General features: G+C 29.9%; 3 protein-coding genes across 5 annotated transcripts; 1 reads left to right on the forward strand and 2 right to left on the reverse strand.

The window, feature by feature from the left end:
- Positions 1–20796: 20796 nt before the first annotated feature.
- Positions 20797–32630, forward strand: SOL1 (carboxypeptidase D). Of its 2 annotated transcripts, XM_022917707.2 has the most exons (15): positions 20797–20970; positions 21221–21287; positions 21375–21470; positions 21669–21699; positions 21828–21884; positions 22758–22853; positions 23179–23301; positions 24307–24411; positions 26134–26180; positions 27078–27203; positions 27364–27466; positions 28909–28971; positions 29173–29256; positions 30169–30232; positions 32251–32630. In XM_022917707.2, the coding sequence occupies exons 1-15, from the start codon at positions 20877–20879 to the stop codon at positions 32556–32558; spliced, it is 1464 nt and encodes a 487-aa protein (XP_022773442.1). In that variant the 5' UTR covers positions 20797–20876; the 3' UTR covers positions 32559–32630. The 2 variants fall into 2 exon arrangements, with proteins under 2 accessions (XP_022773442.1, XP_089605716.1); XM_089749590.1 differs by lacking the exon at positions 24307–24411 and having other exon boundaries at positions 20816–20970.
- Positions 32631–33483: 853 nt separating this feature from the next.
- On the reverse strand, positions 33484–37831 carry LOC111315741 (tryptophan aminotransferase-related protein 4-like). The gene is made up of 5 exons (XM_022917710.2): positions 37442–37831; positions 35967–36261; positions 35590–35882; positions 34941–35218; positions 33484–34021 (listed from the first exon to the last, which is right to left on the reverse strand). Exons 1-5 carry the CDS (start codon positions 37738–37740, stop codon positions 33810–33812), a joined length of 1377 nt encoding a protein of 458 aa, XP_022773445.1. The 5' UTR covers positions 37741–37831; the 3' UTR covers positions 33484–33809.
- Positions 37832–45480: 7649 nt separating this feature from the next.
- Positions 45481–48805, reverse strand: LOC111315018 (NAD(P)-binding Rossmann-fold superfamily protein). 2 transcript variants are annotated; one of them, XM_022916641.2, is made up of 10 exons: positions 48625–48805; positions 48438–48499; positions 47728–47847; positions 47507–47606; positions 47257–47337; positions 46862–46911; positions 46583–46733; positions 46421–46477; positions 46102–46223; positions 45481–45983 (listed from the first exon to the last, which is right to left on the reverse strand). In XM_022916641.2, the coding sequence occupies exons 1-10, from the start codon at positions 48691–48693 to the stop codon at positions 45764–45766; spliced, it is 1032 nt and encodes a 343-aa protein (XP_022772376.1). In that variant the 5' UTR covers positions 48694–48805; the 3' UTR covers positions 45481–45763. The 2 variants fall into 2 exon arrangements, with proteins under 2 accessions (XP_022772376.1, XP_089605735.1); XM_089749609.1 differs by having other exon boundaries at positions 47728–47865; positions 48625–48776.
- Positions 48806–72089: the final 23284 nt, after the last annotated feature.

The raw sequence follows: 72089 nt of genomic DNA on the forward strand, positions 1-72089 counted from the left end.
ATAAAATTGATCAATCCCTTTTTAAGATGGATCAACTGATTTTAAGGCTATCAAAATGGACCAATCCCTTATGAAAAATGAATTATTGGTTTTTTATATAAAAAGGAGCAAGATTTTAAAACTGGCAAAATTGATTGATCCTTTTTAAAAATGGATCGATCAGTTTTCAAAATGGATTGATCCCGTAAAAATGGATTGATTGGTTTGTCTTTTGTAGGAATAAGTTTTGGCTTGAAAAGCGAAATCCAATCGATCACCTCAAAACTTGGATTGATTGATTCGATCAGACAATTTCTAACGATTAGTTTTTTAAGAGAATAATGGGTATTTCTTCAACCAATCAATTCCTAACAGCTACAAACTCATTTTCTCTATAAATTAGGTATTTCGACACAGTTGTGAATAAAGAGAACTAGCACTAATAAGCCTTATATTCATTCTCTCAAGAATTTAAGAGCATTTTAAAGATTATAGCTTTAATTTTTCCCATAGTTGTATTTAAATAATATTTGTTCTTTATTTATTATTTTTTGTATTTAACTTAGGCAAACACTTAATCTTTTAGAAGTATTTCATAGTTTGCAAATTTTTTTGTATTTAAAAAGGACCTTTTAATCTAAGGGTGAGATATCTTCATGTAAAATTGATAGGATTGGAAAGAATTCTTAAAAAGGTAGAGGTAGTTATCTTGACCTTAAAAGATAATGATTTAATTTTGTAAGAGATTCTTCTATTAATGGATTAATCTTGGCTAAGCAAACTAAGGAAAAGAATGTAGGTACTTTTAAAAAAAGATCGAACCTCTATAAATTTTTGTGTTTGATTTCTCTATTCCTACTATTTTATTTTCAATATTGTTTATATGTGTTTTAATTTTCTTTATTGTTGCTAATCTCATCAAATTTTCATTAACAATTTTATTGTTTTAAATTTTTTATTCAAATTCTTTGAAAATTTATCTTTAAGAAAGAGTTTGGAAACAATCCAATTTACCTCATCTTGGATTGTTATCTACAATTGAACTAATAAAAATTTTTAATTTAATCACTAAAATTTGAGTAAATATTTTTTACTTTTTTAATCACCTAATCATTAGTCTCTACTGACATGTTGACATGATATTATTGCATTAGTTATTAGTTGTTAGGTATCACGTGACATTACCACATCACTCAATATGTCAATGACATTGTTGACGTAACATTATAAATTTTGCAAGAAAAATAAATTTTGCGAACATGACAATGTCACATGTAGGGATGACAAGATAACACAAACTCGATGAGTTTCAACTCGTTCAATCAAATAGGGGTAGGTTTTTTAATTAAAGGTCAGAGTTGGATGTGAATTAGATATTTTTTAAAAATATTAAGGTCAAATTAGAGGCAAGTTTTAAGGTACTTCGAGTCAATCTGTCATGGGATAAATATATAAAAATATATTTTTTTAATTATTTATTTAATTTTATATTTATTTGTAAATATATATTAATAAAATTATTATTTAATATTTTAATTTAAAACATTAATTTAATAAAAATACTATATTTATATATAATAAAGATATAATTTATATTGAAAATAATTTTTTATGAATATAATACTAAATTAAAATAATTTAATTAATTTTAGTTGGATGCAAATTTGATACATGTTATACATATATATGTCAGGTCAAAGTCGGCTATAAAAAATAATAATCTGATATCAGGTCGGGTCAGGTTAGAGTCGAGTAATTTTTTTAAAAGTCAGCTTGAAGTCGAGGCTGGCGAAAATCCACCTTAATGGACCTAACCTAACTTGTTGCCATTCCTAGCCACATGGCACTTGTGATGTAATATTATCACATTAGCACACCGTTAGAGACTAACTATTAGATGTCAAAAAAACACTTATTCAAATTTTAGTGACTAACTTGAAAATTTTATTAATTTAATGACTATATTAAAAACACAATCATAATTAAGTGACTAATAGTATAATTTACCTTAAAAATTTTAAATCGGCTACTTGAGTTGTCTTCCTCAATTCAAAGACTTTTATGTAATCACTCTGTCTACTACCTTTAATATTATAATAACTTTTATCTATGAATAGTTAGTTTTATGATATTAAAATTTTCGAGTTCAAATCTCAATTTTAATCTAAAAAATAGTTTTATCATCTTAAGGTAGTGCTTGATATCTTTTGCAAGATCACCATGGTAATATAATTATCGAGGTGATCTTATTGCCAATGTGATCTTATCACTCATTATTTGAAATTATTTTGTTTGGTTAATAATCATTGATTCTTAGTAGGTAAAGATCACTATAATTAGTATTACTAAAAATCAAACATTATTTTGTTTAAAAATACGAAAATAACTATGTAATAATTACACAAGTTAATGATTTTATGTTAATTAAAGAGAATAATTTATAAAATATTAGTAATAGTTTATTTATTTTATAATAAAATATAATAAAATTATTAAATTAATAAATATATTTATTGATAGGTAAACTAATTTTTAAATATAAATTATGTAAAAAAAATTGAATTAGAAAATAAAACTAATATATTAAATTCATAATAAGAAAATAAAAAGATTATATTATATATAAAATATTAAAAAACACACAAATTATTTTAAACTTATTACAATTAATATTAGTTTTAAAATATAAAAATTTATAACATAAAATAATTAAAATTTTAAAATATAGTAAGTTTTTAATTCGCATATTAAATGGGTAATATTGATAATGGTTAATTTTATATATCACTTTACTTTAATGATAAAAGTTTTTTAGATGAAAATAACAAGAATTAGATCATCCTTTAAGATAGTGATATGATCACTCTTGATGATCAAAGACCACTGCCACGTAAGATCACAAAGTGCTTACTAAATTCAATAATCTAATTACTATGTGCAAATCACTATGATTTTTGGAATGATCACTTTATATACAACACTATCTAAATGTTTTTAAAAAAATCATCTTAAAACTAATACCATATTTTTTAGGATGACTTGAACGCTAAGTAATTGAAAAAAAAAAAGTATTATAGAGTAATTTATGTTAGAAAAAAACCACAAGGCTAAAAACACCAAATAATACAAACTTGATGTGATTTTCTTGTAGTATTTTAGTAACCCTCTTGTAATGCAATGGAATCTTCAATCACAAAAGAAATGGTTTCGAGGTGTGCTACAATTGTCACTTTCCTTGAGGATTTTTTTGCCCCTACCAAATTTGGTATGTAAGAGAAGTTGAATCAAATAGCCTCCAACATACAATAAAGCTTAAGTTTTGCTTACTTTGCACTAGAAAAAGAAAATCACTAAACACTCTTTAATAAAAAATGAAAGTACCTTATCTTTAACAAGGTTTTCTACAACAAACAATGCTAAATCAACTAGCCTTCTAAGAAAAAGTTGGGAAAGAGAAACGTGTAATTTAAAATTGAATTATATTTCAAATGAACTAGCATCTATCTCTATTTATAGTGATTTAATCTAAGGTTGTAACTTTTTAATTATGTTGTTCCATAATTTTTTTCAGTTAAAAATATATCTCTTTGAAAGATTATAAACATATATGTTCATTTGAATAGTTAAACTTTTTATACAAAGAGAAATCACTATTCACATTTATGAGAATTACAATTCTTCGTACAAAAGAATCTTTTGATTTGACTTTTTCTATTATAAAATCATGTTAATTTGACTATAAGAACTTTTTTTAAGTGATATTTTAGCTCAACATAATTTCTCTTTGATTAAGTTTCTTAATTATATTTTCATTATTTTGAAAATATCTTTAATATTCCTTTACTTATTTTCAAAATAGAGCTAAGTTCCAGTGTTTCTGAAAATTTAATGCACAAATAAAAATATCATATATTATGATTTAAAATCTTTAGTGATATAATGTTGTTGAGTTAGTCAAATTGAAATTGGTAGATCTTAGATCTTTGAACCAACTTAAGCAAATAATCATGCACTATACCACACACTAGACTTCAAACCCGCATTAAAACTTAATTTAGTAATGCTTGGACACCATTTCAATGACCATGTGTCCTATATATTCATAAGTATTTTTGGAGTCAAGTCTTTGCTCCTAGAAGTGGCACCACTTTTACTCATAAAGGTGAACTCTATCAAGAATGTAACTATATAAGCATTCCAACATTAATTTGTCATGTTATGTATTTTTAAGAGATAATTCACAACCTTTGTTAAACATATGGTTCAAATGCATATTATCTTTATGATGATTTTAATAATTTAAGTACTTGCAACCATATTCAAATGATGTACTTTAATTTATTAAAATTCAAACTTAATGTCTAATTGAGCATTAAGTTGAGGTTTTATCATGTGTGACTTATTTTAAAGACTTGAATCCCATCTTTTTAAAGTTTTAAACACCATATATCTAAATAAACCTTTTGTCAATAAATTCGCTAAGTTTTAACTTAACTTGATAAAATCTATGGTGAGTACCCATCTAAAATTAGTTGTCTGACATAACTATGTCTTAAACCAATGTGTCTTAACTTCCCATTTTACACTTGGTAATAAGCCTTTGTCAATGTAACTTGACTATCACAATGGATAGAAACGGGTGATATTGGTTTTAGCCATAAAGAAATTTCAAATAACAAATTCCTTAACCATTCTGCTTTTTTGTAAGCAGAAGCTAATGATACAAATTTTAAGATCATTGTAGAATCAGTTATACATGTTTTTTTTTAGAACTCTAAGAAACCGCACCTCCACCAAACATGAATATTCATCAATTTATGGATGAATGATCTTTCACGTTTGTAATCCAACTTGCATTTGTGTAATTTTCTAGAATAGAAGGTTCACCACAATATGTAATTTCATAGTTCAAAGATTTCTTTAAATCTAAAAACTCTTGAAATTGCAATATAATGCAAATTACTTAGGTTACTTGTATATCTACTAAGTTTGCCAATTGCATAGGCTATATCTGATCTTATACATGTCATTGCATATATCAAATAATCTATTACCATTGCATATTCTAGTTGTGTAACCAACATTCTTTTATTTGAAGTTAATTTCAAAATAGTATCAAAAGGTATTGAAACTATTGTACCATCTAGATGACTAAACTTTTTGAGAACTTTTTCAATATAATGTGATTATGTTAAGATAATATTAGAATTGTTTCTAATTATCTTAATTCCCCAAATCACATTTATAACACCAATGTCTTTCATAGCAAAATTGCTTGAAAGAAATCTTTTAGTACTTTTAACTTGTTCAAAGTTCGTATAAAAAATTAACGTATTATCTGTTATAACGTATAGGTCCATAAGCTGTCATAACATATAGGTATCTAAACAATCATAACATATAGATCCATAGACCTATCGCTAGATATGAATAAAAAGAGTCGCCACCAATCTTTTTTTGTCTAGGTGTGATTGGCCACCTAATTGAATCTGATCCACGAAATCAGATGTTAAGTTCAAGAGTCGGTTATGCATGGGTAATGTTATAGCACCCCCACAACGCCCATCAAAAGGATGATAAAAGTTTGATTCTATATTATCCAAGCCTCGATCATATTTATAATTTACTAGATAATTTAATATTGAAAATATATCTTAAAATTATCCTAATAGTTTGGTAGCAATTTAATATAATTTTATCACTTCAAGAGTATTCATGGAGACTAGTGTCCTACTCTGAAGAGACTCCATCATCGAATTTATTAATTTTTATTCCAAAACAATTAGTAAAGCCTTCTAATAGTTTGATAAGTCTCATTTCAAAGCAATCCTCCAATAGTTTAAAAGATAAAAATTATTTTTGTTTATTTGAAGAAAAAATTTTTATTTTTTATTTTTTAAAATGATTTATGGAATTTTTCAAAAGTTTGGTGGATCCCATTAAAGAACAATTAAACCTATGAAAACTCTCTAATAGTTTGATAGAATTCGTGAATTTATTTTGTAAGGTCATTCTTTTTTTATTATTTTTTGGTTGTGTTCCAAAAGAATTTTGGCAAAATACTTAACAAATAATAAATTATTCAGCAAAAGTAAATAAATAATAAAATACATGAAAAAAATAAAAATAAAATAAATGAAAAAACTCAAAACATAAAATAAATAAAAATAAAAAGATACCTGTAAAATGAATTGGATCTAAAAGGCAATAGACGTTCAAATCAATCGAACCACATATGGTTCAATATTCTCTCCCCAAATGATGTCATATTATTTCAGCAATGGAGACAAACCCAACATTATTAAAGGACAACCTTCAAGCCTAGTACTAGTCTATGTTGTCAAGAATCAAGGCCTAGTAAAACCAATCTATGGTTAACTACTTTAATCATTATATCGTACCTTTGAAAGGCTTCTTGATAAAATGGCTTGGTCTACATCAAGTGGACTTCTATAACATAACTTCCCAAGTTAATTTTTTTCTTTTATGCATATGGCTTTCATGTTTGTCTTATTTCTCCTAGAAATTTCAAGAACCTACATCACTAACAATAGACTACCGAACTAGTTGCTATTTTCCTTCCTCAGTCTAATCTAATTGTAAAATAGTAAGACGACTTTACAACTATTCACTTACAACTACGACCAACAATCTAAAAACTCAATTCAAATTTTTAGCCTCCTTATTCTTCTTTCTTGGTACTGTAAAGTTGAAGCTTCCCCAAGACAAAAACCATAAACCACCAAATATCACCCAAAATTGGCCACAAAGCCGTCTACTATTTGTCGCTATTTGCCAGTCTCACCAATGCCCTAAAGGACTTTTTCTAACCTTTTCTTTAATGAAAAACCAAACCAAAAATAGTAACCCAAAAATCAACCTCTAAGTATTTCCCTCACCGTTTTCTGCTTGTCGATGATTTCCTGTTTTATTAGCACTTTTTTCTTGCTTTTTTGTTAATTGAGGCCCTCGATTGTTATGTGATTGCTTCTATATTTTTTGCTCTGGTTTGCATGGCTCCAATTTACAGTCGAATAAGCATTGGCTACCATTTAGGATTATTAGCCCTCTGATTTCTCTTTTTTGCTTTTGATCAATTCTTTATAGATTCAATTCTTCTTTGTTTTAGCTAATAAACTACATGTGAATTAATTGCATAAATCAAGCACTGAATTTTCCTATAAAATCTTTAACGTAATTGCATGAATCAAGCACCAAAATTTACTAGAAAATCTTTAATTTTTTTTTAAAAAAAACTTCCTCTTTTTTTTTTTTTTTTTCAGACAAGTAGAATTAAACAAAAATAAATAAAACAAACTAAATCAAATTAAAATTAAAATTTTTCTTATTGGGCTCAAAGTTTCTCAATTGAGCTTAGTTCACAGTCAAAAGTCTATTTCCAATCTTAAAAATTTTCAGACAAAATAAGGTGTCTACAACTATCGATTTTTATGTATTTTTTGTGGAATAAGAATTGTACAAAGATAAAAGACATCCATTTTGTTTGAGTCTAAAATCTGAGATCGGATGATCGGGATGAAACCATGAGCCATAAGAAACAATCTGAATTGAGCCAAGATCGGGTGACCGGTATGAAATCATGAGTCAGAAAATAAAGTGACCAAGATCGAGTCGAGGTCAAAAAGGATTAACCAAGATAGAACCACGAGTCAAGAAATGATTTGGATGAAATCGAGATTGAATGAATAGGACGATGCTACGAGTCTGAAAGTGACTAAGACCGAGTCGAGGTAAAAAATAAATGACCAAACGATGTCGCAGGTCAAAAAAATAAAGTTTAAAATTTTACTATAAATCCAAAAATTCATAATTTGGACAGATTTGAAAAGATCCCAATGTTCCAAGTTTAACCAAATCGCAAGGATTCAAGATTTGCAAAGGATTTTAGATTCACAAGAATGAAAGATTTGTAAGATTTCAAGTTTCGTAAAGGTTCTAAATTTACAAAGATGTAAGATTCACAAGATTTCAGGTTTGCAAGAAAGAAGGATTCACTAGACTTCAAGCTTTGCCAAGGTTCTAGATTCGCAAAGATAAAAGATTCGTAAAGATTTCTAGATTCGTAAAAAAGAAAAATTCACAAGATTTAAAGTTTCGTAAAGGTTCTAGATTCACAAAGATGTAAGATTCGTAAAGATTTTCAAGTTCGTAAGAAAGAAAGATTCATAAGACTTCAAGTTTCGTAAAGGTTCTAGATTCACAAAGACGTAAGATTTATAAGGATTTTCAAGTTCACAAGAAAAAAAGATTCAGAAAACTTCAAGTTTCGTAAAGGTTCTAGATTTGTAAAGATGTAATATTCACAAGGATTTTTAGGTTTGCAAGAAAGAAAGATTTACAAGATCTCAAGTTTCGCAAAGGCTAGAAAAATGATTTGGATTGAGTCGATACTGAAATAAGTGATCATGATTGAATCGTAGGTTAGAAAATGAGTCAACCAAGACTGACTCAAAGTAAAAAATGAATATCCAAGATGAAATCATAAGTCAAAAAATGATTTAGATTGAGCCAAATCGAGTGATTGAGACAAATCACGAATCAAAAAATAAAACAACCAGGACTGAGTGAAAGTAAAAAATAAATAACTGGGATAAAACCTCGAGTCATAAGAAATGATTTAGACTGAGCCAAGATTATGTGATTGGGATAAAACCACGAGTCAAAATGAAACGACCACGACCAAGTCGAGGTTTAAAATAAATGATCGGGATGAAACCATAACTCATATGAAATGATTTGGATTAAGTCAATAACAGGTGACTGGGATAAAATCATAAGTAAAAAATGAGGTGATCAAGATTAAGTCAAGGTCAAAAATAAATGACCGACATAAAATCATAAGTCATAAGAAATTATATAGACTGAGCTAAGATCAAGTGACCGAGATAAAATCATGAGTCAAAATAAAGTGACTTAGACTAGGTCGAGGTCGAAAATAAATGACAAAGATAAAACCACAAGTCATATAAAATGATCTAGATTGAGCCAAGATTAAGTAATCAAGACAAAATCACGAGTAAAAAATGAAGTGACTAAGACTGAGTCATGGTTAAAAATAAATGACCGAGATGAAACTACGAATCATAAGAAATAATCTGGACTGAGCCCAAATTAGGTGACCGGGATAAAATCATGAGTCAAAAAATGAGATGACTAGGATCGAGTCAAGGTTAAAAATAAATGATCAAGATAAAATCACGAGTCATAAGAAATGATCTTAACTGAGCCAAGATCGAGCGAGTGATAAATGATATTGTGATAATGTAAATGCATATCCTTTTTTTTAGTAAAAAACATGAAAAAATTTAAGGTAGATAGGCTGTCAATCCTTCAAGTCAGGGTAAGATGTGTTATACTTGATAGCCTAAGATAGGTAATTACAGGTCATGCATATCTTATCTAGGATGCAAATGTAAACAAAATATATATAATGCAGATGTTACTAAATCATACCATGAGGTTTCAATTGTGGTAACAAGATTTTCAAGATTTTACCATCTTATGTATTCTTCTTTAGCTTCTTAGCATTTTTAAATAAATTTTATCAATCAATCCATATCATTCTTCTCATCTGGTCATAACTCGTAGGTCATATCAACCAACCTATTACTGAATTCATTATCGGATCACCTTGTTTGCCCTTTTGTTTAATCATTTTCTTAGGTTTTTTTCCATTTCTTTCACTTGGATTCATTTTAGAAAGGATGAAAATTTTTTTATGAACATTGTCATTCATTTATTTGCCATTATTCAAGTCAGTGACAGAGATGATACATTCTCTTAGTTCATTTGGAGAACGTTCATTTGATGGAGGGTAAGAGAAATGGTCTTTATTATCGATAAAACAAAATGTAGGGTCAACAGTAACTCAATGGTGACTAAAGGTAAAATACTGTGATTTATTCAAATAGGACATTAACATCCCAAATAATGATTGTTCAGACAATTTTGAACTAAAACTTAGGATCATCATTCAAAAACACATTCTATTAATATCTCTAATTTTTGAGCTAATCATCATCCTTATTTCGAGGACCTTCACATGAAGTTTTTTTTTTCAAGTTTTCATCTTCACTTAAACTGCCCTTTTATGTTTTCAATTTAAGTCTTTTTTTTCTTTTTCTTTGCTCTCTTTTTTTTTGTTATCTTTTTTTTTTTTTGCTTTTTTCTATTTCTCTTTTTTTTACACCCTTTATTCTCATTCTTTCGTTTCTCTTTTCTCTTTTATTCATCAATGACACTGTGATCAAAGCTTTACACAATCCAATGGTAAACCTGCCCCAATTCAATTCATGATTCTCCAAATCAAGTATTCATATTTGATTAAAATAAACTTTTAAGGGACGTAACATAAGCTAGGGTAAATAGTGCAAAAAAAAGATAAAATAAGCTCAAATTGTATTTGAAAGGTAATCAAACCAATTATCATTTCTTCATGTGGAACACTTTGACATTTTTCCCTCTTAATTTTTTTTTATTTTTTTGGGTGAAACACATTGGCATTTTGTCCCATCAATTTTTTTTTTTTGTGTTGGCATTTAGCCACAATTAATTTTTCTTTCATTTTTTTTCATCTGTTAAAAAAAACTTGAGCACAAAAGGGCTTTGCCCCTAAGAATGAACAAATCTCTCAAATTTTACCTTCAGTGTAGATGATATTTGGTTAGGGTTCCTCAAGAGAAATTTTCAATAAGCTCAAATAGGTTAATAAGAGATAATTTTATTTTTTAAAGGATAGAAGAAAAATGATCATTTTTTATTACGAACATGAATACTTTCAATAAAGAACATTCATCGACTATGAGTAAGCTTATGAGTGAATAACCACAAAGGTCATGTGTCACATCACTTCTAAAATTCTTCATCAGATTTATTTAATAGTCCCAATGAATCAATAATCTTCATCAATCAATCAAATCATCATGAATGATGTTTTTAAAATTGAATCCTAAATTATCATCATGACTATCTGAACATTCATTATTTGAAATTAAAGAATGGATATAGAAAAAGGAATGAGAAGGTAAAAGTAAATAATGGTGCTTCACATAAAAGAAAAATGTTATAAAAATACACTATATCTGTCATTTTTATTAAAATGATAAAAGCTAAATTGAAATTCAAGTACATAAAAAAGATCAATATTCTAAAAAAATCCTAAGATGATAATTAGTTTCAATCAGCCTTCTCAAAGTTATACATCTAGATGATTGGGCAAAGAGTCTTTGTGGATATTTAGCTCTTCTGATTCATTGAAGCTTATCGAGCCTACTCGAATCAAACTTTACACTTTATGCTTAAAGCAGGACAAGTTTCTATGGAGTGACTCACATTCTTATAATGATAGTCATTTGTGGTATTAATATCGTACCATTTGGGATAGGAAAGCTTCAATAATTTCAAAAAGATTGAGGATACTAGGTCATTCTTAACCAATTTTCAAAATAGCTTAGTATAAGTTATGAGAATAAGATCAATATGAGCTTTTTTTATTGTTTTTGAATTTTCTTAAATCACTTACTTGATTGTTAGACCTTGAAACTGGTGTAGTAATAGGATAATGCCCATATACAAGTGCTTGAAAAGCTGATTGAAGAGGACTTGAACCAATATTATTCACGGTTGGAGATAAGGCTGGTAAGAAACTTGTGTAACATTATTAGCTGTTGGATAAGAAGTAAGATAAACATATGATGGATATAGAGCATAACTTTTAGATTACTCTCTTTTAAAACTTATTACTTGGGTTTTATCCTCTTTTCTTTTAAGCATCCTACCTTCTTTGACACTATTGATCTTTCTTTCCTTAAGCTTACCACTTTTGATGGCATTTTTAATAATCTTTCATGAGATCACCATATTAACAAAGTTCTTTGTTACATTTTCCATCATCTTTTCATAATAAGACGACTTCAAAGTATTTACAAATAAAACTATTATTTCTTTTTCAATTAAAGATGGCTGCACTTAAGCAGCAACATCTCATTATTTTTGGGCATATTCCTTAAAAAACCCAGATGCTTTCTTTTCCATGCCTTGTAACGAAAAGTGATCAGAAGCCATATCTGTGATGTGATGATATTGGCTAATGAAAGATCTAATTAGATCCTTTCATGACTTAATACGAGTTCTATCCAGTTCGATATAGCATCTTGTAACAGACTCGATCAAACTGTCTTAAAACACATGCATTAACAACTTTTCATTGTTAACATAAGCTACCATCTTATGATAATATATTGTGATATGCGTGATAGGAAACTTGGTACCATCATACTTTTTAAATTTTGGTACCTTAAATTTTGGAAGAATCACAATATCTGAAACTAAACAAAGGTTAGTAGTATCCATAGATCCATAAAAATCAATGCCCTCTATAACCTGTAATCTTTCCTCAATCATGCTCATGGCTTGATCGATCTTAGAGTCTTCTAGGGGTATAGTCATATGTAGCTTTTTTTTCTCTTTAATCTTGTCTATTTTGGGAGTTTGGATTGGCTCATCTATCTTTTTAGTGAAAACAAGATTGGTATAGCTTTGAACATTCTCTTGATTAAAATTTGAGAACATGGTTTGTTGTTAATGAAAGCTTAGAGTAGTCTGAGTCTGATGTAAGTCAAAACTTGAAAGATATAGTGACTTAGTATCTTTATATGAGATGTCTTATTCTATTGTCTTTCCTTTATTTTTTTTTTCCAAAGCTTCTAGGATTTTGCTCAATTTTTTTTCAAATGTCTTTTAAGCCTTTTATATTCTTTCAAGTCGATCTACATTATCTTGTTTCATTTTCTTGGCTCTAGCCTGAGTGTAGTACTATTGTTGAGTTATTCTTGAACCTTGATTTCTCACAATTATGTTGCAAATTTAGAATGATGCTTATGGAACCATTCGATTATGCATGAAAATGAATGCAGTGATGTATGAATGCATGTATACATAAAAAAAAAGTTAGTAAGCATAATATGTAATCTGTATGTATATTTATGAATATGCATAAAAGAAAAAAAATAAAAAAGATAAGAAAATCGATTAGTTACCTCAATAAAAAATAAAGAATAAACACTACAAAACAAGTAAAATAACAACATGACCCTAAATTTTGGGTTAACTATAAAGGGTGGAAGGATATGGCTCTATCTATGGTTGACTCTTAAAGTTAACTATATATGACACGGACAGTCTTTAAAAGGTTTTCAAATCGTTCCTTACATCATAGTCCATCATAGACTAGTAAGACATCCCGATTTTCACCCATCATAGGCTACAAACAGAAATGATTCAATCTAAGTGGGAGGGTTTCGCGAGCCCATGCAGAGATATGAAATCTCACAAAGGTATAGGTATTTCACTTTCTCCTAAAGGTAGAGTCCGAGTGAAAGGCTTATGTTATGTACATGCAAATAAATGACAAATATATATATATATAGCAAATAAATGAATAATTAAAACAAATATAAGCAATGAAAAGAAATAAACTAAGAAAGAAAATAAATTTCAAGTTTATTAAGCAATGCTTGGATAATAAGAAATCATTTACTGGCCTGACTCTCGATGTCCTCAGTGAAGTCACCAAACTATCATAATGTATAGATCCGTAAACTATCATAACGTGTAGATTCATGGACTTATCGCTAGACATAGATGAAAGAAGTCACCACCAATCTTTTTTTATCTAAGTGTGATTGATCACCTAATTGAATCTGATCTACGAAATCATATGTTAAATTCAAGAGTCTATTACGCATGGAGAAGGTTATAGCACCCCTACAATACCCATCCAAACAGTGATACTAGTTTGATTCCATATTATCCAAGCCTCGATCATATTTATAATTTACCAGATAATTTAATATTGAAAATATATCTTAAAATTATCCCAATAATTTAGTAGTAATTTAAGATAATTTTTTTACCTCAAGAGTATTTATGAAGACTGATACCCTACTCTGAAGAGGTTATGTCATCGGAGGCTCTGTCATCAGATTTATTATTTTTTATTCAAAAAAAATAGTAAAACCTTCTAATAGTTTGGTAGGGTTCATTTTAAAGCAAAAGTAAAAAAAATAATAAAATGCATAAAATAAAAATAAAAATAAAATAAATGAAAAAACTTAAAACATAAAATAAATAAAAATAAAAAGATACATGTAAAATGAGTTGGATTTGAAAGCCAGTAGACGTTTGAATCAATCGAACCGCATGTGGTTCAATATTTCTCCTAAAATGATGTCATATTATTTTAGCAATGGAGAAACACTTAACATTATTAAAGGATAACCTTCAAGCCTAGTACTAGTTTATGTTGTTAAGAATCAAGGCCTAGTAAAAGCAATCTATGGTCAACTACTTCAATTACTATACGGCACTTTTGAAAGGCTTCTTGATAAAATGGCTTGGTCTACATCAAGTGGACTTCTATAACATAACTTCCCAAGTTAATTTTTTTTTATGCATATGGCTTCCATGTTTTTCCTATTTCCCCTAGAAAATTTAAGAACCTGCATCACTAATAATAGACTACCGAACTAGTTGCTATTTTTCTTTTTCGATCTGATCTAATTGTAAAATAGTAAGACAATTCTATTACTATTCACTTACAACTATGACCAACAATCTAAGAACTCAATTCAAATTTTTAGCCTTCTTATTCTTTTCTTTTGGTACTGCAAAGCTAAAGCATTCCTAAGACAAAAATCATAAACCACCGAATATCACCCAAAATTAGCCACCAAGCCGTCTACTGTTCGTCGCTGTTTGCTAGTCTCACCAATGCCTCAAAGGACTTCTTCTAACCTTCTCTTTTATGAAAAATTCGACCAGGAACATTAATCCAAAAATCAACCTTTAAGTTTTTCCCTCACTGATTTCTATTTGTTGATGATTTCTTACTCTATTAGCGCTTCTTGCTTGCTTTTTTGTTAATTAAGACCTTCGGTTGTTGTGTGATTGCTTTTATATTTTTTGCTCTAGTTTGCACGGCTCTAATTTACAGTTGAATGAGCGTTGGTTGCTATTTAGGATTATTAGCCCTATGATTTCTCCTTTTTGCTTTTGATCCATTCTTTATGGATTCAATCCTTCTTTATTTTAGCCAATAAATTGCATATGAATTAATTGCATAAATCAAGCATCGAATTTTCCTACAAAACTTCAACGTAATTGCATGAATCAAGCATCAAAATTTATTGCAAAATTTTTAACATTTTCTTTTAATTTTTTCCTTTTTTTTGTGTTTTTCAACAAGTAGAATTAAACAAAAACAAATAAATCAAATTAAAGTTAAAACTTTTCTTATTGGGCTTAAAGTTTCTCAATTGAGCTTACTTCACAACCGAAAAACTATTTTCAAAGTTAAAAATTCTCGGATAAAATATGGTGTCTATAGCTACATATAATCAAATGATAAAAACTTTGCATTTGTCAAACTTATTATAGACACATTTATCATATTCATTTATCTTGAATTCATTTGCTGGTATCACATCATCACACTTTTGATGCAATTACTTAGAAGTTTGTTTAAGTCTATATAACGACTTAAATCAATTTACACATTTTCTTTTCTTGACCTAGAAGTGTAAACCCTTCCAATTATTCCATATAAACTTATTCATCCAATTCATTATTTAGGAATTCATTTTAACATCCATTTGGTGAATTTCAAGTTTGTATGTGGAAGCCAAAGCTATGAACATTCTAATAGTAGCAATTCTTGCTACCCGTGCATAGGTATCAAAATAGTCAATAATATATTGTTGTGTAAATCCCTTAGCAACAAGTTTAGCCTTAAACTTATTTATAGTTCCATCGACTTTCATTTTCTTTTTGAAAATCCACTTGCAACCAATTGGTTTATAACTAGGAGGAAGATAAACTAAGATCCATGTATTGTTTCCCATGATGGAATCTATTTCGTAATTTATAGCTTCTTTCCAAAAAGCTACATCTTGAGACTTCATAGCCTCTTCAAATGTCTTAGGATTCGATTCTACATCGAAGTTATATTCAATGTGTTTATTGATTTCTTTTTTGTCATTTCAACTAAGTACATTTGAAAATCTAAGCCAAAAGTTTTAACATTCCTTATTTTTTTTATTTGTTCTATGTACAAGGCTATCTTTCTTACTTATGGAAATTTTTTTGTTATTTTTCTCTTGTGAGTTTTCTAGAGCATTGTCGTTAAAATTATATTGTAATTGAATCTATATTCATCACACATGGCATTTCTAGATTCAATCATTATATTAATAAGTATTGAATCATTATGTTCGATTACCATGAACTAATATGCCTTGATATTCTGTGCATATCCATGAATATACACTTGATTTCCTTTTCACTTAATTTTTTTTTTTTTAAGTTTAGAAACCCTTACAATAGCTTGACAACCCAACATCTTAAAATAATTTAGGTTAGGCTTTCTTTTTTTTTTTTTCATAATTCATATGGGATTAACATGTTCCTTTTGTTAGGAACTCTATTTTGGATATGGCACGTTGTTAATAATGCCTCACCCTAAAAACCTTGTCTTAAATTGAAATAGGACAACAAAGCATTAACCATTTTGGTTAAATACCTATTCTTTTTCTAGCCACACCATTTAATTGTGGACTATAAGGTGGTAAAACTTCATGAACAATTCCATTAAAAACAAAAAATGTTAGGATTAAAATATTCACCTCCCCTATTAGTTTTTAATGTTAAAATCTTAGAATTACAATGCAATTCTATTTTATTTTAATAAGTTAAAAACATATCAAATGCTTCATCTTTAGAATGTATCAAGTAAGTATAGCAAAATCTTGAGTAATCATTAATAAAAGTTATCAAAAGTACCTTTTCCCACCAATTGATGGAATACTATATAAATCACACACATCATTATGTACTGATTCTAGGATTTTGGGATTGTTTTCAACCTTATTAAAAGGCTACCTTAGTATTTTGGTTAACATGTATGCTTTACATTTTTCATCATTTCTTTTAATGCTAGGAATTAAACAAGATTTAGACATTACATTCATTCTATTATAATATAAATGTCCTAATCTATAATGCTAAAGATAAAAAGAATTAATCAAGTAAGCGAAAAAGTTATTATTATTATTATTATTAAAGAGAACATTAAGTTTGAACATGTCACAAAAGGTATAACCCTTTCTCACAAATATGCCACCTTTAAACAAGATAAACTTTATCTCTATCAAATACTAAATTGAAACTATGCTTGTTAAGCAAACTAACAAATACAAGATCTTTCCTAACTTCTTGAACATACAACATATTTGTATTGGTCAACATCTTACCAGATGTGAATTCCAAATCGATGGATTTTCTACCTTTGATTTTTGCAGTAGATGAATTTTCCATGTACAACACATGCTTTTTTTTTTCTTAGAAAGTCTTGAACAATACTTTGTTGGTGCATACATGTTTAGTGATGCTAGAATCAATCCACCATGCCTTTTTATCTTCAATGACATTGATTTTAGAAATCATTGCAATAAAGTTTTCTTTAGTTATATTTGATGCTTCTTTCTTCCTTTTGATTGCAGAGCAATCTTTCTTGAAGTTCTTTACTTTCTAAAATAGAAGCACGCACCTTTCTTTTTTTTTTGAATTTTTTAACTTTTGGTGAAAGTTCTTTTCTCTAAATGTATTATAGAGTAATCGAAAACATATAAATTATAGAGTAATTTAAATGTCTTAGATTTTAGAGTGATTTTAATAATTTTTTTTATTAATCTAAATTCAAATTTTTACTTTTGAAGTGATTTTCAAAAAAAAAAAAAAAACACTCCATTGAAAATAAAAACTATTATTTTTTCTCAAATAATTTTTAAGATTAATGTTTGGTAAGTGAAAATTATGAAGTTAAATACCATTGGCAAATTATTTTTTTAAAAATTATAATTATAATTAAATATTTATCTATATAATTAAATAAATTAATTATTACATCATAATTAAATATAATCATTGAATAAATAATTAATAAATTTGAACATGAGACTTCAAAGTTTTAGAACCCCTTTATTGCCATTAAATCAGTGCGAATTTGAATTCAATTGGAAGGGCAGCACAAGGAGAATTGACATTTTTTTGGTACAAGTGTACTGTGCTACATCGATTGGCAACAAACGTAGTGGTTTGATCGCACCAAACCTTTTTATTGCAGCTCTAATTCTCATTAGAGGGAAAGAGGTGCGGTGATTCACCGTACCGAGAATTAGACAATCATATTCCCATAAATTTATTTTTAATCCAAACTTTCCTTTATAATTATTGACCTTTATTTCACAAATATCCATCTAAAAAAATGTTAATGTTTTCTATTTAATCATTTTTATACATTAATACTATAAAATAAAATAAAATTTTATAAAAAATAATTTATTAATATAATACATTTTAAAATTAATATCTTTAATTGTAAATAATAATAAATTTTTATATGATAGAAAACAATTATAATAAATTATAATTAATTATTAACTCATAAATATTAACAATATACTAAAAGTTTTATCATATATAAATTTTAATTTAACATGCTTAATAGTTATTTTTTTTCTTATCATACTTTACTTCATTGTCATAGTTATATTTACATTCAAATATATATATCCTATAATTAATTTTAATTTCACTATTACAGTAATTAATTTCATTGTCACAATTATTTTTAATTTTATTAAAATTAATTTTACTCTGCACTGTGTCCTAAACATGCATTGCATGACTAAAAATCGGATAAAATTATATAGATGTTAGATAAAAAGTGCAAAAGAAGAAAATAAATATGATATAACATGATTTGTTTGTTTTTATTAATGTATTTTTTATTATCAAAAGAAAAATTATTTAATATACTGTCAGTAAAATTTTTTTAATTTCACAAGTAGAGTAATAGGGTGGCACATGTTTAATTTCTTTATTAAATTATTTTTTTTTTATTTTTAAATATACATTAAGGATACGTGTCACTTTATTAATTTAAGTTAAAATGTTTCATTATTAATATATTTGATCATTTCTCTTATAAAAATGCTTTTTTTCTTTGAAAATTTGTGATCCAACAAAGTGTCTAAATTATTTAAAAATATATTAAAAAATTATTTAAAATAAAACAAATGTTTTTAAAGTTTGACTAAGTTACAAATGTTATTGTGAGTAATTTAGATTTTCGATTAAAACTGGAAAGTGTGAATTGTCTATGAATCCAATAAAGGTATTTATAAATTAAATTAGATTGGATCTAATACATTTAAAATTTGTTGAAGATTCGATTCGTTTTATCCATTAAAAACATATTATTATTTGAAATATCATTAAAATATAAAAATATTTTTATATTAATATTTAGTATTTAAAATATATTTACAAATTAAAATTAAATAAAATATTTTTTTAGGTCGAGATGGCTGAAGCTTGAAAATTTATATAAAAACTCAATCCAAGGGCACGAGAGAGTGCTTGACCGATGAACATGTTTAGAATTGAGTTCTACAAATTTTTAAAGTAAAGTTTGAAACCAATTTGATCATTTTATCAAAATATTTTTAAATTAATATTTTAAAAAATAAAATTAAATAAAAGCATTATTTGTAAATAAATTTAGGCATAAAAATAAAAGAACTCTTGAAATAAAATTAAATAATCATCCAAACCTTATCATTTTATTGTAATTAATTAAGTTCTTAAATATTTATTTTTATTGATTGAGTTTTTATTAAAATAAATTGATTCATTGTCAACATTTTATTTTCGTTTAATCGAGATTTAATTTAATGAAAATGGATTTTTAAAAGTTTAAATGACTGAAAAATAAATATTTATAGATTCAAAATTTTAATTGATTGTAATAAAATTATATAGATTTCGAAAGTACTTACATTTACCAAAATTTAAATTAAGCTCATACATTGAAGGTACGTTTGGTATTATTATATGTTTTATATTTTATATTTTATGTTTTTGAAAATTTTGTTTTGTTTTACTTTTAATTTATTGAATTTGGAAATATGTTTGGATAGAATGTTTTTATTTTAAAAATGTAAAAACAAAAAAATGTAAGAGAAAGTGATTAAAGTTTTTAAATTCTATTTGTTATTAATAATATAATAATATTAATATAATAGTATTTTTAATATATTATAATATTATTTATTAATATTTATAAATATTAATAAATAATATTATAATATGTTAAAAATATTATTATATTAATAAATAATATATATTATTTATTAATATAATAGTTATTAATATATTATTAATATAATATATTATATTAAGAATATATTATTTATTAATATATTAATAAATAATATAATATATTAATAACATATCATTAATTTATTTATTTATTTTATAATTTATTAATAACATATAATAATATTTATTTATTCATATATTATTTATTAATATAATATTTATATAAAAAAATTATTTTATTAATACAATAATTATAATGTCACTGTAAAAGTTTAATTGTAATTTATGTAAACAGTATCTATGGAGTAACGATATCAAATTGTTTCTAAAAAATTGAATCAATAATTTTTAAAATTTTATTTTTAGTTTTTAAAAACAAAAAATAAAAATAACTTACCAAACACATTTTTGTTTTCAATTTAAGAAAAAAAATTAAAAACCAAAACTGAAAATAGAAAATGAAAACAAAAACAAATGACCGATCGTGTGTATATATCCCACAAATGGGTTGGCCCAAATCTATGACCCAAATCCACCTTGGGCCTTGAATCACGCGCCGCCCACGTGCGATCTCGTCTTCTCTCTCAGAAGTCAGAACTCTGATTGTCGTGAAAAATCAAAAACTCACTTGAAGTCGCATTCTTCAGTTAGGAAACAAAATGAATATTGTAGTTTCTCTCCTTTTCTCCTTTTTTCTTCGCCACGCCGTCGCCAGAGGCGGCCAACGCTGCACTTCTCTCACTTCAGCTTCAGGTCCTCTCTCTCTTGCTTCAGTTTGCAAAGATCCTTAATTTTCTTTTCTTTTTGATCTATCTACACAAAGGAAATAAATTTACGTTGTTAAGAAAAAGAAGCGCATGATGTTTGACTTTTTACATGGTTTGACCAGATTTTATTGCAATTCGGCCTTTTATTTACTATTAAATGATTGATTTTGTTATTAGCTTTGTTTTAGATTTGATTTCATTGTCTCTGTCTCTGTCTCTGTCTCTGTCTCATTTAGGCTTTGAAAATGATAGTTATGCCGGTTCTGCAAGGCATTTATTTGTGGAAAACCAGTCTCACGCAAGGTGCTCTTTTTTATTTTTTAATAAAGGAATGAATTTTGCTTTAAATTTTTGTGGTTTGTGAATAATTTGAGGAATTTTTTATTTCAGAATCGATGTTGCTCGTGGCTACATGACTAATTCGGAACTGGAAAAGGCGGTGAAGGAATTTGGGCAAAGATGTAGTCACATTTCTACAATATATAGGTGATTATTTTTATTTATTTGCTCTGCCAATTTTCACTTTTAAGGGAATATGATGAAATTAACTAGGAATTTTTTATTAAAAAAGTTGATAGTTTTCTGGGATGAATCATGAATGTTGTATTTAGTGTTCCATGGAGGTTATGTACTGATTGATTCTTTTTTACTCCCTTTTGAGGGCATTTTGGATTTTGGAATCAGTATTGGAAAGAGTGTGAATGGTTTTCCACTGGTAATAATTTCGTTTCAATTTGCTTCTTATATCCTAAATTTTTTTGTTCCAGTGCTTTGAATTGTTTTTGTTTGTAAGCATTATCTCACGTCTATCTAAGTGAGCGTTTAATGATTCTTTTTGTGTAGTGGGTGATAGAGATTTCTGACAAACCAGGCAAGGAAGAACCTGAACCTGCATTCAAGGTAAATGATCTAGTACTCTGCTATTCATAAACACGAACGGATATGCACGTATTTAATTAGTGATTGCTAATTTATTTTCCTATTTTGAAGGTCATGGGATTTGGTGAAGATTTTTAAGTTTATGTGAAATGATTGTTTAACAAATGATTCTCTTTAAGTATCGATAGGAACCTAGAAATGGAACTGAAGAAATTAATAGAATCAAGATGGAGGAGGAAAACAAAATTTTGAAATGTTGAAACATTACCAGCTTGTATGAGGAGAAACAATAATAAATATATTTCTTGCTGTTATAAGATAAGTGATTTATAGGCAACCTGGTAGTATACCAACAGAAGATAGAAGAGAATGAAAGTATTAGCATCAATGGACAATAATTACAGTAAATCTTCTCAAGGACTATGTTGCCTTACATGTTTTGGGGGGACAAAATTGGAAACAGCAATTCTGGTACATAATTAGAAGTTGAATTACTTTTGAAAGAAAATTTCAATATTAACAGCTTAAAGAATGAACACTGTGAGTTAGAACTTTCTTTTCTCTCTTCCTGTTCTCTGATAAAAGCCTTTTTTCCCTTTCACCAACTTTCTCTTGTTCATTATTCTTAAAATATATGCTTTCCCTTCAAGTATACATGTCTGTTTATGGCAATTATTGAAAACATGAATTGGTTATGACGATTCATTTCTCATCCCATTAGCATGCTGATGTTCTTTGTGTTTTCTAAATGTGTCAGTTAGAGTTTGTTTCCCCTTCGATTGCATTGGCATGGGCCAAATTTTGGTATAAATATAGTTTTTTAACTGTTATTTAATAAACTATTATTCTTTTTTCCATGGGTTAACTGAAAGTCTGATTTGCTTGACATTGCAGTTTGTTGGTAATGTGCATGGTGATGAACCTGTTGGTCGAGAGCTTCTCCTAATTCTTGCGAATTGGATATGTGACAACTATATGAGGGATCCATTGGTATTTTTCTCTTCCTTTTAGTGCATGTAAGTGTATTTCTTCTTTTTCTTGCATGATGTTGTGAACAAGATTTATAAGCATTTTTCATTGTTGTTATCGCCTTCCTCAATTTACAAATGTTATTTTGATGCCACTGTTACCTGATTTTCTGTTGGTTAAATCTGCTCTTTGTTTAAATTTTTCTGGTTATTCATGCATGCATTACATTCATCTTTCACGATTGTGGAACTTGTGCTACTGTAATTTTATGACCTAAAATGTCTTATTAGAACTTATTTTCAATATTAAAAAATTGCCTAACCTATAATATTTGTTGATGGTACAGGTTAAATTGATTGTTGAAAATGTTCATCTTCACATACTTCCGTCAATGAATCCTGATGGGTTTTCTCTTAGGAGGCGTGGTAATGCAAATGGTATTGATTTAAATCGAGATTTTCCAGATCAGGTAACTCTTTTGCAATGCTGGTTTTAGTTAGAGGCGATTGATTCCAAGTTGAACCTTAAAAATCACAAGCAAATGGATATTGTAAGATTGTTATATGTCTAAAGTTGAAAGGTGCATTTTAGTTTTATATAACTTCATCAACAAGTTAAAGTTATAAAATCATTTTGCTCTTCTCAAATCAGGATTGATATTCTAAATTGTAGGATTTATCATAGTTTTTGTAAGATCATGCAGGAAGGTGGCATGTAGAAGAAATTAGGAAAGCTATGCAATGGTAAATACAATGCTTGAAATGCCTACCATTTAGTACCTCCCATTTTCTAGTCAACTTGACATAATCAATGAAATGTAAAATATGCTTTTAAGGATGCAATACAAATTGATCCATTTTGCTCCTTCTTATCTTTATATATGTTATATCATTTTTGCTTCAATATGAAAAACCATTGCGCATTCATATTTTATAGATGGTTTTAGCCTTGCTGAATTTCTGATATGTAGAATTTAATAAAAATTTTCAGATCAGGCATTTGCATTGAGGATAGCATGGGAGCAATGTTTATATTCCGATTATTTTTATGTTATAGAAAAATTTAAAGAGCGAAAGGCATATCTTGGTATAATTTGATTAGTTGGACAGAGTCAAAACTTGAAATCAGAGCTTGTTTTGAGATCCTAACTCTTAAGGTCTGTGCTTAATTTTTATCTTAGTAATAGGGTTGTAGATGGTGTTAATGTTGCTAGGATATTTTTTGTTTGGTATAATATTGAATAGGGATATGTTTTCTGCTTGTAGTTTTCAGCCCAATCACTGAAAATGATCCCAACTAAGGATTCGCTTTTTTCGATTGAAGTTTAATTGGACCCTGATATTCATATTTGCACTCTTCTTGTTGGTTGATAATCAATGTGTCTCGTTATTGGTTGCTTTTTATTCCTAGATTTTATTGGATTTGCTCCTTTGTTTCCCATGATTAAATGACCATGACAAATAAAATCTGTCAGTTCCTTCCTTGGAATGATGATGAGGATGCACGGCAACCTGAAACAAAAGCAATTATGGGTTGGTTGAGAGAGATACATTTTACAGCATCCGCAAGTTTGCATGGGGTAATATTTTGTTCTCACTTTTCATGTTGATAATGGAGGTTACTTTTTCTCTATCAAATTGTTTAGATTGCTTTAAATTCTTGACAAAGGTGGTAAAGGACTGCATTTGAAAATAAACATGATAAACATAGAAGAGCTAAATCATAAATTTTAGGGAAGAGAAGCTTCCCTTCCGCATTCCTCTGTCCTGGCATCACAGCTATTTTTTCTTTAATTTGAATATGCAAATATGCTTTGATCACCAACTCTCTCTCCTAATTCCAGTTAAGTTCTATGACTTGATTTTCTTGTAAGGCCCCAAAAGAGCAACTTATCTTTGTGAGATAGATTAAGCGCTAGATTTGGAAGCAAATGCATAAGAACTGTTCTGCCTGCGTAGTAATGTTGCTTGCAATGTACCTGAGTTTTTATCCTGACTACTACATATGAATTGAATGTCGACACATTTTACTTGTTTATATGTCATTAGAAGGATGCATGCTAAATGTTCATTGAATGGATCTCTTGAATTAAGAGTTTGGAAACATGCTTATAGTTATTTATATAAGAATGGATAGAAGATTGTGTAACCTTTGATAAAAATGAGAAATGGTTTCCATGATATTTCAGCCGACATGGAAAGAGACTTTCATGTGTAATTAAAACTCATTATTTAACAAATTGAAATTTATACTGAGTGAATTGATAAAAATATACATCCTGGATCCACTTTTTTTTGGTACATGTCCTAGATCCACAGTTAATCATAGGACTGTAACGCTCCAATCATCTTAGAGTAATTGTATGGGCAAAAGTTTGTTTGCAATGTTATTATGAATGGATCTATAGTATGTCTTCTGACTTTTTCACTTCTTGGCTTTAAAACTTTGAGATTTAGCAAATAGTAAGATTGCCTACCAAGCTGACCTTATCATACAACATAAACTTTTTGAATTCAGTTTCAACAACAAAAAAAGGTAGAAAATGAACCAAATATAAAGATAAAAATTCTTGTTTATGAAAAGACAATATGCTTGCTTATTCTTATCTTGAGATGATATCAAAATAGCTTTCAAACCTTGGATGTAACTTGGTGTATTGGCGCATGTGAGCTCATACATATGGTCAAAGGTAGAAATCCAGTTTTGGGTGGCCAAAGTAAGAGCAATAAGTAAGATTTTGAAGGGGGAAAGGGGGTGGGTTGGGAGGGGCTTGATATGTGCTTCAAAAAACCAAAAAAGATGAGGAAAATTAAAGCATGTTAGGACTCTGCCCCTGCATGTGCATGCAGTGGGCTATGAGCATTTTCTTGTTTGTTCCATATATGCCTGTTCTCATCGTTTACCCTTTCATTTAGGCTCCATTTGATTGATGCTTTAGCATTTTGCCTTTTTGGTTTCTAATCATTTTTTTTATTTTTGCTTTTTACTTTCTGTTCATTTTTTTGGCAAAATAGACAAAGCAAATATCAAATGCATCAAACAAATGGAGCCTTAGTGAATGTGGGATTTAATTCCAAAGTTGTGGTATCACCAATTTAGATGGCTGACATCCAATCTAGTAAAAGATTGGTCCTTCTACAAGTGTGCATATTAAATTCTGTCTCATGACCTCAAAATATCTGGTCATAGAGTTGATAGAATGAGGTTGTGAATTTGATCTTGTTTAGAAAATATATACAAGAAACATTTTATCAGCTTAATAAAAGGAGAGTAGTTCTTAATAACATTTTATTGTTCACAGGGTGCACTTGTTGCAAATTATCCATGGGATGGAACGCAGGATAAAAGGTGATTATTCTTCATTCATTATCAGCTTTAAAATGCAAATTTGCACTTGCTCAATCATTCAAGGTCCTTGTAGCTTCTGTGTCTTATGAACTTAAATATCTTTTCTACGCATGTTAGACTATCAGGTTTATATCTGGGCATGCTAGGCTTCCAGCTTTTATGCAGGGTTTAGTCACACCAGTCTAATTCCTTTTCGATCAAGCGATTTAATTTCCTTGGTTTGGTTAATAGATGTTCATAAATTGGAATTTTTTCAGTTAACTTATAGATTGTATATTTCCATGATGTGGTTTTCAGGTGTTTTTTTCCTCATTTTTTGTTTTATTTGTATTTCAGTCTCAGCATATAATTGATTTAATTATGTTTTGGCCGGTAACACAATCTTTGATGCGTTGCTGGTTGATTTCTTTTCTTTTTTTGGATAAAGTACCACGATTGTTCATAAATTGGACTTTTTTCAGTTAACTTATAGATTGCATATTTCCATGATGTGGTTTCAGGCGTTTGTTTCCTTCAATTTTTGTTTTATTTGTATTTCAGTCTCAGCATATAATTGATTTAATTATGTTTTGGCCGGTAATACAATCTTTGATGCGTTGCTGGTTGATTTCTTTACTTTTTTTTGGATAAAGTACCATGATTGTTCTGCAATAATGAATGGTTGTGGCCTTTTGTGTCCCTATACCTTTTGTATTGTTAATAATGGCAACCTTAATAATGAGTTTCACTTGTCCCGATGTTGCTGTTAGTAGTGTTACTCTTCTACATCTATTCACCCTATGAACAGCATAAAAAATGGTGTTTGTGATCTATCAAGTCTTTTGTTATATGAATGCAAACTGCATCTTTTAAATGCAATGCTGGCATAGTTTTTCATGTTCATGTGTATTAAATCAGGAGGAATTATTATGCATGTCCCGATGACGGAACATTCCGGTTCCTGGCAAGTGTATATAGCCAATCTCACTATAACATGTCTTTGAGCAAGGAATTTGAAGGAGGCATTACGAATGGAGCATTCTGGTAAGCAGCTTGTTTGCAGATTATGATTAGAGAAATTGATTATTAAACGATGTAACACTTTCGTCATCTGTACTTCGGTTTCTGTAGTCTGTAATACTAGTCCTTTCTTATTACTTTTTCATGTTATGTACTTTTCATCAATTGATTTAACTTAATGCAGGTATCCCATATATGGTGGCATGCAAGATTGGAACTACATATATGGTGGTTGTTTTGAGTTGACCTTGGAGATTAGTGATAACAAATGGCCTAATGCTGAGGAGGTTAGAATCTGTCTAAGCCATATTTTACTTAAATAATATTATGCTTCCACTTGGATTAGGACTTGCATCATGGAGTTACTATGTAATCATATTCTATACAAGTTCTGGAAGAACATTTTTTTTGGAGAAGAAAATTATTGATCTAGTTTTTGCAGAAACTTCAAATTCTTACTTTCTATCATGTACTTGATAGAACTGGATTTTAAGGAATGATATTAAGTTTTCATCTGATTACTTTCCTCCCAAGTCCCAAACGGATGGAGTGGAATTACTCTAGTGCTCTTTATAATTAACTAGAATTGTATTCTTTAGTGCACTGAACTTTTGAAGGGTGGGGGCTTCTTACTTTTCTCATAAAGTCATTTATTGGAAAGATGGGTAGGAGGCATCCTTGTCACCTAGCATTCTTCCCTTCTTAACTAGTTGACATTACAAGACGAGCGTCTATGTACTTATCTTGCAATGAGTTTTATCTTGAAATTCTGCTAAAACCTGCAATTTGGTGATAGTAAACTTGGTCTATCTTAGAAACTTAATGTTGCTGTGTTCTTTTTGATAAAAAGAACCTCTTAGCTTTCTTTAAGGTTTATGTTCTTTCTTTTATCTTTTATTAATATGTCTCCTTCGCCCTTTCTCGATTCCCTGCTTCTGAGTATCTTTATGCAACCTCTGGAGGTCTCTTTTATGGTTTTTTTTTTTATGAAAGCAAGGTTTCAGATAAAAGAAGGTTTTTTTTTTTAATTTTTTTTATTAGAGCCATCTGGAGTGATTGCTCTTGTTTAAAACCTTAGGCATCGAGATGTAGAAACTTATCGTGTCTTTCTGCCCCCGTGGTTCTCTTAAAACTGAGCAGTTAGTTAATTCTTTTGAAGGTGTGTTTGATGCAATTAGGGGAGCAGGCTATTTGAATGTGGTAAAGAATGTTTCAAAACTATTCATTGCAAATTCAGCATGGTGGCCTTCTACTTTATGTTTCATTATCCTTCCTTTCTGCCTCTATGCTTCCTCGCTCTTATGAACTTGCTTTCAATCATTAAAAAACTTAGCTGATCAACATGTTGTAACGTCCATGGTGTGAGTCAAGTTGCATGATCAACCTCACGAATTGCTCAACATAACCATGAAAATGCAGTGAAAATTTCATAGCAATTCTTGTTGCCCTATTCTAGGGATGCTCTAAATAAATGTTATTGACATGGATGGTTATTCTTCCATTTTTATTTTCTTTCTCTTAAATATATTAACAACAAAGAAAATTTTTTCTTTGCTTGTTAGTTTGATATCTTCTTCAATTAGTTAGTTCTTGAGTTTTGGTGGTGTTACTCTATTTTGATTTTTGCTTTGTGCCTGGTTTGAACAGTTAATTTAGTTAGTGTTTATTCTTGTTTTTACTATCATCCTGTTGCCTTTATCCATGTTCTTTTCTGAATGTAATTGTGCAGCTTCCTACCATTTGGGAGTACAACAAAATGAGCGTGCTAAATCTTGTTGCGAGCCTTGTGAAGGTAAAAGTGGAATTTGTGGAATCTTCAACTTGTCTTCTATTGAAAATTGAAATAGATTTCCTTTCTTTCTGCATCTTGTTCTAACGTTATCTATTCTATTGGAGGCATTGTGGATAACAATCTTGAATACTCAACAAAGTGGAATATTTCCATGGTTTGCTGTCTATGAATCTTTGATCTATGTTACTTGTATATTTTCAGAAAGGAGTTCACGGAAGGGTCTTTTCTTCAGATAGTGGAAGGCCATTGCCTGGGTTGATCACAGTCAAGGGAATAAATTACACGGTGTGTTCACAACTTTATATGCAGTCATAACACACACATATCCTTATTCTCTCAATAATTTTCGCACAAATCATAATTTACGGATTCTGTGATTTGAAATTTATCAATCTCAATGTTTAGTCACTGGCATTAAAAGATAACAATTGACCTTCTTGTCCTTGTTTAATGAAGTCACTTCAAATTTTATAAGATATTGACTATGATCACTGAGGTCCAATCATTTCTCCTTAGAATGGAGAATTTATATCTTCTAACATAATTATGATTTTCTTTCTTTCTTTTTTTTTGCCCAAGAGATTCTTATGGTTTTCTACATGTCAACGTCTTTGCTTTGATTCTACTTGTCATAGGAGAACAGAGATTTTGGAATTTGTGAAGGTCTCTTCTTCTCATTTGGGGATGCAATTTCTGAAGAAATGTGAAGAACCAGGATTTAGCTTTAAGCTATCCGTCATAATTTTGTTTTCCTTTCTTTACCAACCTGTTTCGTTTGTAGACCATTACTACTTTGCAGCAATCACTTTAGAAAAAGAGAAAACGTGGTTGCCATAAATTTTGCAATTTTTGAGACATTTTTACATCCATATCCACGCTTCATGTTTTAGTTTCTATCACCTTTCCTGTTAGGGACCTCTTCTATACCAAACAGCAATTGCTATTAATATGCCAGATGTTAAAAACCAAAATAAAAGGGAAAATTAAATAGGTGGTTGTTATACTTTTCTGGGAGATTATTTATGGCAGTATCCATTCCGCTTGTACTTATGTTGGTTTTTATTGACATACACCTATGATTATTGTTAACAAAATATTCATTTCGCTGTGTATATAAAATTTTGACACCAGTTGATAAACTGGTGGTCTCAAGCTTTCTTTTAATAACTTGTTTCTTGGTTCTCCTGATCATGACAGGTTAAAGCTGGCAGTGTATTTTCTGATTATCATCGCTTACTTGTTCCAGGAGAGAGATATGAAGGTATGAAAAATGTTTAGTTGCATTATGTAAGGTTCTTTTTGGGGATTGTTAGAAATGTTGGAAATACATAGAGACTCTTGTTAATGGCATAAGAATGATAAGAAGGGGAAAAATGTGCATAATAATGCAATAAATTTAACATGTTGGAGTCTGTAGTTGGTCAAATAGCAAGAATAGTATAAGTTTGCTTTACACATACTCTCTCCACTAATGTAGCGACACTTAACCAAAGATCAATTAGTTTTTATTAAGCTTGTAATGTTAGGCTAGGGTTAAGAGATGATAAAAGAAAATTTAGGCTCATAACCCCTATACATGCATTACTTGGGATCCTTTTTTTTTTTTGATGAGAGAGCTTTCAAGAATTGTAACACCCCCAACCTAGATTCTTTTTTTTTTTTTTTTCTCCTTTTCTTCTCAAACAGCAACCTCTTAATGATTTGCATATATACCATACTATTTTCATGCTTTCACCCTTGTATTTTTTTTTTTTTCTCTTTTGAATTCTGTTTTTCTTTGTTTGAAAGCTGTTTTCAGCTTTTCTTTTCTTTGTATGTGCTGCTGAAGAGGTGTTAAGTAATGCATGCACTTACTAATAAGTTTGGTTTATTGTGGCATTGAAGAATCTTTATGATCATTTTTAATATGGAAGAGTAGACCAGTGCTGTTAAGGCATGCGCCTTAGCACCAGACAAGAAAAACTTCTCAGACCCTTTTGGGGAGGCACATTTAATCAGGCACACTATTTTATAAGGAGGTAGATGCAAAAAAAAGCCTGCCTGACTTAAGTGCTCTTTAATTTCTTTTATTTTTAATTGTTTTCATTTGCCGTACCTTTAAAAGTAAAAAAGGGGACAAATAGAGCCATTTTCTGTTTTCATTTTTTTGAAAAATGAAAAATGAGTGAAAACATATCTGGTAATTAAAAATGAAAACAAATTTTTAGAAAGCAAAAATGAAAATAGATTGAAATATGAAAAAAAACAAATTTCAATTGAGAAAACAAGGGATGCACATTACTTTTTTCTTTGTGTTTTGCAAGTTAACATATTTGAACACTTTTTAATGTCATTAATTAATAAATATATATTATATTTATTATTAGATACCATTAACAGTAATATCATTGAATATTTTATTTATTTTATATTTTTAGAAAATAATTTTTATTTTCATTTACCAAATACATTTTTTAGAAAACAAAAAATAGGAAATGAAAATTATTTTCTAGAAAATGAAAATAAAAAATAAAAATAGAAAACATTTTCTCAAACCAAACAGAGCCTAAATGTTTGAGTATCCAACAACAAACATGGGGCCACAAAGAAATCATGCAAACATGGGGCCACAAAGAAATCATGCATATTGGCCAGGAAAATGAAAAGAAAATTTTGTGTGTTTTGTAGGATAAACTGGATCACACTTTAGAGTTTGTTATCAGAATTATATATCTTAAGCTTATTTTATATATATACACAGGCACACATACAAAACGCACACAAACATATTGCACCTTACTTCAATCAGGCGAGTGCCTTTTTTTGCACCTTGCACCTCAGACAATATAAGGGCTCTAGTGCCTAGAGTGTGCCTTACACCCTTCACAACACTGAAGTAGACAACATTTGTTAGGATGGCTGATCATTGAATGTGTTGCATCAGGTCCTCCGTGTTACTGTCCTTTTTTTTTATTTGTTTATGATTATGGACATCCATCTCTTATGTTTGGGCTTCGTATTTACTCTCATATCTATAATATTATCTTGCCTTCCGATAAACAAGGCATGCACTTGGATTTTGCAGCTGGTTGAATACATGTTTCAAACATTTTGTGCATCTCTTGCTGATTTTCAAGTGGCAAGTCATTGCAGTTTATGGTTTAGGATATTGGTTTAATGCCTTTTTTTTTTCGTTTACTACATTTTTGCTCATCATGCACAGTTTATAAGCATCGAAATATCTCAATTCAATTAATTAATAACAACCTGTATATTATGAACTGGTGAATGTGCTTGCAGTTATGGCTGCTGTGCCTGGGTATAAATCAAAGGCCACAAATATCTGGTTGGAAGAAGAAGCAATGACTGTAGACTTTATTCTTGATCCGGAAATCACTTCTGAGGGGACTCTACTACGAAGTATGTGTGATTGCAATTGTGGCAGCAAGAGCAGGCTCTTTTGGGAAGAGTATTTTTTGGGAGTTCACTTTGAAGTTTATTTAGTCTTGATTGTTTTCCTAGCATTCCTATGCTTTTTGCTAAGGAGGCGAATAAAATTCAACCTTTTAAAACACGGACAGTCACCTAAAAGATTAGTGTCGATATGACCTTTCTTTGTAACACTTGTAACTCATGTGGATTATGATTGATAAAGGAAATAGAATATCTTTTTGCTCAAATGTGCGACCAATCTAATGCTTGTTTGAGTTTACTGTGAACTATTCTTTGGATTACTTACATAGCAATTTCTCTAACCTACAAGTATATGGATAATGATAAACAATGTAAACCTGTAGTTTCTTCTGACACGAGAAAATGTATTGTTGTAGATTTTTGTTGTTCCATTTTGTTCTGTACGGTGTTTAGCGTCTTTTTCTGCAGTTCTTTAGCTAAGCAATCTTATAAAAGTGTCTACCTATAATTGAATTCGGAGCTTAATTCTGTTAGTTCATGCAGTTAATATTAAGAAATGATATTCAACAGGTTTGATATTTAAATTTCAACATCTGCAACCTCTTCTTAATGTTCTAACTATATGCTTATTTACTGTTATGTTTGATCATTTGCCTCAATTCAAGGACTAAATTCTCCTTACTGCAATTTGGCTTTCAAAAATTGACAAAATCAAGTACAACGGAAAATGTTTTCCTCAGAATGCTATGTTGCTAAACAATTTCTTTGTAGTTTTTGATTTTTTTGGTTTTGTATTAAAATTTTACTATTAATATAAGAAAAAGAAAGAATGGAAAAACGTGAAAGAAATCACAAATGTAGTAATACTGTGATAACAAGATGGTTAAAATGGAAGAGATTAAATATCGAGTAAACTTTATAAAAAGAAAAGATCAATTCGGTTAGAAATTAAGATAAATTTGTTTGGACAGGATGAAAGAATCATGTTAACATGTGTGAGGGGATTTTTGCAAACCCAGAGAATTGAGTCCCTACTCGATGACTAGAGCAGTTAGGAAAACTAAACATAAGGTGTTTAACAGAAGCAATAAAAAGGACTAGAGCAGTTATGTTTGAGCTTCAAAGAGATTATTTTTTCCTTGATTTTTGCATGATAACATGTCAATCTAATTAAGAATATGCATATCCATACTTACGGTAAATATTCTCAAGTTTGATCAATGGAATATTGCATTATGCATCCACACACGTATATATATATCAGGTCAAAGACTTGACCATTCTATAAAGAATTCAAGTCTAAGAGTTCAATTGACATGAACCCTTGCCCACTCTAAAGAGTGATAAAGAAGGTAAATGGACTACTTGACCTCTTTATGTTGCTGTAACACAAGTCATTACAGAAGTGTTGGAAGCTTTTGATCAACAAATGTTGATCTCATTCTTCACATAGTTTTAGCACCGTCTTCCTCTGCTACTAGTTTGTTTAATCGTTCCATTAATATATTGAAATCATCTTGGCTTCGGATCAGGCTGAGTCGAACATAGCAATCTTCTGTACCAAACCTACTTCCTTGACGGCCAATGATATTAGCTGCCATGAGCACTGCATTACAATCTTTATCTTCTTCTCTCTCACATTTCAACCATGCATAAGCTGCCATAATCATTAGGTTGTTAAAATTATGTACCTATGTATTTAAAGATATTCTGTTGTATATGGCTACGGAGCAATGGTAAGAATAATATGTAGTAAAGATAGGAATTAAACAAGTGATTAAAACCTCGTACTAGTCACAAATATTTGGTTTATTAAGGTCGATTGTAAGAGTTGAGAGCATAAAACTTATGTGAATTTGAAAGAAGGTTTGTTCTTGTGAAGGGTTAATGTTTTAATCTATCAAATGAAAGTTTAAAATGAAGAGAATTGCTTGGGCAAGAAGAAAGCACGTTAAAGGAATTTTTTGAACGAAATAATGGATTGACTCCCTGCTTAACCATCTAATTCCACTAGGAGAGCAAAGATTAAAGTTGTATATAGAGGTAAAATGGTGCTGGAATGAAGATATAGGTGACCATCCCACAAAACTCAGGACATTTATGTTTGAAGTTCAAACAACAGAATGAGAAATTGAACTGATTGTTTTTCTTTGGATCTCATATCATGTGCACAAGTTGTTCCTGTAGTGAACTAGAAAGTGGCATTATGGTCGTTGTCCATAGTTGTGTCTCAATCATTATTGAAACCTTAATTTCTTATAGGTAACAGATATGGTCTGCTTTCAATTTGTCAAAGCTAAATGTTCTAGAATTATGCACCGATGGAATTAAGTTCAGATCTAGCTTGCAGCAGCTAATAAGTAATAAGAAAATCAATAAAGGAGCCAATTTATGCCTTGATGATTATAGGTAGTGTACAAGAATATGATTGTTGATTCCAAGACCTGAATGATGGAACATGAAAGTGTACTCATCGCTTTTCTATCAGAGTTCTTGTCATGGCCAGCTGAATGATGGAACATGTGTGCAACGCAGGAGATTAAATTTTTAAGCCTAAATGAGGTTGAGAGAAATACCTGGTGAAGGTTCTCTGACTTTGTTGTAAAAGGTGCAGTACTGGGGATCAATTTTCTGAAGAGAGAAGCGGTTTGACAAGGATAAGGTCTCGATCAATCTTTCCCACCTGGTCTTCATTGTCTGGTATGCGAAGTCAAATATTTCAGTTCCTTCTTCTAGGGCTGCTTTCAAAAGCTTAAAAGTTCTCAACTGACTATCTTTAGAAACACCCATCGAATTTAGCTCCATGTGTGCTATCATTCTGTTAAACACAGTTTCATCCTTTATCACTGCCCACCTGTGTAAAACACAAAAATGTAATTGCTGTAATTCTTCTTTTTTAACATAGGGGGCCGCAGACTGGGAATAGGAGAAGGGGTTGTTGGTGCCGGGATCTGAACTCCAAAGCTGCTAAATACCATCTCTTAAAGTGGTTATATGAATCAACTAAACTACGTTCTGGGTTCGTGATTACTGTAATTCTGCTTAATAGAATAACAATTCTTTCTAGCTTAGTTGCTAAGCTAGTTTTACTGAAAGAGTATAATTGCACAACCATGAAGGGATGGCTTTTTTTTCATAGTAGTTCATAAAGCACCTATAGGCCTATAGCACTAATGAAAAACTAGAATCTTAAGTTTAGTAGAGAATGGTGGTCAGAAGTTTTACCCAAATCTGCTCCCAGCATGACCAGTAAGCTTGGAAAGTGTAAAAACCATCAGATCTTCATCTGCAGGAGCTGGAATTGGTGTAAAATGTGGCCAGTAATATGCATGATCATGGATTGTTTTGACATTAGGTCCATGAAGAACCGCTTTCTTTAATTGTCCATCAGGATTGTTTGGTGAAGTTACGAACTCAATCATATTTGCTCTAGCATCTGATCTATTCCTCCATGTATAAGCATCTCCTTCAAACTTGAATTTTTCTGAATTAAAATATTCTGGTTGTAGTTTGTCGAGCTGTAGAAATTCAATTTAGTATCAAACCATTGACAACAATTTACATACTTGAGTGAAAAATACAATACGGGTACTGGACCAGACCGTGTAGTAAGGGACTGAAGCTACAACTCCTACAGGTGAGGATGTATTTTCGAGGGACAGCGCATAAGCTGCAGCAATGAGGACTTGGGTTGAACCTGCACCAAAAACAATAAATCTGTCTTCTGTGACTGCATTCCCTACAATTGCATGCACTTTGCGGATGAGCTTTTCTAGCTCTTTTGAGATAAAAGTTTTATCATTATAGCTGTAGCTCATTTGGTGCCACCCTGCTACTACCAGTGCACTACTAGCTAAATGCTGCATCCAGAAAGGTTCCAAAAATAATGGATCCCCACTGCAAACCAAAATGTGTCAACGCAAGCAAAGATTAGTAGCGAAGATGGGATTGATAAGACGATATTATGGTTGAGGATAAAACTAAAAATTATATATTATCACCCTTATGCTAAGAATTATATGTCAACATTGACGATATAACTAGTACGTTTCATGCGACTGCGGATCAAGTAACACAAGAGAAGTTCCAATGGAGAGATAGAAATCTATGACTCAAAGTATTTCTGAGTGAAAATGATGTTCTTCATGAAAAGCGTGGTTAAACCTCTTGAGAGAAGTAGGCCAGGGAACAGAAACATGTTAGATTATAAAACGCACTTGTTTGAGGTGGATCCAAATTTGGATGTAAAAGTAAAACAAATCGAGATTGTTTTGCCCCTGCCGAGTTGAATTGTAGAGATTTCTAATGACCGAATTCCTCAGTTTAAACAAAGCAACAGACTCTTTAAGCTTTAACAAAAATAATCATAATCAACGAATGTGACTCTTTAAGCATCAGTTCTTGAATCTCATATCAGGGAGGACCGACAATGATATATATGAAGAGACTTGGAACTTATAGTGGTTAGGTTTTTTTTAGAATAAAACCGGAAGACTTTGGGTTAAAGCCGTAAATATGTATATATATATATATATATATACGTGTGTGTGCGCGCGCGCGCGTGTAAGAGAAAGAGAAAGAGAGAGACAGAGAGAGAGATACAAAGAGAATTGAACTTACATTGGTGAGGTATTTTTAGAATAAAACCGAAAGGCTTTGGGTTAAAGCCGTAAATATATATATATATATATATATATCTGTGTGTGCGAGCGTGCGGTATCATCCCAGTATTTTGGTGCTTAAGACTTCATGTCTATGGTCTGAAATTTGAAACTCCAGATGGATAAAATGAGATTTTATGGGATAGGAGAGGGTTACCTTTCTGAATATCATGTGCAGAAAACATAAAAAAGAGTTTTTTTCTTTGAAATAATCAAAAAGAGTTTTTTTCTTTGAAATAAACTTGATTACCTTCTAAACACGCTAAAGAATGAAAACAGAAGACCTGAATCAATAACTAAAACTTGTCATATACGAATCAAATATGAGTTTGTTTTTTGAAGAAATAATCAAATTAAGCCTAAACTTGAATAAAAAAACTGGAAACACTTCCTGACATCATCTGTTGCAGAGGTACCTCTCAGCATTTGCTGTGCAGTCAGGTATGAACTGAGAGCAGTCAGGGCCTGTAAAGCATGTATTGCATTCACAAACTGGTTTATTTCCATCGACAACCAAGCCATCCAAGTAAGCTCTTCCATGTCCTGAACAGGATATAGCTGCCACAGCTTCAGCTTCTTCTGCAGCTCTTCTGCTCCAACTCAATTTCCGTTGACCACCCATATAAATATTGATAATAAACAAAAGATTAAGAATTATAGAAGACACCAGACAAGCACTATTCATTTCTTTCTCTTTTTTGAAGATCCCAATCATCTGATAGAACCCCCCCCCCCTTTTTTTTTTTTATTGAAATTACAAAAGAAACAAGGAGATCAATGGTATAAAATGGTGCTGATACTTTATACAAGCTTGCTGAAATATTTTTACTTTCTGTTTGTGCTGAGTAATATATATTCTTATTTTACTGTTGCTGATAACGACAATATGAATAAAAATGAAACTCATTTTTCCTGTTTGACTCCAAATTTTCTTATTTTAGACTTTTAGTGCTGAAATATGTGGATGAGATTTAAAGAAAGAGAATTACTTTTCCTGGTGCTTTGTATAATTTGATTTTAGATAGAATTTATATATATGATACATTATTATTATTATATAAATTTCATATATTATTAATAAATAAAAAATATTATTTTATTAATAAATAAATATTAATTTTTAAAATAAATATATAAAAATTAATATTTTAAAAAAATTTATTTACATCATCTAATTTATTTTATTAATAAAATAATATTATTTAATTTATTAATAAAATATAAAATTTATACACTAATAATTCATTAAATATAAAATTTTTAAAATATAATTACTAATATCATTTTTAACTTAAAATTTTTTTTTATAAAATAAAATCGTAAAATTTTTAAAATAAATAAATAATATCTTACAATATATTCGCAAATTAAATTTAGAAACATCTCCAATTAGTTGAATGTGAAAGAAAAAAGTTAGCTTACATGAGCCATGACGTCTAATCGAAGAAAGAGATTGATTTTGTCGGCCACATACACAGTAACGCTAGCAGCAGTCGCAAACACACCCGCATTCAAACACGACGAATATTGTGAAGCCACGTCATTCAACTTTTGTGGATTTGTATTAAATATTTATTACATAAAAATAAATAAATATTTTTTCATTTTTTTTTTCACTCAAACATTTTTCTTTAATTGTTAATTTTTTTTTACAATCTAATTAGTCAATAAAGATTATTAATTAAAAAAAATTAAGTCATTTCTATTATGATAAAAAAAGAAATTGAGCACAATAAATGAAATCTAAAGTACAAACTTATCCAATAGTAAAGTACACCAATGAATCTAAGATTTTTTTCTTTTTTTGGAAATATTCATTTATTATCGTTGTTGTCTTGTAGGATTCGGGATTGGTTGGTAGTAGATTGTGACTGAATATTGAATAATGAGAATATTTAAAAAATATTTATTTTAAATTTTTTTATTTTTTAAATATTTTGATGTTTTATATATAGGAAGTTATAATTTGAAAATAAAAAAAATATAAGTGTTAATATTTGAATTATAAATTAATTAGATATTATTTTTTATGAGTGATTATATAAATTAATTAAATTAAAATTAAAATTTAATTATTATTAGATTTCATTTTAAAGTTAAAATTACTTTCCACACTATTTTAAAGTATGATATTATCATTTATGAATAATTATATAAATTAATTAAATTAAAATTAAAATTTAATTATTATTTGATTTCATTTTAAAGTTAAAAATACTTTCCACACTATTTTAAGTATGGGTAAATCCTAAATATACAATATTTATTATTTCCTGTCATTTTTTAGCGGTGAAATGCATTAAGTTTTTTTTTTTTTTTTTGGTTTCAAAATGGTAAAGCTTTATTAAAGTATATTTTAAAAAGTTTTTGTGGTCTAATCACGAAACGGAAAATATAAAATGCATTAAGTTGGTATTTGAAAAAGTCTAAAATAATGTTTGTCCTTTTCCTCACACAATCATAGATATTAGACAATTTGTGACAGCAGGCATCCGATTTTAAGAAATCTTTCTAAATTCGATTTTAAAAAATCAATTTCAATTATTTTGAATTAAAAGAAGAAGCAGCAAATGAATTGAAATGAATTTAAATTCAGGATTATTTGGTTATTTTTATTTCAATTAATTTTTTTAGTATAAAATTTATTTAATAAAAAATAAAAAAGTAAATTTTTAAAAATTTAAGGAAAAAAAAAAAGAAAAAGAAAGGTGACATATGAATATTTAAAAAGACAAAACACCTTAAATTTGTTTCCTGATTCCATTTTCAAAAAATTTTGATTTGATTTCAATTTCTTTTAAAGAACCTATTATGTTGAACCGTTGCAAATTAAAATCAATCGTATACGAATTATTTCATTATTTATACCTCAATTTATTTTTTTATAAAATTTATTTAATAAAAATTAAATTAAAAAAAGAAATAAAGAGTTAAAAAATTAAAATTAAAAAGTAAAAAAATGAAAGAAGGATAGGATGCCCTCGGACACTCTCTTTTCTTTATTCTCTACAATTTTTTTTAATAAAAAAAGTTACTTTCATTACTCTAACAAGAAATCAACGTTAGGAATAGCTCCCTCCCTTCGTTCAACATTCATTCCACGTTGAAAACTACCTTTCTTACAAACCCGCACGTGGCTTCATTGAGGCATCTATTTCTGTTCGACCAAATCATCCACAGAATATACATACATGTTTCCAGCTTCCCCTCCTGGTTCGCCTTAACCAAGAAACCAATCCGAAAATCTGGGGACATGGCCCATGTTTCCAGCCATCCCTGCACCCAGTTAGATAACCTTTCCCATATACAGCCACTGAATACTTTCAAAAAATAAATGATATCTCGTCCCCCCTCACCCCCCCCCCCCCCCTCCCAACTTTTCCACAAACACAGCAGGTCCTTCAACTTGGATATTGCGTCCTTTTAGAGCACTCCTCACTGGTAATATGCCCCATGGCAATCTGCACACAAAAACCTTCACGTTTGGAATTACTTTGGCCATCCATACTAGCTCTTTCGAGAGTCTAATCATATGATAAGCAGACTTTATCGAGAAATTCCCGAACTTCGAATCAACCCTTATCAATTTGTCTGCTATTGGAATCCTGCTCAAAGGAATTTGGATTATTAATTCAACATCCTCTTTGCAAAACAAACACGACAGCATATCCATATTCCAGTCTCTCCTACTATTATCCATTAATTCTGCCATTTGTACCAACTGGCCTCCATCCCCTTGTTGCAGTGCTGGTCTGAACATTGGTGGTTATTTAACCATCTGTCACTCTATACATCAATGCTTCTTCCATCCCCTACCCTCCACATTGACCCTTCCACCAACACTGATCTCCCAACTAAAATACTACGCCAGGCATATGATGGATTAGCCCCCAACTCTGCTTTCAAAATCGAGTTCCCTGGAAAATATCTCGCTTTTAATACTTGGTGGCACAGCGACCCTGCATCTTGCACCAACTGCAACCCTTGGTTAGCCAATAACGCCAAGTTAAATCCAATCCTCTATCCATTTTTGCAACACATAAAGAGTCCTAATTTTTCCAATGAATCCGTTTTTGTTCATTCCCTTCATTCCACCAAAGCCCAGCAATAATCATGTCTAGTTCATGCAACAGACTTTTTGGTAATAAGAAACAGCTCATGTTATACATAGGCACGACTTGAGACACTGATTGGATCAACACTGCCTTCCCTGCATAAGATAATAGTCGACCTTTCTTCCCCCCTGCCATATCCTCTCTTTTCGTCTTTGAAAAACCATCCTCTTCGATGGTCCAAACATAACTGGCACCAGGCGCAGAGGTCTGAGCACCAGTGACTAAGGCTTGAGCACTCGGGACAGTTGTGGGGGTTGCCGCAATAAGCATGGAAGAAGTGTTCAAACCGCCCGTACAGCATGCAGGCTTGTCCGCACAGCCAGGATCGGGCCTGCAACATGCCTGCACTGCACCTAGGTGGACCTAGGAGAGTCTAGTTGATTCAGAATCTTCTAGAAACATTCAGGATCGGCAGCATTCAGTAAGATAATCTGGTTGATCCTGAAAATCAAGAGGAACCTCGTATAATTTGTATAATAATATGTAATCCCTAATTTTTAGGAATCTTGTAAATCCCTTGATTTTAAGAGATATCCATAATTAGAGTTGAGATCTCAAATATAAATAGAGAGTTGTCCCACCCTTAGTTCTACATCATCAGACACATTTGTTTCAATAATCTACAGAGTATATTTTAGCTTTCTGTTGCATTCTTTAACTTGCGTATTTCACCCTTCCTTGTTTTTGTTTGCCCGCAAGCTAGTTACATAGGTTAAACTTCAGCATTCAAAATTAATTCCAAGTCCTAAGTACGCACAAATTCAAGCTTAAATCTGAAGCCCGTAATAGTTGGTATCAAAGCAGGTGTTGCTCGTGTGTTTTGTGTGCAGGTTGTTAGATTGTAGTCAAGGAAATGGCATCTCAGAGCGATGTTGCTAGCCAACAACAAAAAGCCTAAGAGCAAGACCGTGGAAGGGGAAAGAAGACTAGTTTGAGATATATTTGGTTTACCATGGACAGGAGGTTAGCTAAGGTGGAAGTGACAGCGGCTGATGTGAGGGACAAGCTTAATGAGGTAGAGGCTCGCTTTGAGGATATGGACTCTAGGGAGAAGGAGCTCAAAGGCGAGATGCAGGCTGCCTTGAATGAGACAATAGACATGCTTACCTGAAGGAATGAAGCCTTAAAGGCCATGATGGAGATCATGCGCAAGGAGTTTGATGAGCTCAAGAGGGAGTTTATTGCTTGCAAGACAGCCATTGGGAATGGCATGATTGCTGGTGTACTAAAGTCTCGTGTGGAGATCCCCAAACCCAAAGAGTTCAAGGAGACTAGGACTGCAAAAGAACTGGACAATTTTCTATGGGGATGGAACAGTGCTTCCAAGTCATAGGCATGCAGAATGATGCTATTAAGGTAAGCATTGCTTCCATGTATGTTACTGATGTCGCTTTATTGTGGTAGAGGCGCAAATATGATAACGTGAAGCATAGGGATGCCATGATTGGAACTTGGAATGCATTCCAAAAAAAGTTAGAGCAATTTTACTCGAAGTATGCCAATTATGAGGCGCGAGCAAAGCTACGCCGGCTAACTCAGCAAGGGGACATAAAGGAATATGTCCAAAAATTTTTTGAATTAATGCTTCAGATTTCAGATCTGAGCGAGCTCGAAGGTTTATTTGCCTTCATGGATGAACTCAAGCCATGGGTGAAGCACGAACTACAAAAGCGACGAGTTCGTGATCTGACCAAGGCCATAACTACAGCTGAGTCCTTGGTGGAGTTTAGGCCACAGAATAAGTCGGAGTCTACCAAGCCCAAGCTGAAGGGCAGGGACAAGAGGGATCGGGAGAGACGGTCTAAGGGAAAGGATCGTGATCAGCAGTCCAAGGATGAGGACCGAGACCGTTCGGAGAAAGATGTCCAGGAAAAGCCACCAGCGGGGAAGTGGAAGGCTAAGAGGGACTGGGAGTCAATCTCATGCTCCCTATGTGGAGAAGGCCACATAGCGCGAAACTGCCCACAGAGGGGCAAGCTGGTTGCCGTACACAAGGAATCGGATGAGGAGCCAGAGAAGGAGACAGTAAACCTAAGTTGGTATCCTGCGCCAATTCTCTTGTTACACCCAGTGTGTTCTTAAAATCATCACTGACCCCCATTGATGTTTTCAAGCTGAAAAGTATAGCAGATTTTGCTATGTTTATCATTTGACCCGATGCATGTTTATATGTTTGTAGTATATTCAAAACCTCCCGGCATTCAACCACACTAGCTTTCATGAATAATAGGCAATCATCCGCAAACAACAGATAAGAAATTCTTGGAGCCCTTCTGGCCACTGCCACTCTATGGAAAAAAGGAAGTATATTTCCTCCATGCTCGGCTTGTTTCAGTAAACAGGACAGCCCCTCTATGGAAAAAAAGGAAAAGGTATGGTGGTAATGGGTTGCCTTGCCTGAGTCCCTAGTCGGATGAATCCTTCCACATTGGTTCCCATTCACCATCACCGAATATGAAACACTACGCACGCACGTCGTAATCTATGAGACCCATTGCGTCGAGAAACCCATCTAAACCTATCTTATACAGGCCATACCCTACTTATGGACATCCCTATTATACATCACCCTTTCCAGATAATCCCATCCAATCCTGTCATATGCCTTGCTCATATCTAACTTGAGAGCCATCTGCCCTGTCTTACCACCCCTCTTATTTGATCATTGCATGAATTGTTTCATGAGCTACCACCGCGTTGTCAAAAATCATTCGTCCTGGCACAAACGCATTTTGATTTTGTCCCATAAACATTGGCAAAAAGGTTTTCAGTCTATTAACAAACGTCTTGGAGATAATTTTATACAAAACATTACACAGGCTAATAGGTAAGTAATCCCTTATAGAACTAGGTGCTCCTACCTTTGGTATAAGGACAATCTTTGTATGATTAAGATCCTCGAGCAAAGCCCCCCCTATTCAGGAAATCCAAGACCGCATTTTTCATACCAACTCCTACTACATGTCAGCATTTTTGAAAGAAAAATGCTGACATACCACCTGGTCCTAATGCTTTGCTCGGATTCATTTAAAACACTGCTTCTTTCACTGCTGTTGTGAAATCCTTTTCAAGTTGCTTACTCACTTGGTAGTTGCCTCCATGCGGTACACTACTTTTTCAATCTGTGTGGGCCAAGATGTAGAGAAAACATCCTGAAGATGCCCCGCAATAATTCTTTCAATTTCCTCCCCCTCAGAATTCGGATATCCACCTTCCCCTATCATCCTGCAGCTTTAATATTGAATTTATCCTTTTCCTATGGGACGCCGTAGCATGGAAAAATCTAGTGTTTCTGTAGCCCCCTTAAGCCACAACGCCTTCGATCTTTGCCTCCACGTCGTTTCTTCACTTTACATTAGTTGACTCAATTCAAGTTTGCATTCTCGAGTCCTGTCGGTTTGAGCCCACTTTTGCTCTCTTTCCACCAAAACCCGTAGCTCCTTTTGCGTTTGTTGTATCATGTGTTGAACGTTACCAAAAACTTCTATGTTCCATCATCCGAGACTGCTAGCACATTTCTTCCTCATTTTTCCATGGCATGGATATAGTCTGTCGAGTGTATGCAGCAAAATAGGCAGGTGATATGACGTTGTCGAGACCAAATGCTCTTCCCGTAGCACTGAAACACCTTCCACCACGACGTGGATGCAAGACATCATGAGTAAAACAGAACACTTTAAACCTATCTTAAACCTATTTTTAATCTGTCTTCGATTTTCAAAATTAGAATAAAATCTCCATTTGATCTTGATTTTTTAAAAATGCATCACTTAGATAGGGATGAATCAAAACTCTTACTTCTATTGACTTTTTTCTAATAAAATTTATCCAATAAAAAATTAAATGAAAAAAAAATCAATAAGTGTAAAATAAAAATATAAATAAAAAATATGTAAGTTTTGTAGAAAAAGTAAGATGTCATGTAAACTTCACCTTTTTCTAATTTCTGCAAAATTAATATTATGGATTTTGTGGTTGGAGTTAATAATAAGATAAAGCCTTCCTACATACAAAGGTTACGTAGTATAAACTATAAACCTAGACCGTTGATGTTGCCTATAAAATACAGTGAAAAGCATTCGTAGATAACATAAAGCTTTGGGGAATGGCTTGGGATTTGCTTCCATGTGTGAATAGTTTGCAGAAGGCATTGTGTATTTCCTGGGAAATAATCTTTGCATTAAAAAAATATATTTGATGATTTCTTAAGCAAAATGCTGCAGAGTTGACCTATTCCTTGAGTGAAGGAATAAAAGTCTTTCAAAATGATTTGATGAAAAACTGCTCTCTAATAAGAAAGGACAACTTAGTGCCCATTGTGAAGCAGTCCAGAGGATACGTGTAGAAGCTGAAAAGAGTTACATCTAATTTGTAAAATATTATCCTTACAATTTTGTGTCACAAAAATCGTTTCACAAATATAAATTTAAGTCTCTACTTATGTCATATTGCATCCTCATATTTTTTCAATATGAAATTGGAGCATCAAATAAGCATTATAACATGAAACCGCTTGTCCTTCCGAAAATAGCATAAGAAAGTATATACTAGCATAATGCAGCTGCAAGAGGCAGCAAGCGAGTCCCTGGAACAGAACAATTTTGGCTCACTTGCATTGGAGAGCTAAATTTTAGAATCATGAGAGACTAATATGGAACGAAGAGTGTCGACAATGGAGTCGATTATTGCATGAGAATGGCTAGTAGCTGCTAACTTCAAGTGTTTAGGTGCTTCTGATCTATCAAAGTAGAAACCACCAGATACCAGTTTCTCTTTAGGCTGTAAACCCAACCATATAACTGTGTCTGCACCCTCTTCACTAGTTCTGAGCTTTCCCGAAAAACTGCAATGCATTTTACAAAGTGAAAAGTAACGGAAAAACAAAAAAGCATAGACTAATTGTCATGAATTGGACAAAGATGAGTTTTTTGAACTGCTGCTTGAACGAGAAAATGACTCACGATTTGTTAAAACCAGGTAAACTCTTAGCTACTCCAGGTGTCTCAGCCCAACCTGGGTGCATTGAGTAAAACCCAATTCCTTTGTGCTTGTACATCTCAGCCCACTTTTCTGTTAGTGCCACCTAAGAAACAATAGCAACAAGGCTTAGATATTCCTTCTATGATCCAAAATTATATTAGACTATGATCATTTAATTTAGTTGAATTATTGGCAATATATTACCAATACTAATGTTATATTTAAAATATTAATTAGCAAAAAAGAGCAATAACTTTCTTAATAAATTCCAACAGTGAAAAAGCTATCAACTTAACAGACCTGAACTCGCTTGTTCCTAGCGTATTGCTCTACTCCATCAAATTTTCCATCACTAAACTACAGTTACACAAGCAAAAGGGGGTTTCATAAGTATCCACTAATTGCACGAAGGCAGTATCAAGAGGTTTACAAATGGGTAGCATAGAGGAAGAAAAAAATCACCTGTAGGTCACTGGTCAAGGAAGCAGTATACATTCCACCAGATGAAACTGTGATGACTCGAGCATCAGGCGCAGCTTTCTCCAGCAAAGGCAACATTAACTCCGTTGTGGCATAAGTGCCCAATACATTTACAGCAAAGTTCAACTCAAATCTGAGGCACGGGAGAAAAAGGACAGGACATCATATATTTTTTCGTTCTTTTTTCTTTTTCCTTAGTTTTTGAGGAAGAACAAATGATGCATCAAAGATTTTTGCCAATTATAAAAGTGACAAACATACCCTTCAGATGTAGTGACTCGTTTGTGCTCCATTAAACCAGCATTGTTGACCTAGAGGCAATAAAACATGTCAAAAAAAAAAAAAGCATCAGCTTTACATGAAGAAATAGCTATTTATAAGTGCAGGCTATGCTTAAAAGGATAGTATCTCATTATAAATTGGAATAGAAAATCATACCTGTCTATATAAAGTTTCCAACTAAACAAAGACAAATGTTTCAGAATGGAAAACAAGTATGCACATATCAAGGTATGGTAGACAAATATGTATATATTCAAAGAAGGTAGTAGTTATTTAGAACTTAAATGCTGTCCTTACATCCCATTGCTGGTTGTAAGACAACTACTATTTCTTGAAGGCAACTTTAACTTATAATAAGCAGAGAAGAACTTTACAAGAACATGAACGGGAACATCCTTTGAAGAGAATCTGGATGCAAAGGACTTGATCTCGCTGATGGATGAAAGATCACAAATCTGCAAGCTAGATTTAATGAGCAATTTAAGATCGAAACACTGTAGAAATTGTGTAGATACCATAAAACTGTAAATGGATAGGGCCTAATTTACCAAAATTCCAAAGAAATAAGCTCTTCAGAGTCCATCATGAAAAACAACAGATATGCAAGGGAAGGATGACAAGTACCTCCAAATGAACATTTGGATTGCCTGTTGAAGATTGAATCTTTGAAAGAGCAGCTTCTCCCCTCTCCTTGTTACGACAAACCATATAGACAGTTGCCCCACTGGTAAAAATATGATAATAACATGAACAAAAAGAAAAACAGGATGCATGTTCATCCAAAATGCCTGAATGCTTATATTTAATAAACCAAACAATCAGAAAATGTCAGAAACGATCAATACCATGATGCAAGACCCTCAGCAGTTGAAAAACCAATGCCAGAATTTGCTCCTGTGACTATGCAGTTCTTCCCCTCTATTCGTATTTGCATATCTTCTGGTTGGAATTTCTTGGAGTGCTCCCTGAAAATCAGAGAATATCTTCAAAAGAATATGCCTGGATGTCAAGGGATCATTTCCTAGTATTTAAGCTTTGGTGAGCAAAATATTGGCTTCTATGATCACTATTAAAAGCCAATATTGGTGGTGATAAAAACACATAACTTAAACCCAACGTCATAAAAATCAAAGATTGATCACCTTTCATTCTGTCAGTGAAACAGTAGTGATCATAGCAAAAAGTTTAAAGCAAGCAAATGTGCAAGTGTCTCACATAATTCTGAATTCCATGTTCCTTCACATATTACCATTAAGAGAACATTGGTACTTATTCATTCTATATCGATATTCAATTGTCAATTGAAAGATTCAAAATCCAGTAATTAATTTGAATTAATTATTTTATAAGAAAACCCATTTATTTCATCAGAAGAAAAGGCAAAATTAAGCATATTTTTACCCATATCCCATAAGTTTCGCCTCTCTATCAGCTAAATGCCTCCTGATGACAGGCTTACAAGTATACAATTACAATAAACGTATGCATAAAAGCACCATTGTAGCTATATAAAAGGCATAAAACATTTGCAGCAATGAGCAACAAGTGAGCTTACAAGAACGCATTTCTGGTGAAATTCAAGTACCCATAAACTCCAAAAGCAGATGCTCTCCATGTCTGTGAATACAATGCAATAAACTAAATAAATAAAAACCCAAAAAGAATACTATATATATATATATAGAGAGAGAGAGAGAGAGAGAGAGAGAGAGAGAAGTAGAAAAAAGAAAAAAAGTGATCACCTTGAGAAGGAACATGATTAGTGCTGTAATGGATATGTGAATTTGAATGTGCAATGTTGCTTTTTTCATTCGTTTGTTCTTACAGTGTAGACTTGGCAAGGGATACGAGCTGTACTAACGTCTATAGGAGATGTAGAAAATAGGTTGTGTTTGACGTCTGGCGTTGGCCACGTAGCTAAACGTGTTGCCATTAGTTCTTACCTCCTTAAAGGTTGATATTTTCTTTCTATAATTATTAACATAAATCGTAAAAATGAAAGCGACTTGTAATATTTTATTTGTATGATTTTTTCATAGATATTTTAATTGTAAATTTTATTTTTTTATTAAAAAGTTAGTATATTTGAAACGCCAAGATATAATATTTTTATTGTTATAATGATTTTTTGTCAAGAACACTCTATTACTATATTTGATAAAAATTTACGAGATTGTCATTAATTTTTTGTAGGATATAATTTATCTAAAAATATTAAAATTAATTAAGAGTTATTAAAAAAAGTTTAAATTTGTGAAATTAAGATTAAGTGCAAAAGTATGATTACAACTAAAAAATGTATTAATATTTTTATATTGCACGTTCAAAGAACAATATCAATTAAATATGTATAATTGATTAATTTTGATGATGTGATCTTTTTATATTTAAATTTAATTTTTAAAAATTTATTTATGAATTTTTTTTTGTTGTGAAATTAGTATTATTACTATTTTCGTATTCCATAAATTTTTTAATACTTTGACGAAATTTATAGAAAATCTTTATTTAGAAAATATTTAGAATAAATTGATCATTTACAAAATTTTTGAAATCTCATCATAAGATATTTTATTTATTTATTAAAATAATTTTAAGAACATCTAACTCTTTAGTGAGATCTCAAAATTTATTAAACAAATTTTAAGATCATCTTAACTTTTTAACGAAATCTTAAATAAAATTATTTTTTATTGATAATAATTAAAGGATTTAATTAAATAATTTTTATTGTGATTATTTTTTTTGTTCTTTGTCGTTTTTTTTCTTGTTATTTAAATCTTTATTTAGTAAAAATAATTTTTTTTTCAAATTATTCCAATTTTTTTGGTGAAATTCAAAAAATATATTCTTTTATAATTAAGAGATTTATTTAAAGAAATATTTTTATTTTTATTTTATTATTATTTAAATAAAGATTTATTTAGTAAAAATTATTTTTTAGATTATTCTGATTCATCGACGAAATCTAAAAATATAAATCATTTACTTGCAGCAATTAAAGAATATTTAACTTTTTTAAATTTTTTAAAAAATTACATTTTTAGAATATTTATTCAAAAAATCCATTATAATTATTTATTTATTTATTTTTTATATTGTTTAAATAAACCTTTTTTCTACTTAAAATAATTTTAGATTATCTCAATTTTATGGTGAAATTTGAAAAGTTATTTTTACTTACAATAATGAAAGAAAACTAAATTTTTTTAGTTTTCTTTAAAAATTACATTTTAAAGAACAATTCATTATTCTATTTTATTTTTAATTTTATTATGTTTAATTATTTTTTAAATTATCCCGACACTTTGGTGAAATTTAAATAATATTTTGCTTGCAATAAAATTTTAATTTTTATTAAATGGTTATTTTTTTATGATTTTTTAAAAAGATTTATGCATATTATTTTTTTATTTTACCAAGTCTACATTTTATTTTAATTTATTTATTTTACTTATTTCCAAAAGAATAAATATTAATAATAATACAATAATATCATAAAAATAAATATAAAATAAAAATCAACACAAAATAAATCAAAATCAAAATCAAAATAAAAAATAAAAAAAAACCTGCCAATCAGGTCAAGTCGCCTAGCTAGTCGAGCGTGGATCCAAGGCCTTAAAACAATGCCATTTTGGAGGCTTATAAATAGGCATTTTCTTTTTTTTTTTTTTCTTTTCTTCCCTCTCTCTTTAAAAAATGAGAGCTTTTTTCTCTAAAATTTCAGCCTTTCGCCAGTTGCAGTGCATCGGTGGTCGAAAACTTCAATCGGCACCAAAAAGTTAAAAAAAAAATCTGAAATCCAACCAATTTCCCAGTTTGCGATTACTGAAAAATGCAATAGTTGTTGAAAAATTAAAAGTTTTCTAGTTTCCGGTGAGCCCAAAAAATTTTCAAAAATAAAAAATTACTACCTTCCAAATACTTTTCCTAAACCAGTTTTACAAAAAAAAAAAAAATCTAGAACACCCAAATCGAGAAAAATTTTTTTTTTTTTTTGTTTTTGGAAAATTTTTTTATTGCTGTTCCTCATTGATAAAAGGACTGTGTTGTTTTTTTTTTTTTTTGCTCGTGTGTAAAAGGCTTAAAAAAATTATTCTTTACTTTTTTTCTGATAATTTTCCTTTCTTTTTTTAGTTCCCCCTCTTCGATTCACTGTGTGTTCTAGCTTGATTTTATATAGCATTTATTAGTATTCAAATGCCAGATAATCTAGGATTCAGGAAGACTTTCATGGCTCCTTAATTCATGCTGCAAAATTAGATTGTGGTAGAAAAGAAAAAAAACCACTATAACAGCTTGATTTTAGCTGCCAGAGTTGAAACTATTTTTTTTTTTTACTTTTTTTACTAATTTATTTTATTATTATATATATATTTTGTGGACACAATATGTATCTACAGCTGCCTCATTTTTCTAATTACTAAGAATCAGAAGTAGGGCAAAGATAAAAAGATGACTATTTTATCTAGATGATGTTATAAATATAAACACCTTTTTCTCTTTTTTTTTCTTTTTTTTTTGAAAATTTGGATGGTTCATTTAAGTAGAAGCTTGATAACTTTTGAAATTTTAAAAGAACCTCTAAACAAAGGCTCAATAACTCTTGAAAATTTAAAAAGGCTTCTCTAGCCAGAGGTAATGAAACTTTTAATTCAAAAGGCTCCTTTGACTAAAGGCTATGAAATTTTAAATGGCTCCTCTGACCAGAGGCTATAAAACTTTAAATTTAAAAGGCTCACTTTAAATTCAAAAGGCTCCTCTGACCAGAGGCTATGAAACTTTAAATGGCTTCTCTAACCAGATGCTATTAAAACCTTAAATTCAAAAGGCTTTTCTGATTAGAGGTTATGAAACTTTAAAAGAAAGTTCCCCTGACCAGAGGTAATGAAATTTTAAATAGCTCTTCTGACCAGAAGCAATGAAAATTCAATTAAAAATCTGAGAGGACTTATAGATTATGTCATTTGGTTTTACAAATCATGCCTAATTTTGATAGAGTCATCTAACCATGGGCTCTTAAAATTAAAAAGCTCTTTTAACCTATAGGCTATGAAACTTTAAAGAATGCTCCTTCAACTAAAAGCAATGACACTTTACATGGCTCTTCTAACCAAAGTTAATGGAACTTTAAACTAAAAATCTAAGAGATACTGATATTTGAAAGATTCTTCCAAATAGAGGGTTTACATTTGTTCAACTTTTTACTTTCTTTTTGTTAGTCTTGGATTATCCTAGACCCATAAATCTGTTGTGTCACATACATGCATGAATGACATTTTCATGTTTTTGTAATGTCATGCAATAAATGATGATCATGATACAAATGCATTTATGATGCAAATGAAGAGACTATTTTTTTTTATTTTTTTGTCATTTTTTTTTAATTCTCGAAATTTATCAATGCTTGTTTCCTTTTTTTTTTTTTTTTCTTAAATCCCACACATTCTAGTAGCTAATTAAGCTCAAATAAAAAGATTTCTCTTCATATTTCCCATATTCAATGTTTACCATTTTTATGATTTATAAGCTTCTTTTCTAATCGACCTTTATTCCTTACTATTTTCTTATCATTTTAAATCTCTTTCAAAATAATGTGTGTCTTTCATGATCATTGTTGTTCACTCATAATCTTTTGAATTTCATGATAATTATAACACATTGCACATTTCTCTTTTTAATGAAAGAAACAAAAAAAATATTAACAAATGTGTATTTTATTTGAATAAAAGAGAGATTTATTTCATGTATTATCCAAAAAGATATAACAAAGAAAATAGTAATCACATAATGAATATTTAGATCATTATGAACTAATTAATCATTTTTGAAAACCCTTAATTAATGCCCCTTGACTTTTCAAAAACGCGGCAAACCAAGTTAGCTTAAAACCAATGAGATCTTTTAGCACATATTGAGAATTGCCCTACTCCATTCAATGTTTCTTTATATAAGTTATCCTTTCAGATTTTCAACTTAGATATCTTTTTAGTTCAATTTATATTTTTACTTTTTTTTTAAGCATAGTATTTTTTTATCGCATTGGTATTGATTGGATTTGACAGATTATCACCATCCATTCTTGCCAAGATCAATGCCCTACCAGAGAAAGCTTTCTTCACCACATATGGGCATTCCCAATTAGAAATCCATTTTCTCTGAAGATTCTATTGGTTAGAAAGAATCTTCTTTAATATTAATTCTCTTTCTCAAAATTATCGGTGGTGAACTTTCTTGTCATGAGCTCATATAATTCTTTTTTGATATAGTTGACCATGGCAAAGTGCAATTAGTCTATTTTCTTCAATGAGATTCAACTATTCATATTGAGCATGAATCTATTCTATTTTTTTTAACTCAACTTTCATGAGAATGCCCAAAAAAGGAATTTTAACTTTAATGGGCAACACTGCTTTTATCCTATACACTAATGAAAATGATGTAGCCTAGTAGATGTGCAAATCAAAGTTTGATAAGCATGTAATGCAAATGCTAGCTTTTCATGCCAATCTTTATATATATCTGTCATTTTTTAAAATAATTCTCTTTATGTTTTTATTGGTTGCTTTAATTGCCCTATTCATCTTCGAATGATAAATAGCTAATTTATGGTGTTTAATTTTGAACTAAGTATAGACCTCACTCATCATTTTGTTATTCAAAATAAGATCATTATCTGAAGTGATTTTTTTATAAGTCTATATCGGTATATGATCTCTTTTTTTATGAACCTGTAAACCACCATTCTTGTCACACTAGTATATAAAGCTATCTCTACCCACTTTGTGAAATAATCGATCACCACTAAAATAAATCGATATCCATTTGAAGCTTTTGGTGTAATGGTCCCTATGACATCTATTCCTCATATAGAAAAAGGCCAAGGTGTTGACATAACATGTAGGGATGTTGGAGGAACTTGCATCCTATTTACATAAATTTGACATTTATGGCATTTTCTAGCATAGTTGATGCAATCTTTTTTCATTGTCAATCAATAGTATCCTATTCTCATGATCTGTTTAGTCATCATATGATCGTTTGCATAAGTTCCACAAATACCTTCGTGGATTTTTTTAAGCAACTTTTTGAATTCAGTAGCATTTACACATCTCAATAGTATTTGATCTTGACTTTTCTTATATAAAATTTTTCTATCAAGAAGGAAACCTATCACTTGCCTTTTCAAAGTTCCCTTATCATTTGCTGAAAAGTTTCTGGGTATTGCTGATACTTGACATATTATAATATGTCAAAATACCATGGCTTTTCATCAACTTATTTCTCAACATTTGAATAATGAGCTAGTTTCTCTTGTAAGCTCAACTTGATGGGTTAGACTTTAGCATTTTTATTTAGCTTGAACATTGCTACTAATGTAGCCAAAGCATCAGCCATTTGATTCTTTTTTCATGATAAATGATGAAGCTAAATATTCTCAAATTTTTTGACCAATTTTGATATGTACTTTCAGTATAGAACCAACTTGAAATCTCTGGTTTCCTATTCTCCTAGCAACTAGTATATTACCAAGGCAAAATTTTTATAAACTTTCAATGTATGAGCCTTCCTTTCAATACCAGCTTGAAGATCGATAACACATGCTTTGTATTCTACCACATTATTGATGCAATCAAAGCTTAGTTTTACAGTGATTAAGTAGTAATCTCCTTTTAGATATATCAAAACTACTCATATACCATGCCTCAAAGTATTTGATGCGCCATTAAAATACATCTTCCATACATATTCATTAGGCTATTCTTTATCTATGTGCAATTTGAATATTAAGTCTTCATTTGAAAAATTGAATGTCATAGGCAAATAATCTTTATGAGCACGTTTTGCAAGAAATTTAGCAATAACACTTTTTTTATTATCTTTTAGGAGATATATACGATCTCATATTTAGAAAGTAACACTTGTCATCTTACTATTCTTTTCGATAATGAAGGCTTTTCAAAAATGTAATTGATTGGATCCAATTTCATAATAAGCCAAGTGGTATGATACAACATGTACTATTTGAACCGACGAGCCGTCTAAATTAATGCACAACATATTTTTTTCAATGGTGAATACTTAGACTCATAATCGATAAACTTTTTGCTCAAGTAATAAATGGCTTGTTCTTTTCTTTTTGTTTCATCATGTTACCCCAAAACATATTTCGTTGATTTTTCATGCACTATCAAATACAAGATGAGAGGTCTTCCAGGGATGGATAGCATTAATACTGGTGGGTTTGATAAGTATTCTTTAACTTTTTTAAATGCCATTTGACAATATTAATCCTATTTTTTTGACTCGTGTTTTTGAAATATCTTGAATCTAGGGTCACATTTAGCTGTAAGTTGAGAAATGGAATGAGCAATATAATTCAATCTTCTTAGAAATCACTTTACTTCTTTTTACGTGCGTGGAGTTGGTAACTCTTGGATGGCACATATCTTATTTGAATCTACTTCGATTCCTCTTTTATTGACGATAAATCCTAGTAATTTTCTTGAGATTATGCCAAAAGTTCATTTAACCAGATTGAGCTTGAGTTAAAACTTTCTTAATCTTTCAAATAATTTTATAAGATTAGCAACATAATTTTCTTTTTCACAAGATTTAGCAATTATGTCATCCACATACACCTTTATTTCTTTATGCATCATATCAATGAATAGAGTTACCATGGCTCTTTAATAAGTTGCCCCAACATTTTGTAAACCGAAGGACATGACTTTATAGCAAAATGTCTCCCATAATGTCACAAAATTAATCTTTTCCATATCTTCTTATGCCATCTTATTTGATTACAGCTTGAAAACCCATCTATGAATGAAAATAGGGAACGCGTAGTGGCATTATGCATTAAGGCGTCAATGTGGGGCAATAAGAAGTTGTTTTTTGGACTTGCTCTATTCAGATCCCAATAATTAACACACATCCTCACTTTGCCTCTTTCTTGGTTACTAAAACTATATTCGTTACACATTCGAGATATTTAGCCATTTATAAGAATCCCATATCAAATTACTTTTTTACTTCTTCCTTTATTTTCAACAACATTTCAAGCTTTATCCTTCTCAAATTCTATTTAATTGGTTTGCACATGAGCTTCAAAGATAGCTTATGCACTACAATTTTAGTATCTAACCCTAACATATCTTAGTACAACTAAGCAAATATATCTATATATTTATATAGTAACTTTATCAACTCTTGATTTATTGGTGATGACATTGAGGTACCAATCTTAACCTTTTTTTTAGTTTTTTCGACACTCAAATTCGTTACTTTAGTGGCTTCTTGATGAGGCATGATTTGCTTCTCTTGTTATTCTATTACTCTCAACAGTTCTAATAATATTGCATAGTCTTCCACATTTTTTTTCATCATCAAGTTCACCAATATAAATAGAATTTTTAAAATCAAATCCTAGAATATTATCATGATGATCTTCACATTCAATATTTGAGTACCTAAAAGTGAATGAAATAGATGAAATGTAAAGGGATGCATAGTAATGTAAGAATTGAAATGAAAAAGGCAAAAGAAATGGACAAATACGCTATGCTTGTCATTTATTCAATTGAAAATAAGGAAATAAACACATACACAAGATACTTAATGCTTTTAACAAAAGTATTTAGATTAGGTTCAACACAATACTCTGAAGAAAATTTAAAAACAACAGGAAGCTCTTCAACATGCTAATTTTTCAATTCTGTACCTGTAGGAATAGGATACACCTATGGACAACTTGAATCTTTGTTCACCTCTTCACCCACCATTTGTATTGAAAATTTAGTGAAGATATCCTCTAATGATAGTGTAAGCCCATTTTCTATATTTCTTATTACATCTGGATAGATATAGCCAGTTAAGAAGAAAGTTTCATAGAGGGGAGAAAAACAGGCTTTCAGTTTCTACCTCTTGCTCAAAAAATGAACCAACTTTTTTTTTTCTTTTCTTTTCTATAAACTTCATTTTTTCTTTTCAAGTTGGCTTGTACCTAGACCAAACTGATCATTTTTCTTAGGTATCAACCATGGTCATTTCATCCCTTACAAGTTAGCCCACACTTGTTGTCTTTTTCCTACCACTTTTTTAAGAGCTATCTTGAAAGCTTTGGATAGACATAGAGTGGGCACTTTTGATCTTTCACCTACATAAGTTACATTTACAAATTTAAAAGATCTGAAAGAACATTTTGAAGCTTCTTCAATTGCTTTAACATATAATGCAATTAATGATTTAGTGATTACCGGATCTTCTTCATCAACAACAATGATCATTTTTCATTAATTATAAATTTCACCTTCTGATGCAAAATGAAATGGATAGCTTCTATCATATAAATCCATGGCTTTCCTATAAGACAGCTATAGGAAGGTGCAATACCCATGACTTAGAAAATTATATCAAAAGTACATGAGTCGATTTGAATTGGTAGCTCGATATCAACTATCATTTTACGATGACTTTCATCAAAAGCCCTCATTATCATGTCATTCGTCTTTATGTATGACATGTTGACTGACAATCTAGATAGTGTAGTCATGGCATGACGTTCAAAGAGGATTTTTTATCAATGAGCATCTTAGCCAGTATGTAATCTTTATATCTTGTGAAGATATGTAAAGCCTTAGCATCGCCCTTACCACTAGGTGAAATTTTATCATCACTAAACGATATAAAATTTCTCACTGTGATTTTTCTCACTATGCGATCAAGCTTCTTAACAAATATATTGTGAACTACATAAGCTTAATTAAGTATCTTGAGCAAGGTATTTCTATGAGGCTCAATATTTAACAATAATGACAACATAAACATTTGAGCTGGTAAGTAATTCAATTGCTTCACCATACTATACTCACTGTACTTAATAAGTTTTAAGAACTCACAAGCTTTTTTTTCGTAACTGGATTCTTACATTCTCGATTTGGGATTGGGGTTGGATGAGTTTTTTGATCGTTGGGTGATGGTTTATCTTCTTTTTCTAAACTCATCTCCTCTTTTCTTACTTTTTCTTTTCATGCTCTCTTAAGTGCTTTAAGGGTATTCCACCACCCATTTCTAGTTATACCCCTTATATGAGTTATAACTCTTACACGAGTTATGTTTGCTACGCTTGCATCACATGAGCTAGATTGAAAGAATCCATTGTCCAAACTTTGTGATATGATATTACAATCATATTTTCAAAGGATTACCTTATCAGTTTTGTATGAGAATAGGCTAGGGACCTCAATTATCACCTTTGGCATAGTTATACAAACTAGTTTATCAATTTTAGCACTCAATTTCTCATCATAAAAGATTGTGACAGGTTGAAAATTCATATGAACTGTCTTATCAACCTTGACACTCGATTTTTTTTTTTTATAAAAAATGGTAAAAAGCTCAAAATTCATTCAGTAAGGTCCGCTCTTAGACAAATCTCTAATCACAACATTCATTGAATTTCTTTCATATTCTTCTTAAACTTCGACCAGGAAAGAATCCATCATCTTCTGTAATTCTCATCTAAAGGCTTCATAATCCCAAAGTAAATGACTAACCACCCCCATATGGAATTAACAAGTTAGAATAGGATTATTTATGAAATTTCTATTTTTTGTGTTTTTAGGTATTGGATAAATCATATTGGCTTTTACTAGGGTAGCAAATATTTAATCCATAGAGGTTTTGATCTCGCTTACTTCTCTTTTGATGTTTCAAGTTATCTCACTACTCAAAATATTTATTGATATTTTACTATAATTAGGCAATGGATTGGCCTTTACACTTGGTCTGACCTTTGTTATGAAATTTAAAATTTTGTTATCAATCAAGCTTTGCACCTTACATTTGAAAACTATACAATCTTTCATAGAGTGGCTATGAATCCTATAATGATAGTCACAAAAAGCTTCAGGATTATACTATTTTGGATATAAATGTTTTAAAGGCTCTATGGGTTGTCAGGCCACCAAGTGTTTCTGGAATAAATAAGGGAACAGTTTTATGTAAATTATAGGAATGGAATCAAATTATTGTTACTTTTGAATATTTTGAGGTTTCTTTCAATTAAAGTTTGTGGTGTTTGACTGAGGGGACGATCGTGGTGGAGGTATTCAGGGATAAACATTGATTTGGAAGGTAAGTATCTGGGTTTGCATTGGTTGGTAATGGTATGAGTTTTGGAAAATGTTAGAAATAGTTAGGTAAGAAGATTGGCATATAGGATATGAGAAATATAGAGTAAAAGGTCTTGATTTTGGTTTTTCAGTGTTGACAACTTACATTTCTACTTCTTTCTTCTTGGGTGATCTTTCTTTCTTTGATCCAAAAACATCACCCTATTTAATCTTTTCATTTTTAATGGTATTTTCTATTATCTCACCTGTAATCACCATATCAGTAAAGTTTTTCATGGTATGACCAATAAGCTTGTCATAGTATAGGGCTCGAAGGGTATTGATGAATAGAATAGTTATTTCTTTCTCAGTAAGAAAAGGCTAAACTTGGGCAACAATATCTCGCCATCTCTAGGCATATTCTTTAAAGTTTTCATTAACCTTCTTTTTTATGTTTTACAATGATAATCTATTTAAAGCCATATCTGTGACATGTTTGTATTGAGTAATAAATTCTTTACTTAGATCTTTCTATGAATGAATACGACTCATATTTAATTGAATATACCCTCTGATAGCTAATCTTGTAAAGTTATCTTTAAAATAATGGATGAGCAACTTGTTGCTGTCAGTATGCTCAATTTTTGACAAAACATGGTGATATGTGCCAGAAGGCATTTGGTTCCATTATTTTTTTAAAATTTTGGTACCTTAAACTTTGGTGAGATTACCAAATTTGGAACCAAACAGAGTTCACTTACATTAATTATGCCAAAAATATTCATACATTCAACAACGTATAGCTTTTTTTTTTCTAAAAAATCTAATTTTTACTGCGTCTTTATGTTCTCAAATTGTTTGGATTTGCCTTTCTTTAGTTTTTTTCTATTCTCTTCAGTCATCTAAACCTAGGACCATAATGGGCTTAACATGACTTGCCCTAATGTTTAGACCAACATGTCCTTGACTTCATGATTAAATGATGAAGATAGGTAAATTAAATTGAGTATGTGGTTGCCTTTCAAGCTGTGTCATTTGTGGATGCATTTGATGAGAGGTTTGAGCATAGGGTGGGGTAAACCCTGGTGGATACAATGGATCATCCTTGTCGCTAGTATTTTTTTTTGGGCTCAAGGCTCTCTCAAGGTGGTCACTTTTTAAGCTACCCCTTTTCTCTTGGTCATTTTTCTTATCATGTCCATCATTGCAACTATTTCTTTTCAAGTCTTTTCTTGAGACATAGTCATTTGTTCTATCAACTCTTATTGAGGCCTAATCATCTGCTCCTGTATCTCAAACTTAGTTGTTTTCATCATTTTCATTCTAGATGCTTGCTTATTTTTCATGATTCTAGCTTGTGAGGGAGTGTTATAATGATAACGAGTAGTCTAATCTATATTTTTTGATATTCTAACTTTCTTTGCATCTAATTGAGTTAAGAGAAATTCTTTGAGATTTATTATTTTGAGGCCTATTTGTTAGTCATAATGCAGTTTTATAAAAAATTTAACATTGAATGAAACACACATATGATACATGAATGCATGAATAAAAATGATGTGCTTGTCATGTATCCAATATTTGTAAAAAATTGAGTCTAAACTTGAACCACCATAATGTTACATTGCAATATTACATCATTGAGTTTGCTATACTATCTTATTGAAGACTTTTTACATTTAAACCATAATATTACAATATTAAAATCTTCAAAAGAAGTGCTTTACATGCTTGTACTGTTCATTTACACTATCTAGAAAATTAGTTAAATGTTGGCTATGTTGTTCTAGGTATACTTTTTCCTTTACTTGTTTAGCTTTTTAGGCCATGTCTTTTACTTTAAAGTTGACTTCTCTTATCTGTTCTACTAGGTGAATGGCTTAAGATTCCTTTATGAAACATCCTTCCTTCCATTACTAGGCTTTTTTGGCTCTAAGTTTAAATTGATACTGTTTTTCTCTCAAGATTTGAATGACTTTAGGTTGATAGTGTATTTGCTGCTTTAAGTCATCCATGAAACCTTGCAATATTTTTTTTCCTTTCATAAACTGGCTAAGCTCTTCTTCTTTAGTTAACAAAGTAAACTAAAGTTGTTTTTCATTTTTTCTAAATTTTTTAAACTCAATGGTCATCGAAATAATGGACTTATGTAAACTTTCAAACATCTTTTTTTGTTTTTCTTCAAGCCTTCAAAATTTTTCTTTACTATCCTTAGCATTATCTTTCCACTCATTAATCTCATACTAAAGCCTCTTCTTTCCAAGCTTTCATATATTTTTTTTTCAAATTTACGCTTCATAATCTTTATATCTTTAGGGATCTTTTCATAATGGGCATCTTCTTAGTGGCATGGTCTTTTTTCTTTGGGACCAACTTTGCTTGTGATGCGTTAACTTTTCCATATCAAATATTCAGGTGTAGCTTTATTCGTATACCCCATAGGATTCATTTTTTGGATCTATTTCCATTTTTTGATAATCTATTTCGCCTTTTCAAGAAATCCTAACTCTTTAAAAGAGAATTCTAATTCTCGAAGCCTATAAGTCATATGAACAAATTGCTTTGACCCCAGTTGTCGACAAACCATTGTCAGAGCATAGCTTATACCTCCTTTCAACCCTAAGAATAGAACCCACTGCTTGTCACTTCACTTTTACAACATGGCTTCTTATGGCATACATAGAGCTCTCTGTATAACTTAAGTATTGATGAGATTTTGCAAAACCAATACCCATTTTTCCTTGGACTTTGATTCTAGCTATTCAACATTACAACATTCTTTAATTTGCCTACTTTTATTACTATAAGTAGGATGAAATTTACCCACAAGATACTAAAGATAACTTTTTACCTAAATGTAAAGTAATTTTGCACACCCTATAAAGTGTCTTCCTTTTTTTTAATAGTGATTCCATGATCTAACAAGTTTCTACCAGTATAGAAGGAACAAGATTGATTTTGTTATCCATTTGTTCAAGGAAGTTAATTATTGATAACTTCATATGCCCCAAGACTTTTAGGAAAATGATCAAGCTATAGATTGCTAAAGTTATCATTCATATGCCTCGTTCATCCTTTAAGTTTTGGATGATGTAATCATGCAAGATTTTCCATAGGATACAATCACTTTTATCTTTTGTTTGGATATATGAGTTCACATTCTGAGTGCGGACCTCCATCATACAGGCAAGTTTCTTTTGAGATCCAAGTTTTTGACCTTGTCAATAAATTTTATTTAAATTTGAGAGATGCAACCATAGCAATGTAGTATACTCTTTGATTGTTAATTCATATATATTTCATTAAATATGAAACATTTATAAGCAAGGTCCCAAAATTGAACTAGAGCTCTTATCAGCTAGTTTTTCATAGGCACCTTAAAGAGTGAAGCAATATAACCATATTTTTTTTTAAAAGCTATCTTCGTAGGAGTTGTTACATGGCAACAAATCTCAACCAACTCATAAATGTTGTTTTGTTGAAGACCCAATTTGATTTCTTTAGGCAAAATTTCTTATTTAAATTCTTTCAAACAGTTTCCCATTTTGCTTTAGGCTTCTAAAGATAGAATTATCACCACATTAGCCTTTTCACGCACAATAGGTTTCGTAGTTAAGAAGATCATAATGTAGCAAGATCCAAAATCTTCTAATTGATGTTGGCATAATGACAAGTACATCTTATATGCAAATGTTTGTGATGATGCATGATCATGAAATAAAAGGAGAGCAAAACAAAATAAGGTTAGTAATCATATTAAAATTAATATTCCTTCATATGTCTTAATTTGGGGTATAATCTACAAGAATGATATGGCTTTATATAAGGTTGGTTTCTAAAGGTTCACTATATACATGCTTTAATTTTTAACAAAGGCTAAAAAGGTTCTCAAATTGATCCTCACTATCATCCACTCTGAACTAGTAAGGCTTTCGATCCTCACACATAATGCACTATCGACAAAAAAAGTTTAACCTGAGTGAAAGTATTTCGTTAGCCCAAGCAGAGGTATTATAACCTCATAAAAGTATAGGTACTTTACTCTCTCCTAAAAAGAGCTAGATTTAAGAGCCCAGGTATAGAGCTCATGCATGAATGCAAATGTGCACATGTGTGAGGAAACATAACAATTATTAATCAAAATAAAATCAACAACATAATTAGCAACAATATAAGACAAATAAAATAACATAATAAAACTAAATGAATCCATCAAATTTTTATCTTGTTTTTATTCTAAGACGAGATAAGGAATTAAAATTAAATGTCAAAAAGACCATAAAATCAAATTTTAGATGACACATGTTTAATTTTGACCTGACTTTCTAGTTTCCTTAATGGAGTCACCAAGCTATCATAATGATTTTTCATCTGGGGGGACTCAATCATGAGACTTAGTGAAAATTTACAAAACCACCACCAATCTTTTTTGTAGGATATGATCGACCACCCAAAAATATCAATTAATTAAGATTTACTAAAAAAAATTTATGTTTGTGAAATCAAGTTGGGTTCGAGAATGAGGTTACGAGTGAGGAAGATATTAGCACTCTCACATCACTCATTCAAGGAACCAAACCAATTAAACATGTGTAATTCTTTAATTTTGATGATGTGATCTTTTGATATTTAAATTTAATTTCCTAAATTTTATTTATGAAAAACATTTTTTTGTTGTGAAGTTAGTATTATTATTATTATTTTTGTATTTTATAAATTCTCTAACGACTTGGCAGAATTTCTAGAAAATCTTTATTTAAAAAATATTTTGAAAAAATTGATCATTTACAAAATTCTTGAAATCTTGTCACAAGATATTTTATTTATTAAATAATTTTAAGAACATCCTGACTATTTGACGAGATCCCAAAATTTATTAAACAGATTTTAAGATTATCCCAACTCTTTAACGAAATCCTAAAAATTTTAAATAAATTTTGGGATCATTCTAACTTTTTGACGAGATCCTAAATAATATCATTTTTAATTAATGATAATTAAGGGATTTAATTAATTAATTAATTTTTATTGTAACTAATTTTCCTTGTTCTATGTTATTATTTTTTCACATTATTTAACTCTTTATTTAATAAGAATAATTTTTTTGAATTATCTCAACTCTTTGGTGAAATTTAAAAAATATTTTTTTTTATAATTAATAGATTTATTTATAGAAATTTTTTTTTTATTTTTTTTATTATTATTTTAATATTTATTTATTTAGTAAAATAATTTTTTAAATTATCCTAACTCATTGACAAAATCTAAAAATATAAATCTTTTACTTGCATTAATTAAAGAAACTTGAACTTTTTCATTTTTCTTTAAAAATTACATTTTTAGAATATTTATTCAAATAATCCATTATAATTATTTTTTATTTTTATTTATTTTATTATTTTTATATTATTTCAATAAACCTTTATTTTAGTAAAGATAATTTTAGATTATCTCAACTTTATACTGAAATTTGAAAAGTTATGTTTACTTGCAATAATTAAAGAAAACTAAACTTTTTTAGTTTTTTTTTTTAATTTCATTTAAAATATTCATTTAAACAATTCATTATTCTTTTTTATTTTATCATTTTTATTTTTTTAATTTTTTAATTTTTATTAAAAAATTATTTTTCAAATTATCCCAACACTTTGATGAAATTTAAATAATATTTTGCTTGCAACAAAATTTTAATTTTTCTTAAATAGTTATTTTGTAAGGTTTTTTTAAAGATTTATGCATTATTTTTTTATTTTACCAAATCTACATTTTATTTTAATTTATTTATTTTACTTATTTTCAAAGCAATAAATATTAATTATAACATAAAATAACAATAATAATAATAACAATAATATCATAAAATAAAAACCAATAATATCATAAAATAAATATAAATATAACGATAATATATATAAAATAAAAACCAACACAAAATAAATCAAAATAAAAAGAAAAAAGAAAAAGAAAAAGAAAAGGGAAAAGAAAAACCTACCAATAAAATTTGGTCATTTGGCAGGTTACACGTGGATTTTACACGAGTCGGGCATGGATTCAGGGCTTCAAAACTGAAAAATGAAAGCTTCTTTCTCTAAAATTTCAGCACTTAGCTAGCTGCCATGTAATCCAGTTTTCGACTGGGGCTACCATGCACCAATAGCTGAAAACTTCAACCAAAGTCGTAAAGATAAAAATTCTAGAATTCAACCAACTTTTGAGTTTTCAGTCACTGAAAAATTCAACGATCGTATGAAAATTCAAAAATTTTTAATTCTCAATGACCACAAAAAATTTTCAAAAAATTTCTAAAGATTAAAAAAAAGCAACCCTTACAGCCTTTCAAACACCTTTCCTAAACCAGTTTTACCAAAAAATCTAAAATACCCAATTCGAGAAAAAAAAATTTTGTTTCTAAAAATCTTTTTTTTGCTTCAAGAAAATTTTTTGTTTTTTTTTTCACTGCTGAACTTTGATAAAATGATTGTGTTTTTTTTTTTTTTTTTTTTGCTTATGTGTGAATGACTAAAAAAAATTGCTCTATGCTTTTTTTTAGTAATGTACCTTTATTTTTTTAGTTACACTGTCCCCGATTCACTATGTGTTTTGGTTTGATTTTATAGAGCAATTTTGAGTCTTCAAATCTTAGATAATCTAAGATTCAAGAAAAGTTCCATGGCTCCTTAATTCATGCTGCAAATTTATGTTGTGGTAGACGGAAAAAAAGAAAACCACATTGGTAGCTTGATTTTAGTTGCTAGAGTTGAAACCAATTTTTTTAACTTTTTTTCTTTTTTTAGTAATTTATTTTATTATTATTATTTTTTGGTGAACAAAATATGTATCTACATTTACTACTATACAAATATTTTTATTATGTAGTAAAAAATACAATTATTACACAAATATTTATGTTAATAAATTTTTAAAACTAAAAATGGTACAATAATATCATTCGAATATGAGAGAAATTTTACTGTTCCTCTCACTTATTTATGTTAATAAAATTTTTATTATTTATTTCTAATTTTTCTTATATATTTATAAAAATAATAATTAAGTAAAATTTTAGGTTATAACATTAATTATTTACATTATAATAAAAATTTTTTATAGTTATTCTTCATTTTCGTTACGTTTAGAAATATCATAAAAATTTCTTATTATGTTAAGATATTTTTTACACATTTTACACTAATGATACGAATTTTAAATTTTCTCTAGCAAATTTAAGTCACAAAATTTTTTTATTATTATTTATTAAATTATATAAATAATAATTAATTAAAATTTTACATTATCAATTTAAATATTTACGTTATAATAATATTTTCGTACAATTGTTTTTACATTCCAATAAGTTTAGAATAGTCATAACTCTTTTTTTAATATATTGTTATAACTTCCATTATAATTCTTTCCTACATTCCATTATATTTAAAATTGTTATAACTCTTTCTTACTCATTTTATGTCAATTGATACAAATTTTATATTTTCTCTTATTTGTATAGTTACTTATTTCCTTTTTAATTGTTAGCTATTTTCTCATATACTTATAAAACCAATAATTAATTAAAATTTTTCGTTGTCTACTTAAATGTTTATTATATAATAATATATTTTTATTATTTTTCTTATTTGTCATCATGTTTAGAATTGTCGTAGTTTTTTCTTAATGTGTTACAACACTTCTAATGTATTTTATTCCAAATGATATTAATTTTACATTACTTCTTACTTGTTTATGTTATAAATTTATTTTTTAATTTTAAATATTTTTTAATATATTTACAAGAATAATAAATAATTAAAATTTTATGTTATTAACATAATTATTACCTTTACAATAATATCTTTTTACTTTTGTCTTTATTTTCATTATATTTACAATTGTCATAACTCCTTAGCGTATTATGATATTTTTTACCCATTTTACACTATAGAGTATTAAATTATGTTTGTTTTTACTTGTTTACATTACTAATTTATTTTTTAATTTTTAGTTATTTTTCTTAGATATTTATAAATAATAATTAATTAAAATTTTATGTTACCAATATAATAGTTTACATTACAATAATATATTATTATCGTTGTTCTTAATTTTTATTACGTATAGAATTATCATAATTTTTTTTAGTGTATTACAATAATTCATACCCATTTTAAGCCACATAGTACTAATTTTACGTTTCTTCTCACTTATTTATATTATTATTTGTTTTTTTTTAATTGTTAGCTATTTTTCTTATATATTTACAAAAAAAATTAAAATTTTAAGTTTGTAACTTAATTATTTACGTTTCAATAATTTTTTTATGATTATTCTTACATTTAATTGTGTTTAGAATTGTAATTGCTTTTTCTTAATGTGTTCTTACGGTTATTCTAACATTCTATTATGTTTAGTGTCATAACGTCTAGATCCGGGGATCTATCACTAGACATTGACTTAAGGGAGTCGCCACCAATCTTTTTTATCTAGGTGCGATTGACCACCTAAGGAATCTGTCCTTTTAGGGGACGCTTAAATTTAAGGACCCCTAAAAGAATAGGTTCAGGTCTACCAACCAGAACAGGGTTCGAGAGTTCGGTTACATGTGAGGAAGGTTATAGCACCCTCACAACGCCCATCAAAAGATGGTACCAACTTAAATTTATGTTATCCAATTAGCCTTAAAATTTTACCAAGTAATTAATTATTGAAAATTATTCTCAATTAACTCTAATACTTTTAGTAGAAAATTGAAAAAATTCCCTCACCTCAGGAGTATGGAAGAAAACTACTGTTTCACTTGCAGAGGCTCCATCGTCGGATTATTTAAAGAAAAATAAAAATGAAACTCAAAATAAAAAAAGAAGGAAATGATGATTGTTCTTGTGCAGGAAAAATTGATACTTTCAACTTTTTCCCAAAAATTGATTTTTTTTTAAATTTATTTTTTAAGGAAAATTGATACTTTCAACTTTTCCTTAAAAAAAAACCTTTTTTTAAAATTTTATTTTTACGAAAAATTGATACTTTCAACTTTTCCTCAAAAAAATCTTTTTTTTTGAAATCTTATTTTTAAGGAAAATTGATACTTTCAACTTTTCCTCAAAAAACCTTTTTGAAATTTTATTTTTAAGGAAAATTGATACTTTCAACTTTTCCTCAAAAATATTTTTGGAAACTTTGATTTTCAAGAAAAATTGATACTTTCAACTTTTCCTCAAAAAAACCTTTTTTTTTTTGAAATTTTATTTTTAAGGAAAATTGATACTTTCAACTTTTCCCCAAAAATATATTTTTTTTATTTTTATTTAAAGAAAATTGAATAATAAAACAAAATAAAAATGAAAATAAAAAAATAAAATAAAGAAAAGTAAAACAAAAACAAAAATAAAATAAAGATAAAAAAATATTAACTAATCCTAATCCAATAAATAAAAATAAATAAAAAAACAAATAATAAATAAAATAAAATAAAAAACCTGGAGCGGCTCGGAGGGGCTCGGGTCGGCTAGGTTCAAGGAAGAGAAAACGACTCGGCGGAACGGCTTGGAAGAGAAAACGACGCGGGTCAAGAACCGAGTCGGCGCTCGGGTCGGGTCGGATCTCGACAAAACGCGCGGATCCTCTAGGTCACTTAAGGCCAAAACAATATCGTTTTGGGAGGGTATAAAAGGCAGTTACCTTCATTTTTCGGTAGAAACCTTCTCCCCTCTCTCTCTCTTCCTCCCTTTTTCTCTCCCTTCTCTCTAAAAGGTCGAAGAACTCTGGTTGAAGATTCATCGAATTCTGGGATTTATCGTCGAAATCTGGGTTTTTTCATCGAAAGTTCACCAGAAGTTAGTCGATTTCTGGGAAAGGTCGCCGAAAACTGGGCAGCTCATCGAAAACTTCAAAGTTGGCCGAAATTTTCGTCGAAAAATTTAACTTTCTTCTAAAAATTCACTGGAATCTGAAATTTTCCAGAAATTCCTAGAAAAAAAATCACCAAAAATCTTTAAAAAAATTCCTACTAACTCCAGAACACTTCTTAATCTTTCCTTAGCCTTCTATACTCTTCTATCTCTCAAATCAGTAGCTTTACTCACTATTTTTTTTTGTGTTTCATTTTGTTCCAGGATGTCCCTTTTATAGGTATTGATCAAAAGTTTTTGATCAATCTCAATTCCTCTTTGGACGGGGATTCAATCTTTGAATCCAATATGGACTCTTCTGATTAAATCTCCATTCCCAGTAAGATTCTTCAGCCTTCAATCTCAACCTTCCAAAATAAAAATCAAATAAAAAAATAATAGATAATTAAAAAAGATAAATCAAAAAAATATTATAGGATAAATATAAAAATAATAATAATAACAGATATATAATTAGATAAATAAAAATACAAAAATAAATAAAATAAAAAATAAAAAAAGAATAAAAATAAATAAATATTAATAAATAGTAATAATAAATAAATAATAAATACATAGGATATAAAGGAAAATATATACATAAAAAATAAAAATAAAATAAAAGGAACAAAATAAAATACAAAATAAAATTGGACTTACCCATTTGGACCAGGCCCAATTGATCCGGGCCTGGACCAAATTGGGTGTCTACAGCTGCCCCTCTTTGCACATTTTCTGTGAAACAGAAATTGCGCAAAGACGTAGACACCCAATCAAGACTCAACTCAACATTTTTATTTTTTTATTTTTGTTTTTTTTTGTTTTTTTTGTTTTTTTATTTTTTGACCAAAGCTCCTTTAAGCAGAGGTTCAACGACTTTGAGAAACATAAACGGCTCCTCTAACCAGAGGCTCAACAACTTTGGAAAATAAATTGCTCCTCTAAACAGAGGCACCACGACTTTTGAAAAATAAATTGCTCCTCTAAACAGAGGCACTACGACTTTGGAAAGTAAATTGCTCCTCTAAACAGAGGCACCACGATTTTGGAAAAGTAAATTGCTCCTCTAAACAGAGGCACCACAACTTTGAAAAATAAATTGCTCCTCTAAACAGAGGCACCACGACTTTGGAAAGTAAATTGCTCATTGACAATCATGTCCAAAGGAGTTGAAAGTTGTGTTTGAAGGAGTTTCAGGAGATTATACCCAAAGGTCTTATAAATCAATCCTGATACCACAAGACATCCTATTTCAAAGATTAGGAACTTACCTGACAAATTTCTTTTCGAATTTGCAAGATCTCAAGATTTGCATTTACAACTTGTAAGACTCGCATCAAAGATCCTCATTTGAATTTTGGAGGCTCACATCCAAAAGTTTAAAGCTTTTTTAAAGGTTCTTATTTGGCAAACTTGAAATTCATATCCAAAAGTCTATAGCTTTTCATTTGAATTTTGGAAATTCACATCCAAAAATTCAAAGCTTTTCATTTGAGTTCAAAGGCTCACATACAATAAAACTTAGAGTTTCACATCTAAGTTCAAAGGCTCTCATTTAAAATATTGGAAATTCATATCCAAAAGGTTGAAGTTTGTATTTTGGAGATCCACATCCAAAAGTTTAAAACTTTTCATTTGTTCGAAGATTCACATTCAATGAACTTTAGGGTTTCACTCCTCAAAGATTCTCATTTTGAAATTCAAAGATTTTCATTTGAGTTCTCAAAAATTCTCATCAAAACATTCACAATTTCTTTTTCAAGTGACTCAAAATTTTGCATGAATGAATGTTATGACCAAAGATGCAAATGCTTTCTTAATGATGCAAATGTGGCAACCTATATTCTCATAGTGCCATGCATGTCCAATCAAATCATTTGCATGTACTATTCAAGCGACGATGCCACCATGATACATGTAATGTAAATGTCTATGCAACAAAATTCTAAATAATTATGATGATATGGCTCTCAAAACTCCACCATTTCGCATGTCTTCCTTGTTCAGTTTCTCCATATTTTGAAACAAGTTTCATCAATCAATCATCACTTGACCACTGTTCATAGACTTCTCAGCACTAAAAATTTCAGAACAAGTTTCACCCACCATCACTGAGTCATTACTCATAAGTGTCTCAGCATTAATCATTCCAAAACAAACTTTATCCACTGATTGCTTTCATCATTCAATCATAACTTGCAAGTCATATCGACCAATTCATCCTTGTATTCATCACTTGGTTATACCATTTTTCAAGATTTACCCCATTATATTCTCCATTTGATCATATCACATATCCTTCCAAATCATCTCTTTTGGGTTTCTACCATTTCTTTATCATCTTAGATTTTTTTTTAAATGAATGCAAAACTCTTTTAAGCACATATTCATTCATTCATTATCATTTCAATTCTTGACAAATACAATACAATCAAGCATTTTTTCAATTCATTCTAGGGGTGAAACAATAAAAGAACGCAAGGTGAATTATGGTAAAGATAATCAATGAAGATCTATTTTGGTACAAAGCAAATGGGAAAGGAAATGAATTGGATACATGTCATTAAGATGGATGGTATGTCCAAATGATGAATATTCAAACAATTCTCAACATTAATCTAGGATTCTTTTTCAAAAACTCATTCCATTTACAATTGAAGTCATATGGAGTTTGGCAAACTTTACCCTAGTCTTTGAGGGATCTTCAGATGTCTTTGATCTTTCATTCATGTGAGCTATTTGACCTGGATCTTTTTTTTCTACCAAAATCACCCTTTCAGGTTTTCAATTGAATCTCTTTTTTTCATTTTCTCATTTTTTCCTTCTTTTTTTTTATCATCTATTTTTTGCTCGTTTTTCATCCATTGTTGATATCTTTCATACATCCAACTTTAGAGCAATGTAGTATGATTCCATTGCTTCATCATGAGTATACCTTCGCTCAACATATGATCATTCAAGTTGAGTATTCACACTTGATCCAAATGGTCTTTTCAAGGTTGTAATGTAGGCTAAGGTGAAGGGTTATAAAAAAAATGGATATAATAGGCTCAAAACATGTATTAAAAAGGTTCAAAACCAAAAGATTATTTGCTACAACTTGGCATTTTAACCCCCATCATTTCACTGCTTTTTTTTTCCTCACCTAAAAGATTCTCATTACTTTGCCCCAAGTCATGTGTGGCCTTTTTTCTTTTTTTTTATTTT

This window comes from Durio zibethinus, chromosome 20 (genome assembly GCF_047325235.1).
Source record: "Durio zibethinus cultivar Kanyao isolate XHJ-2024 chromosome 20, ASM4732523v1, whole genome shotgun sequence".
Classification (NCBI taxonomy): domain Eukaryota; kingdom Viridiplantae; phylum Streptophyta; class Magnoliopsida; order Malvales; family Malvaceae; genus Durio; species Durio zibethinus.

What these genes read in the sequence shown, in the direction of transcription:
- LOC111315018 (XM_089749609.1), bottom strand. Translation starts at nt 48,693, where the DNA reads ATGAAAAAAGCAACATTGCACATTCAAATTCACATATCCATTACAGCA. An exon ending in TTCACCAGAAATGCGTTCTT is followed by an intron (nt 47,866 to 48,437) that starts GTAAGCTCACTT and finishes ATTCTTTTGAAG; the next exon opens with ATATTCTCTGATTTTCAGGG. An exon ending in CCTTGACCAGTGACCTACAG is followed by an intron (nt 46,478 to 46,582) that starts GTGATTTTTTTC and finishes GTGTAACTGTAG; the next exon opens with TTTAGTGATGGAAAATTTGA.
- SOL1 (XM_022917707.2), top strand. Translation starts at nt 20,877, where the DNA reads ATGAATATTGTAGTTTCTCTCCTTTTCTCCTTTTTTCTTCGCCACGCC. An exon ending in GAAAACCAGTCTCACGCAAG is followed by an intron (nt 21,288 to 21,374) that starts GTGCTCTTTTTT and finishes TTTTTATTTCAG; the next exon opens with AATCGATGTTGCTCGTGGCT. An exon ending in ATTACGAATGGAGCATTCTG is followed by an intron (nt 27,204 to 27,363) that starts GTAAGCAGCTTG and finishes AACTTAATGCAG; the next exon opens with GTATCCCATATATGGTGGCA.
- LOC111315741 (XM_022917710.2), bottom strand. Translation starts at nt 37,740, where the DNA reads ATGATTGGGATCTTCAAAAAAGAGAAAGAAATGAATAGTGCTTGTCTG. An exon ending in CTTCAGTCCCTTACTACACG is followed by an intron (nt 35,883 to 35,966) that starts GTCTGGTCCAGT and finishes GAATTTCTACAG; the next exon opens with CTCGACAAACTACAACCAGA. An exon ending in CATGCTGGGAGCAGATTTGG is followed by an intron (nt 35,219 to 35,589) that starts GTAAAACTTCTG and finishes TGTTTTACACAG; the next exon opens with GTGGGCAGTGATAAAGGATG.